The sequence below is a fragment of the Nansenia antarctica genome (assembly GCF_963989245.1).
Source record: "Nansenia antarctica genome assembly, chromosome: 7".
NCBI classification, from domain to species: domain Eukaryota; kingdom Metazoa; phylum Chordata; class Actinopteri; order Argentiniformes; family Microstomatidae; genus Nansenia; species Nansenia antarctica.
In genome coordinates this window covers 22728396-22800484 of record NC_137677.1, presented here as the reverse complement: position 1 = coordinate 22800484, position 72089 = coordinate 22728396, and the positions used below count along the sequence as shown (strand labels likewise).

Here is a 72089-nt window from a genome sequence, read left to right as displayed (position 1 = left end):
GTTGCTGCAAAAAAAGCTCTTTAAAAAGGAAACATGGTTGATGATTGCCAAGCAGAGCCAGCATATGGTCCATTAACTCAGAGGGCTTTGAGTCTCCAAGCCCAGGGAGAGATAGGAGCTGCCGGGCTCTTTCTGGTTCTGACAATCCAAAAATTCCTTTCAGGTGCCCTTTAAGAGTGGTATATTTGTCCCTGGCTGGTGGGTTTTCTATCAGGTTTATCACCCGTGCGGCAGTTGAACCCTTCAGAGATGCCACCACATAGTAATACTTTGTGTCTTCTGCAGTTATATCCCTGATGGCAAACTGAGCTTCAGCTTGCACAAACCAAGCACTAACATTTTGCTCCCAAAACTCAGGCAATTTGAGAGCAACTGCATTAGCCATGTTCAAAAAAGTTTCAGAAAAACGTCCAAAAAACTCACTTGTCAGGGTCACCAATGTAGTTGTTGGTTTGAGGGATATGAAGAAGGACTAGGAGCACATGGTTAATGTGTAAACAAGAGCTGTGTTTATTGCACACTCTGCATTCACTTCCTCATTCACACTTCCTGGTCGCCTTAAATACACCTCATCACCCTGCCAAGGCACCTGGGTAATGTAGTGAATTCGCCCTGATCACTCAGTGGGTGTCTAGTCACCACAAAGTTATCTATCTAACGTTAGGCTGATGTGTGCATGATAGACACGCATGATCTATTTCCATGTTTTATTTACAGCTATGGCACGTATTAAACCAAAACAACACGCAATCCTATCCGAGCAGTTGTTATTATGTAATATTGTTGATGGGTTATATCATTTAATGTTATTTCAATGCATTATAGACCCTTTCTTTATAACAAGCATAACAAAAGAAATCGCTTTTATGTCGAGGTGCTGTGCCTATGCTTAACATAGAAAGTTCCACAGTCCAGCGCGCTCAGGACAGCGGCCAGGACACCGGAGCCAGCAGGACAGACCGGAGCACTCATATCTGCGCGTTTGTCACAGGCTGACAGTCACCGTGTTCCGCTGCCCCGACGTCAGTCCCATGGAAGTGTCAAGCACAGCACGATCTCGATTTCAGATATGTACAATCATGTTTATTTAGAAATAAATTATTACCTGTGGTGTTTGACAGCATGATAGACGCGAATATACCCTTGGTGGTATATGACGCTATAGTTGTTATTATACCAAAACAACTGGCAATCTAATCCGAGCAGTTGTTATTATGTACTATTATATGTATTAGTACTATATATGTGCCATTTTTGATGGAGGGCAGTGAGCGGGAGACTCATCAAGGACATGTAGTTAACTAATGCAGTGGACAGCGGCTGTTTCTCCAGCGTTCCTGTCACATCGGATTTCGTAACGTCATAAAATTAAATCTGTAAGTCATGCATTTTTCCATGTTTCCCTTTGATGGCATATGACGCCGTAAATGTAACTAAAGTTCAGCCTCGAAGTTGTTGCACTGTTGTCCTAAATCAGTGCAGACTGGCAGGGTAGGAGCACAGGTTTCATACAGGTTAGAGCTTATTCTGTCATGGTCTGATAATGAAGCATTGTTCTTTTTTATTTGATGACTTGTTTGATCGATTGATAGCGTTCAAGTTCATTCAAGTTGTGAATGAATCGCGAGCGTCAATGCTTTTCTACGATACTATGTGTAATGTCACTTGGACATAGAATAATAAGACACTTGAGTCTGGATTCAACAAAGGTATAACCAGTAGGGGTGGGACGATTAGAAAATGTCATGTCACGATTATCGTGGGCAAAATAATCGCGATCCACGATATTATCGCGAGAATTAAAAAAAAAGAATGCCAAGAATTTTTAGAATGCCAATAAAACACACTGTAATCACTTTAACTTAGATTTTGTTGTATTTTTATTGAATCATGTTAATAACATTAACATCATTTTAAAAACATCTTGACAAAAATAAAAATCTTTAATAAAATCTTAAATAAGGTAATGATAAATTATAAGGTATCACTGCATAAATAAAGGAAAAAAATACTGTCAAACAAAACTTGAACACTGACACTTTTCTGTCATCAAACTGAGTGCTAGCCTTGTGGCTTAGAGACTTGAAAGCTTCAAGATAGGTTAAAGTGCAAATGTGAGAAATCTCAATTATATTACTATTTATTTATAACATACGATTATGACATCCTCCCTCTCGCCAGTTTGGGGCAACATAGACTTCTCCCCTGGTGCCACGGATAGGGGTTTCAAGCGGTGGGACAGCAAAGGGATGGTTACTATCGGACATTTATATGATACGGAAATACTACTTTCATTTGACCAATTATGTAAGAAATATGACCTACCACGAAATGAGTTTTTCAGATACCTTCAGATACGAAGTTTTTTAAATAGCCAAAAAGACACTGGCCTCTGTCACCAACCCTCTCCGCTGGAGGAGATAGTCTCTGCTGGAAACATTAATACTGATGAAGCAACTTGGTCACTAATATGGCAATCGGCAAACGACATCTCAATCTGTAATAGGACGAAGGAAACGCAATTTAGACTACTACAACGTTTGCAGATTACTCCCCAACTTAGACATAAAATGGATCATAACAAATCGGAAATGTGTACAAAGTGTATTACCGAGGTTGGGAGCTTTGTTCATTGTGTTTGGACTTGTAGATATATAGATGATTACTGGAAAGGTATAGTGGATAAAATTCATCTAATTCTAGATGTTACATTGGATAATGTGTCTATTGTTTGGGTTCCCAGACAAACAACTTAAAAGTATGCATTCCAAAAGACTTCTGTGTATCCTCACTTTTTGTGCAAGGAAAAATATATTGCTGAAATGGATAGACTGCAAACCGCCTACAATAGCTGGATGGCACAAGGTAATGAAAGGTTTGGTGGATTACACTCAAGAAAGTACACAAGACTAATGTGTAACAGATCTACAATGTATGGGTCACAATATTATTTACTGTGCTGGTGTTGTGCTGCCGCTGTGTTTAGGACTGTAAGACATGGATGCTGTCTCCGATGGGGGTGATCCCCCCATATATTATGGCATTTGTTGTCATTTTCTTTTCTGTTTATTTCTGATATGTGACATGGCCTCCTCCCCCCCCCTGTTTTTTTTGTTTTTGTTTTGTTTTTAAACATTTTCTGTTTATGGACAATGTACTGCATAACAAAGTGCAAAACTAGTTTTCTACTATTAATGGGACAATAACCTCCCCCACGGATACTAGTTGTTGTTGTTATGTCCTGTTGTGTACATGTCTCTGTGAAACACTGTGAAATATTAACCCCCCCCCCAAAAAACACACATAGGTCACATACATTAATACATACAATAAAAACAGACAGACAAAGCAGTGTTTATAAAATGTAGTGCCTATTTAAAAAGTCCAGTCATTTAAAAATATAAATTAAAAATTAAAAAAATAAAAAAATAAAAAAAACGATTATGACGATTATTCAACTAATTAAAATTCTCCACGATTAAGTTATCGCGGGTGTTTTTATCGCGATTAACGATAAACACGATAATCGTCCCATCCCTAATAACCAGTTTACTTCGGTTCTCTCGACACCTGTCAGTCACCTACTGGTATATCATGAACTCTCTCTAAGGCGCATGCGCTGTCCTGACTATGAATTAACCCATTCATTACACTACGGATGACGTATTAGTCGTGAAGGGTTGTCCCATTTCCCCCGGGGAACCACTACGGCTTGTGGCTCTGTTCGGAGGCCCTCCAAAGCGAGTGACTCCAAATCGAGCCGAAGTGGTAGAAAAGAGAATCGGGATTGGGCCATTGACTAGGGGTTCAACAGTAAATACCATTTTAACATTGGCCAAATTCATCGCATGAACTTACCATCCAACTCACTCTCTTTCTCCTCTACACCCCCTCCTCCTCCTTCTTCTTTCACCATGGCATGTTCCTCCTCCACTTCCTCTCCTTCTTCCTCCTCTTCTTTCACCATCACTTCCTCCTCCTCCTCTTTCACTACCACATTATGCTCCAGTGTTTGACTGCAGTCCTCCAGCTTCACTGCCACCATCTCTGGACCCCGCTGTGAGCTTGTCTGGGCTGGAGAACCACAGCCAGAGCCCAGGGACTCTGTGGACTTGTGTTCAGACATGGTAGCTGGGCTGTGAGGTGGATCTGTGAAGTAAACAAAGGTAGAGGCACAAACAGTGGAGGGTAAATTAAGATTATAAAAACCTTTCAGATAAGATATGGGACCCACAGATAGGATATGCATTACTCTGAATTGCCAACACACGTGGAATGAAACTCCTGAAATAATAATAATAATAATAATAGCTAGGGATGTCCCGATCCCATTTTTTCACTACCGATACCGATACCGATAACTGGGCTTCAGGTATCTGCGATACGGATATCAATCCGATATTTGTATTTATTGTTTTACTCCTGAATAATAACAAATACTTCCCCAGTATATAGTCCACAACAACAGTTGGCTATTAAAGACTGCCAGCCTTTATTCAAGCAACAAAACAGTACTCTGCAGTACTCAGTGACCAACTGGTTTAAAGTTAAAACAATTTAAACTGCAGCATTCAGCATTGTAAAAAAAAAAAAAAGAGTTTACGTTTAACGTTTACCCTACGGTCTGATTTCTAGTTTTAGTGCCTTCATGTTTTTATTCTATTTATCTTCTCTTACAAATGGCAAATCAATTATAGCACCCTTTTTAAAAGTGTAGCCTAGTGACGCTGCTGGTGAGACCAGAAACCAGTCCCAGAATCAAAGGGGTGTCAACAATATCTGCTTTTCGTTTTTTTCATAACAGGCAACTTGTTTTAAGTACCACTCGATATAATATACAACAGTTTAACGATCACTAAATACTTATAATCTGTGGGTTGGATTCACTGTTGCCAGAGGCTACCGGTAAGTGATACCTGGCTTGTAAACATAATTTCGTTTTAGAACGAAACGTTAGGCACTAGCTGTTAGCAGCGTTTTTAGCAGTCACCATTCAACATTGATACAAACAAACATTCAAATACTCGTGTCGTCTTGAATTTTTTTCCGATTTCAATGTATGACGCATCATTTGAAAGGTTACCATCTGTAGTTTCAGACTATGTAAACAACCGAAAAATTACGTAAACAAATGGTTTATGATTTCACCAGCTAGCATCATGACATTGTGAGACTCATTACACAGTACACACAGGTAGCTACTAGCCAACTCTCATGCTCGTTAGGGCTGGGTTCAAAAAATCGATTTCCCGATTCTGAATCGATCTTCATTAAATGAGCGATTATTGATTCATAAATCCCGATATCGATCTTTCTTTTTTTTTTTTTGCTTGCAGCTTCAACCCGCAACGAGATCTCGTGGCCACATCTCGCGCTACAAGAATTTATCATATCTCACGCAACGTGAGGTCTCAACACTAAAATCTAAAAACATGGCGATGGCAGGGACACTCAAGTCACCACCAGGCTTAAAGTCAGATGTCTGGGTGCATTTTGGATTTAAAAAATGTGACGATAGAGATGAGCTGGACAAAAGCAAACTCATATGTAAATAAATAGTACATTCATGTAACTGCTTTGGAGTCAATTCATTGATATGTTTAACAATGCTACATGTTATAGGGTTCCTTGAACCATTTATAGCATTAGTTCGGAGAATCTCTTTCATATTCAAGCAAAAAATGTATATTGTAACTAGATCGAATCGGAATCGAATCGAATCGAATCGGGAGCTGTGAATCGGAATCGAATCGTTTTGGGAAATCAGTGGCGATACCCAGCCCTAATGCTCGTGACCACTGACTACTACTGTTGTCATCACGTGAGAGACACGCCGGATCGCGAGCCCCAGATCGCTGCCTATTTTTTTTCTGGTGCGATCTGCGATCCAGCATTCAGGACCAATATCGCGGCGATATGCGATATCAATATCGGATTGGGACATCCCTAATAATAGCTTAGATTTATATAGCGCCTTTCTCAAACCCAAGGACGCTTAACAGATTTCATAGACAGAAAGTCAGACAGACAGAACAGAAAAACAAAGCAAAGAAACAAAGACAACGAGAGTGACAAAACTAGACTAGGGGCCAAAGGCCTTAGAGAACAGGTGGGTTTTGAGGGCTGATTTAAAAGTGACCAGGGTAGGGGCATTGCGGATTGCTGTGGGGAGAGAGTTGCAGAGGGTGGGAGCTGCCACACTGAAAGCTCTGCCCCCGAAGGTCCGTAGGTTGGTGCGGGGGGTGGAGAGTAGGCCCATGCCTAAATACCTAATTTAAACCAGCTACTCCATAGAGTGTCCACCCTGAGATTGGGAGGTTGTGAGTTCGATCACCAGCCGAGTCATACCAAAGACTATTAAAATGGTACCTGATGCCTCCCTGCTTGGCACTCAGCATTAAGGGTTGGATTGGGGGGGGTAAGACCCTGCGACATACCAGGGTCATGTCCAGGGGGTGTACTTGTATCAAGCCACCACATGCTACGGAAACAGGAGATAGGCTCCTGCCCTAAGAGACATTAGACTCTGCTGCCTCATACCTACGACCGATAGGGGTGTAAATCACCAGCTTCATCACGATACGATATTATATCGATTTGTTTGTATGACGATACAATGTTTGACGATATCACAATGTCAGTCACGATACGATTTCGATTCGATATGACGATATGATCGATATGACGCGATATCATATGCCAATCTAACACAATTATCAACTCACAAAAACAACTAGAACAACTAGGCTAGTGCTGCAACACCTTAAGCCCCAGGTGAAGGACTTCCTGGACCCCCGGCAGTTTGCATACCAGGAGAGCATGGGGGTGGAGGATGCCATCATTTACATGCTGCACAGGGCCTACACACACCTGGAGAGGCCACAGAGCATGGTGAGGACCATGTTCTTCGACTTCTCCAGTGCATTTAACACTATCAAGCCATCACTGCTGGCTGACAAACTAGCAGTGATGTGTGTGGAGGACTCCCTGACGGCTTGGATCCACAACTACCTCACAGACAGGCGTCAGTATGTGAGACTGCAGGGCTGTCAGTCTGAGGTGGTGGTGTGCAACACCGGTGCCCCCCAGGGAACTGTTCTGTCACCCTTTCTCTTCACCCTCTATACCTCCGACTTCCAGTTTAGCTCCGACCAGTGCCACCTGCAGAAGTTTTCTGATGACTCCTCTATCGTCGGTTACATCACAGACGACAGGGATGAGGAGTACAGGGCCCTGGTGGAGAGCTTTGTGCAGTGGTGCGACACCAACTACCTTTTGCTTAACACCAGCAAAACAAAGGAGTTGGTGGTGGATTTTAGGAGGAAGAGAAGGACCCCAGCCCCCATCACCATCAAGGGGGTGGAAGTCGAGAGGGTGGACTCCTACAGGTACCTGGGAGTACAAATTAATAACAAACTGGACTGGACTGACAACACCGAGGCTCTTCTCAGGAAAGGGCAGAGCAGACTGTTTTTCCTGAGAAGGCTGAGGTCTTTCGGTGTCTGCAACAAGCTGCTGCAAATGTTTTATCAGTCGGTGGTTGCCAGCGTTCTGTTCTTCGCCGTGGCCTGCTGGGGTGGAAACTTCTGTGCCAGGGATGCTGCGAAGCTAAACAAACTGGTGAAAAAGGCCAGCTCTGTGGTGGGGACCGGGCTGGACAGCCTAGAGGTGGTGGCAGAACAGAGGATGGGGAAAAAACTGGCGGCCATGCTGGCCAATCCCTCCCACCCGATGTACTGCGAGCTGGCGGGGATGAGGAGCAAGTTCAGCCACAGATTTGTTCTCCCCCGTCAAAGTACAAAAAGATTTGGACAGTCCTTTGTTCCAGCTGCACTCCGACTCTACAACCAGGCCCTGCAGGGTGGGGGTGACCTGGAGCTGGAACTTTGGAACTTGGAACTTTTTACTTATTGAGCCTGCACTGTTTTATGTATTTTATTGAATGTTTTCTGTTTTCTGTATTGAATGTTTTCTGCCCTAACTGAGCTGTTTGACAACAAAATTTCCCCATTGGGGACAATAAAGGTTTTCAATCAATCAATCAATCAATATGATTTGACCATTTTATTTGTGAGCTCTTCCAGGTATCCAGCATTTAAATCATATTGTATTATACAGTATTCTTCTGTTACAAAAAGAAAAATAGACCCGTTCACTAGTCTCACAAACAAGAGATATTCAGCTTTAAAACATTAATGTCCTATGAAACAAAACTGCGCGGCCAAGCGATGTCCCCCAGACAGGCGAAGGCGCTGTCCAATCCAGTTGAGAAACTGGACGGGGGCGGGGTGAGCGCGGCCGCTGCAGCGAATGGAATTCCAAAACAAGCGCACCTCAAGCTAAAAAGCGAAAGACAGGACTTTCCTCGTGACTTTTTTAGACGGATTTGGTAGAGGCAACTCATATATAATGGTGACAGTCACGCAGAATGTGCCATTTCAAAATAAAGGTGTATCTTTAAGATGACGATATAGATCGATGTTTTTACATTGCGTCGATGTAATCAGATCGTTAGTCAATGAATCGATGCATCGATGTGAATCGATGTATCGTTACACCCCTAACGACCGAATCATAGCCGTGCTGATATTCAGTATAACAGTACGTATGTGATACTGCTTTGTTGTGGATATAATTGATTCTTAATAGATTTAGTAGAACTTACAAAAAGAGCTTAGATCAATTGTCTCCAAAGAGGCCTTTTATTATGCCAAGTTTACATGAGCGCAGCAGCAAGAAGCAAGCAGGAAGCAAAAAGCCCCCAACGATGGGTGGGACTCATATTTATAGAACTGTCCTTGGTCATGTGGTCACTATTCTTGGGAACCAATCATATTATACAAATCTGTGATTACATAAGTTATGGGCCTTGTCCATAGTCAGAATTGTTCACTGCGCCACAGATCTTGGCACATCCCTTTCAGGAAGGAAATGGGCCTTCCTTGAGTGCTAGATTTCGCCCCTACTTCAGAGAGACTTACATTTCTCAGTATAACATGATATAAAACCACTACAGCTTAAATAAGTCAGCACACAGGCTTCAAATCATACTGGCTAAATCCTAGCCTCGTTCTAACCAGTTTGTGCTTCGACAACAAGCTGGTTACTTGTGTAACAACCAAGCGTGCAAAACCTGGCCCCCGAACTTGCTTTGGTAAAGAACTGCTTGCTGTGTTGGTTAGTCCACCGCGACTAGCATCCGCCATTGTTATCAGCTAGCTAGAGTTAGCTAGCGTTACCTAGCAACGAAATGATCAAATGTGTTTAATTTCATGTCTCAATCCAGTTACTTACTGTTGGTTGATTGGCTGTTGTAACTGCAGCTGGGTCTTGAATAGGAGGAGTTGCTGCGCGTATCAAGTCCTTCCTGGAAATGCAGAATTGATTGTGCCTCATTCATAATAATACAGTCAGCTGCACATTGGAAAATCGGGACTGACTTGGGATGGACCTCGGTTGTTAAAACCAAACTCTTTATGAAGGACACAAGATGCTTTACAGGACAATTTGCATGACCTGGTTTGTTTGTCATAGCTGCAGCTAACGTAGCTAAAGAGGGTGGATAGCTGCCTGCTTCTGCTAACTGGTTAGGGGCGTTACCTAGCAACCTGGGGAGGGCTGTTACCTAGCAACCTGGGGAGGGTTCTAATACAAGGTTCAATGTGATTAGTCTAATACAACGAGGTCCTGCGATGACACAACATTACATTACGTTATTTCTTCCTAAACAGATCTGAATAAATAACATGTGATATACAGTAAAAGGTGTATGTTAGTGCATGTGGCCTTTAGGGCCTCTAGTTCCATACACACCGGGGCTAACATGAATAAATAACATGTGAAATACAGTAAAAGGTGTATGTTAGTGCATGTGGCCTTTAGGGCCTCTAGTTCCACACACACACCGGGGCTAACATGAATAAATAACATGTGACATACAGTAAAAGGTGCATGTGGCCTTTAGGTCCTCTAGTTCCACACACACACCGGGGCTAACATGAATAAATAACATGTGAAATACAGTAAAAGGTGTATGTTAGTGCATGTGGCCTTTAGGGCCTCTAGTTCCACACACACACCGGGGCTAACATGAATAAATAACATGTGACATACAGTAAAAGGTGTATGTTAGTGCATGTGGCCTTTAGGTCCTCTAGTTCCACACACACACCGGGGCTAACATGAATAAATAACATGTGACATACAGTAAAAGGTGTATGTTAGTGCATGTGGCCTTTAGTGCCTCTAGTTCCATACACACACCGGGGCTAACATGAATAAATAACATGTGACATACAGTAAAAGGTGTATGTTAGTGCATGTGGCCTTTAGGGCCTCTAGTTCCACACACACACCGGGGCTAACATGAATAAATAACATGTGACATACAGTAAAAGGTGTATGTTAGTGCATGTGGCCTTTAGGGCCTCTAGTTCCACACACACACACACCGGGGCTAACATGCGCCATACTGGACGCTACTAGAATAGGCTACAAAAGAACCAACGCATTTGCCTTTGGCCAGTTAAAGTTATTATTCATCTGGCTAATATCTTAGTTGTCCTTACCTGCGACGCGATGCTTTATTTAATCACACTCCGGGAGCGTCGAGATGCATACGCTGTCTTGCATAAGGAGAATGGAATCAACCTTTGATCAGATGAAAATGAATGAAAATGCTGCTCTGACAAAAACACAAACACTGTCGGGTTTTGATGACGTCATCGCCGCGCGTTTCATAATTCTATTCTTCTTCTTTTGGGTTTAACGGCCGCGTGCATCCTTGCGTTGCATTACTGCCATCTTCTGGAGTTAGTTAACTCATACAATGTCCATTTTGTTAATGATTACAAAACTGAATATGATATACATTAACCTACTACTACTAGTGTGTGTGTGTGTGTGTGTGTGTGTGTGTGTGTGTGTGTGTGTGTGTGTGTGTGTGTGTGTGTGTGTGTGTGTGTGTGTGTGTGTGTGTAGCCTATGTTTGGTTTTACCAATGTAGATTTTATCACATGGGAATTTTAACATATACACACAATTGGTTGTGTTACACTTAAAACAGATATCTTCCTTTGTATTTATTATCCTAAATCATGTATTTTCTTTTAGATTAGATTAGATTCAACCTTAGTGTCATTGACAAGTGCTAAGCGCAGTTCGTCATCTAACCAGTAGAAAAGCCATGAATGTTTCAAGTTTATTGTTACGCTACATTACACGTGTAAGAGAATACAATTTGGCTTCGGTTCCTGACATTGCAGCACAACAATAAGGCAATAGGCATAATACAAGATAAAGGTGACAATATTACAGGTAAGACAGGATACACTAGTGGTGCAACTAGTAATAATAGATAGTTCAGTAATAAAGTGGCTGTGTGCTTAAGGTTTTCATAGTCATATAAGGCCAGTGTCAAGGGTAGTGTTACGGTTCCCTCCCCTCTCTCTCTCTCTCTCTCTCTCTCTCTCTCTCTCTCTCTCTCTCTCTCTCTCTCTCTCTCTCTCTCTCTCTCTCTCTCTCTCTCTCTCTCTCTCTCTCTCTCTCTCTCTCTCTCTCTCTCTCTCTCTCTCCTCTGTCCCTCCCTCCCTCTCTCTCTCTCAAGGATGGAAACATACTGTTGTTAGAATTCATTTTATTCTGATATTTACAGCACCACAGACAGACATATTGTATACTGATGGATTGTTCTCTATAGAAAAAAAACCTCATAGGAAACTGCAGAACAGACGTAGTCTAACAATGACGTACTTGTGTAAATATGGAAATGCCATGTTAATATTCTACCAGGGTAAATACGTTACTGCCATGTTAATATTCTACCAGAGTGTTTCAATGAGTTTGAAACTCTGAAAGGGAAATGTTGACAAGAGGAATGATGATCACATCATGAACAATATTCTTCTTATTATTAATAATAATAACAATAACAATAAAAACAATAATAACAACAACAATAATAATATCCATCAGGACTTTATACCAGTTATACCACACACGAGAGACAGAGAGAGGAGAGAGAGAGAGAGAGAGAGAGAGAGAGAGAGAGAGAGAGAGAGAGAGAGAGAGAGAGAGAGAGAGAGAGAGATGGCAGGCAGTTACATCTCTGACCATGTTGTTTCATTACTAGTTTGGTTACTAAGTGGTTGTTTAACTCATAACTCTCTTACAAGGACAAGAGCTGTGTGTGCGTGTGTGTGTGTGTCAGTATGTTTTTAAGGAGGGGGACAGAGCCTCACAGACCACATCTGAAGATCCAGATTCACAAGAGGGCCCCTTAATCTTCAAGATTTAGACAATCTGTGTAGAGGAAGCTGAAGCTGTCATTAGAAACAAAGGCTTCTCCACTAAGTATTGAATTAATTTCAGTTCGTGTGTTCAATACTTTTTTCCTGTTTCATTCCACTTTACATATGGACTTAAATGTTTAGATTTTTTTTTGTCTGGATTGTTTGAGTTAATACCAAAGTCTGGTGTAAATTTCACTTAAATAGGCTCATTGGAAATACATTTACTAGACAAAATGGTGATGTGTTCGATACTTATTTCCCCCACTGTACATGCATGCTTTGGATGAAACCGTCAGTTAAATGACATTATACACTAACTCTATATTCATATTGTGTTATTCTGTCAGAAACACATGTTAAATTATCATGCAGTGGATCACAAGGGTGTGCGTGTGCATGTGCGTGCATGTGTGTGTGTGTGTGTGTGTGTGTGTGTGTGTGTGTGTGTGTGTGTGTGTGTGTGTGTGTGTGTGTATGTGTGTTAGTTAGGTCATACCTGGCTCTGGTCCATGTTTGATAAGAATGTTCTAGTTATAACGTCTTGCTCTGTTCCTTTTTATGTTTGTCTTTGTTTCATGTTATTATATATAGACATATTATTCATTTATTGTTTAATGTTATTATATATATATATATTATTCATTTCTTGTTTCATGTTATTATATATAGACATATTATTCATTTCTTGTTTAATGTTATTATATATATATATATACATATTATTCATTTATTGTTTCATGTTATTATATATCTATATATATATATATACATATTATTCATTTATTGTTTAGTGTTATATAATATATATATCCATATTATACATTTATTGTATTATATTATATATATATCTACATATATATACATATTATTCATTTATTGTTTCATGTTATTATATATATACATATTATTCATTTTATTGTTTCATGTTATTATATATATCCATATTTTTCATTGTATGTTTCATTTTATTATACATATACATATGATTCATTTATTGTTTCATGTTATTATTAGGGCTGGGACTTTAACGCGTTAATTTCGATTAATTAATTACAGAAAAAAGAACGCATTAACTTTTTAAAAGCATTTTAATCTCACTTTTTGTTGTTGAATTTGGCCAGCCCTGCCACTTCTGTCCCAACATAGTGCAGCCTTGAGCTCTGAAAATGTAAACAGGTTAGTTTGTCTCAGCAACTGGCTGAAAGAGAAGAAGCAGAAGAAGTAGTAGGCTTAGAGGTATCCTGAGACCAATGGGTTTATTGTTACCATTTTAGATGGCACTTGTGACTTTATGTTAAACTGATGGTCTGTTTATTATTTTGACCACGGATATTTGGGTGGGTAGGGGAGGGTGGGGAGGGTTAGTGTAACATTAGGTTAGGTACATTGTGTGATCTGTTGGTCTGTGTAGCTAAAATAAACAGGATTTTGATGCTTTAAACTTATGTATATGTCTAATTCATTGATTCACTCGTATACCAAATACAGTTCACCTGAGTTTCAAATTTCAGTTCACCTGAGTTCACCTGCTAGTCCACTAGATACCTGCCGTTAGCTCATAACTGGCAGTTCTCCCACTTTGATAAGGATGTTCTTGGTGTTTTTCTGTTATTCTGTCAGAAACACATGTTAAATTCTCATGCAGTGGCTCACAAGACGTGTGAGTGTGTGTGTGTGTGTGTGTGTGTGTGTGTGTGTGTGTGTGTGTGTGTGTGTGCTTGTATGTGTGTGTGTCAGTGTGTATATAAGGAGGGGGACAGAGCCTCAAAGACCACATAATTTCAGAATGAGGGTGTCTGTGGCTCTGCTGGTGTTGCTGTTCTGCCTGTCTGGGGCATGGGCTCAGGGAGAGAGCGGAGGTGACCCCTCTGACCCCACCACCACCCGGACATCTGGGCTGAGCTACAGGCGCTTAGAAACATGATGTCAGCCATGGCGACCAGAGCGATGGCCAGCGAGGAGGAGCTGAGTGTCACCAAGACAGAACTGCTCCACAAGGTGGAGGCGCTGGAGAGAGAGAACGCAGGTAATGTCCAATACATAAAACATGAGTATTTATTCAGTGGAAGAATAGCATATATTGTTCTACTCATAATTCCAGCACCAGCAGCAGAACTGTCAGCCAATGGGGTCCAGAGGAGGAGGAGAAGCAGGAACAATATTTAGAGCAATGTTATGTTGGATTAATGAGAGCATATTTATTTGAACACGCTACATGTATGTGATGCGTCATTTAGTATTGTACCATTCTCCATTGATGACTCGTAGTATATTTCTTCATGTTATTTCCGCTAAAATAACAAAATGTAAATTATTCATCATCCAATCACATTTTATTTTAGCTATTTTTATTTCTTACCTTCCGTTAGCCTCTACAGTCCTCACTTGTTCTTACTGTTGGAATATCATCCTCCTTTCTTATGTTTATGTGTTTTGATTTTCTTCCTCTGTTCTGATCTATTCATCTGTACGGAGCCCCCCTGGGGTCATATGGTAGAAAAAAATTATTTGATGTGTGAATCCGTTCCCTCGGTTTAGTAATTTGTTCCCTCGGTTTAGTAATTCGTTCCCTCCGTTTAGTAATTAGTTCCCTCCGTTTAGTAATTCGTTAGGGTTCCATAACGTGTGCTCTCCCCTACATGGACATCACAGCATAGGACACCAAAGCTGTTGTAACTTTATAGGTTTCATGATTGACAGTTAAAATAGATTGATTAATATGTTACATGATTGTTAGAAGAGATTGATTAATATGTTACATAATTGATTGACAGTTAAGAGTTATTATTTATCGTTAAGATAGTTAAAAAGAAGTAGCCTACATTTCTGTCGTATTAGCTCAGAATGGGTAGAACAACAGGTTCTAGAATGTCTTGCAGCAAAACGTCATATGAGTTGACAGTTTGTTTTTTGAGAAATGCGAATTGTACATTGAATTGAAAGTGAACATCTAATAGCTTGTTTTATAGAAAAGAAAGTGATCAGAAGTGTCTGTCTGCAGAATCTGTATATAAAGAACCTTTCGCTTGATATCACCAGTCCTAGCCATCCTTTTCAGAAGGTAAAAATACTACAGAAGCTGTTGAGTTTGGGATTATCCAGAAGTGAGTAGCCTACGTACCACAGCCGATGACGTTGTCGAAGAAGCCCGGGCGCTCCCTGTTGACCCTGGCGTAGAGGCCTATGCGGGCCGCGACGCTGTCTATCTGGGCCTGGGTGTAGAGGCCCCGGCTCCGCAGGCGCTGGGCGTACTGCTCCTGGTCTGTGGGGATCAGGAGGACGTAGCACGGCTCAAAGTAGCTGTTCTTCAGACTGAACACACCCTGAGAGGACGCAGCACACACACACACACACACACACACACACACACACGCACACGCACGTTTAATACAACAAGAACTTTTCAACTTGGACATGGTGTTAGCTACTGGCCCTTTTCAGGTCAGGTCATGGCTCCACACATACACTTTGTGTGTGTGTGTGTGTGTGTGTGTGTGTGTGTGTGTGTGTACCTCCAGCTCCATGTGCACACAGCAGGCCAGGCCCTCCCTGGCCACCTCCTCTATGGCCTCACGAGACAGCCCGTACCAGTGTCCTCCATACTGCATGGTCTGGATGAACTTACCCTGAGAGAGAGAGAGAGAGAGAGAGAGAGAGAGAGAGAGAGAGAGAGAGAGAGAGAGAGAGAGAGAGAGAGAGAGAGAGAGAGAGAGGGGGGGGGACATGGGGAGAGAGGAAGAAGGAAGATCAGAGAAATAAATACCATGTGTTATGTTTGTTGTTTCCAGTATTCCTAACTAGGAATAAACAGGCAGGGGTTTCTTAACTGGCTTTTAATCACACGTTGCACATCCGTCTTCCAGACACTCTGTCGCTCTAACCCCGGTCCCCCGGTCCGGGTACAACAACATAGGGCGGAACCAATGTTATGTACTATAATAACAACACACCATGCTCTACCAACTGAGCCACAGAGGACCAGATAAGAGATAGAGAAAGCAGATTGTTGAAGATAACGGCTTGGCTTGGCGGTCCCTTCTGTGTGCATAATTTCAGAGAGTTATGAGTCACATTCATCTCTGTAACGGCCTTACTGTACACGACCCTTCGACCCACGACCCTTCGACCCAGCCTTAACACCGGGGCAACGTCCCTACCCGCGAGGTGAACTCCTGACCTCGCTGTCATTGCCAAGATCACTCTTCCTGCTACTTCACACGGCTGACCCTTGACCCCCCCTGCCTCCCTTACACCTGGGACAGCTTTGGCTCAGTTACAATCCATTACACTCCACTACGACCCTACGGACTGTGTAGCCGCTCGCTAGGTATGAGCTGAAGCTGCAGCGTAGCTGAATATAGGATACAGAGATACACTTAATTTCTATCTGAATATTCAGCAGCATAGCTGAATAGCATAGCTGAATATTCAGATAGAAATTAAGTGTATCTCTGTATCCTATACATGTGTTATGTATTATGCATACCGCCTATTCTAAGTCCCTGAACACGGCATACCGCATATTCTAAGTCCCTGAACACGGCATACTGTATCTTCTAAGTCCCTGAACATGGCATACCGCATATTCAGGGACTTAGCCCGTTCCCTCAGGAACTAACTGTGAAGCTACAGCTGTTTAGACTTCCGCCCCCCGTTTCACGGCAGTTCGGTTCTAAACCATTCAGCCTAGATTGCAAAGCAACACCCCCCCCCTAATCTTCCTTCTGTTTGCAGGCCAAGTTAAGTCACAATAAAACAACCACGAGCGTTACTGATTGAGGTTAATTGCTTCAAAGGGAATGTAGTTGGTGGGTAGAGCACTATGATTACAGGGTGAGAGTGCACATCTGGAGTATGTCTGAGCTGATAATATATTATGGTTTGGCACAGGACGAGGGGGGGGAGGGGCAGTCTGTAAACCTGAGACATTTCCTCTCTATCTACCATCTGAAGATGGTTCGGATCGCACATCAAAGGGTCTCCTCCCTCCTGCCAGACTCTCTGTAAGGCCCATAGCGCTGACATAATCACCTTCAGGAAAGTGACGGACCATGAGTTAAAAGAAGTCCACGCTGAGGGAGAGTCTGGAGCACCTTAGGCACCATGTGTAGAAGATCTAGAACTTCCATATAATTCTCTACCTTTGGAATTTCACAATGTGTGTATGCTTTGAAGGGTCTTATAGATGTGATATGTGTGTCGTTCACAAATGGCGCTTTTCCATTTACCAGACCGGTACGGCACGCATTTGTATCCTACCCGTACGGTACATTCAGAAACGCTTCTCCATCATACACAACAGACCCCAGAGTGAGCCGGGACAGTAATAGGAGTTATGTGTCATAAGAGCACTTACAGCTCAACGGGGGGGAAATGCGATAAGAATTATGTCAAAATGCAGCACTATCATGCACAGATCAGCCTTAAAACATGTAACGTTATATATACAGGAAAGGCTGTGCTTGACGCTTCCATTGGACTGACGCCGGGGCGCTCATACAATCTCTGCGTTCGTTGCAGAGGAACGACACGGCAAAACTAAATGTTGAAATAGCAGTAATACCACGTTCACTGATAAGGGATGGTAAGGGGGGTGGCAGTTTTAGAAGGGGGATGATGAAACGCGCTGGACTGTGGAACGGTCTAGCATAGGCACAGCACATCGCCATACAGCTCAACGGGGGGGAAATACGATAAGAAAAGTTCTATGATGCATTGAAATGACATTAAACTAAGATAATAAGATGGTTATCATAATTTTTCTAATGTTTATTAATAAGTAATTACAGAAAAAGTAAATGACATTTTCAGAGAGCGAAATCTGTTGTGGTATTTAAAAATGGCGGTTAGCGGTGAACTCTATGAACATGGGATGACGATGTTGTGACGATTTCCATTGACCCTCCATTGACCCCGCTGCACTTCAATCAAAAATGATGTGCAGCGTCACACGTCACACACAGCCTAGCACGGATAGTACCTTTCGCTCCTCGTCAGAAAGGGTAGCTAAAACCAGCACGGGTACTATGGCCTGGTACGGCGTGGTTGGCAGTGGAGAAAGCAAAACAAACCAGGCTCACACGGTTCGGTACGGTACGGTAGTGGAAAAGCGGCAAAACAAAACGACCCTGCGAGCACCACTTACGTGAACGGAGAGGTAATAATGCACAGTACAGATGTACCATAGCTGGATGTATAGGACTAATCTAAACTCTCCGTTATCGTAAGGATGACATTTGTTCGGTACGCCTTCTCATCAGACTGACCATGTGGACCCTGTTCTGAAAGTCTTCCTCGGCGACAAAATGGTAGTCACTCCCGTCCTCTTCCCCAAAGTAGGCTCCCCTGGTGGTATGACACGCTCTGTGTGGAAAGGACAAACGTACCACATAGATTTAACACACACGCAGACGCAGACGCAGACGCGCACACGCACACGCACACGCACACTAACACTCACACTCACACTCACACTCACACTCTCACTCACTCACACTCACACTCACACTCACACTGTCACTCACTCACACTGTCACTCACTCACACACTCACACTCACTCACTCACTCACTCACTCACTCACTCACTCACACTCACACTCACACTCACACTCACACTCACACTCACACTCACACTCACACTCACACTCACACTCACACACACACACACACACATACACACACACATACACACACACACACACACACACACGCACACTCCATAATTCAACTCAATTTATGAAGGGTAAGCATGCAAACTATTTTGAGCGTATCCTTTAGGGGGGGACGGGGGGTATCCCCTGTGGGTTGGGAATGCAGACAGGGGTCTCCATTAAAGCCAGTCAAGAGGTGAGAGCCAGGAAAGTGTCATCTCTAGCAGTGTGTTTGATTTCAGCACTACGGCATGTGCCCGGCTTCCACTTTATCGACTGTATGTATCCATCTCTCCTCTCCCATGAGAGGCCCACGTTAGTCCTGACTCAACATTACTCACGCGTTGGTTTCTGATGTGTTTACGTGGGAGGAACTGAACATCTGATTTAGAGAGACGCTAAAGCTAATAATAATTGATGTTTATTGGAGTGGAATGGAATGATTTTAGTACGCCTAAACGGCTAAAACCTAAGGCTTAAACGTTCAAGGTTGTTTATGAAGTTATAGCGCCTGGACAGATCCACAGATGGCTGTGTCATGCCGATAAGGGTTCCAGACATGTTGGAGACGTTTCCAGGCGTTGTGAGATCTGATCTGCAGTGAAAACAACCTGACACTTAACCGTTAATGTGACAACTCCTATCCTGTACAGTGTTAATAGGATTCACATTCTTGTGTCTGTTGCGTCCTTATGTTAGGACCGTATTCCAATGGGCACAGGCGGGCTCGGCCCAACTCACCCATAGGCGAAGAATTCACTGAACTCCAGGCAGAGTTTGTGGGCCAGCTCTCTCTTCCCGCACGCCTGGGGTCCCGTCAGAACCAGCATGGGGTAGGGAGAGTCCAGACTGAGCAGGGTGCTGAGGACCAACACAAGGAGGGAGATATGGCATGAGGGAGATACCATTTAGAGAGAAATAAGGCCAGACAATATTAACAGTCCTGTGAATTCCTGTCAAGATAAATAACTCACAAACCTATTTCAAATGTTTATTTCATTCCACAGACTCCCAAGGACAAAGTTGTTTTGGAACATTATGCTTTATTCATCATTTCCATCGTATCAATCTTTGATTGGCTGAGAGGTCTTGGGACGGACGGTGAGCCTGGTCCAATCGGTGGCCGGAGTTTACCTGTCGTAGATGACCTGAGGCTGCATCAGCTGGTACACCATGTGGGTCATGTGGTCTCGGGCTGCCACCACCTCCAGAGGGGGGTCGTACCTGTTGACAGCTGACACCTGGGGAACACAGGAGGGAGAAGATGGGAGATCTGTGGTGCGGCTGTGGCTCAGGAGGTAGAGCCGGCCTCTAATGATCGTGAGGTCGGCGGTTCGAACCCCGGCTGGCCACGTGTCGAGGTGTCCTTGGGCAAGACACTGAACCCCAAATTGCTCCACATGAGCGGGCCGGGGGCGCCTTGCATGGTAGCTTGCTGCCATTGGTGTGTGAATGGGTGAATGAGAGGCCATTGTAACACACTTAACTTCATATAAGTTAATATAAGTTCATATAAGTTCAGGAGCCCAAAACTATTACTTACTCCCAAGTCAGCATCCTCCAGCAAATTTCTTAGTTTACATGACCTTGAAACTAGCAAAAAGGACTCTGGTGGTTGAAGCTGTTATTTAGTTTGGAAACGTACACAACATCTAACATAGATTGTTCAGTGAGCCAGACAGCTGGGCAGCATCGCATCGAACGAATCGGGTGCTTTACCCGCAGCTGTGCGAACCTAACAGCGCGCATATAAATGATTCTAAAAGTGACTTCAAACAACTGCAACCAACAAAGTACTGTATATACATTTTGGGGGGTTTTGTAACAAAAGTAGCAGCCCTATAGAAAGCAATGAGAGGGCGCATGAGTCTCATGACTACTGTGAATGCTTTCTTAATTTTCAGATCGGTTCCACATGGAGGAGGATTGATGCCATCTGTCATTAGACAATTCACGTGCATACAACTAAGAATGGATAGCAAATATACAGTTAGGTCCAGAAGTATTTGGACAGTGACACAATTTCCATAATTTTGGCTGTCTATGCCACCACAAAGGATTTGAAATGAAACAATCGAGATGTAATTGAAGTGCAGACTTTCAGCTTTAACGCAAGGGGTTGAACAAAAATATTGTATGAAATGTTTAGGAATATTTTCAGGAGGTCAAAAGTAATTGGACAAATTTACATAATCATAAATAACATTTTCATTTTTAATACTTTGTCGAGAATCAATGACTGCCTGAAGTCTGGAACCCATGGACATCACCAAATGCTGGGTTTCCTCCTTTGTGATGCTTTGCCAGGCCTTTACTGCAGCTGTCTTCAGTTGTTGTTTGTTCGTGGGTCTTTTGCCCATTAGTTTTGTCTTCAGCAAGTGAAATGCATGCTTGATTGGGTTGAAATCAGGTGACTCTGGCCATTGCAGAATATTCCACTTCTTTGCCTCCTGGGTTAGGAGTTAGGACTCCTGGGTTGCTTACGCAGTATGTTTTGGGTCATTGTCCATCTGTATTGTGAAGCACCATCCAATCAACTTTGCTGAATTTGTCTGAATCTGAGCAGACAGAATATCCCTAAACACTTCAGAATTCATCTGTCTGCTTCTGTCTTCTGTCACATCATCAATAAACACTAGTGACCCAGTGCCATTGAAAGCCATGCATGCCCATGTCATCACACTGCCTCCACATTTTTTTACAGATGATGTGGTATGCGTCGGATCACGAGTCGTTTCAAGCCTTCTCCATACTTTTTTCTTCCCATCATTCTGGTACAGGTTGATCTTAGTTTCATCTGTCCAAAGAATGCTGTTCCAGAACAGGGCTTTTTTAGATGTTTTTTGGCAAAGTCTAATCTGGCCTTTCTATTCTTGAGGCTTATGAATGGCTTGCACCTTGTGGTGAACCCTCTGTATTTGTTTGTGTGAAGTCTTTCTTTTATGGTACACATGGATAATGATATGCCTACCTCCTGGAGACTGTTATTCACTTGGCTGGATGTTGTGAAGGGGTTTTTCTTTACCATGTAAAGGATCCTGTGATCCTCCACCACTCTTGTCTTCCAAGGACGTCCAGATGTTTTTGTGGTGCCGAGCTCACCAGTGTGTTCTTTTTCCCCCAGAATGTACCAAACAGTTAATTTGGCCACTATTAATGTTCCCGCTATCTCTCTGATGGATTTTCTTCTTTTTTTTGCAGCCTAAAGGCCAATGCACACGGCGTGCGATTTTGTCGCACGATAACATTTGAATCCCAATTCTTTGAATTATTTCAATTGGTGTGAATGGAGAATCGAATGTTGTCGTGCGATAAAATCGCATCGAACGCCGTGTGCATTGGCTCATTGAAAACAATGGAATCGAATTCGGCGGTGCGACAAAATCGGGGGCGTGTGCATTGGACTTAAGGATGGCCTGTTTCACTTGCATTGAGAGCTCCATTGACTGCATGTTGTGCGTATACAGCAACAGCTTCCAAATGCAAATGCCACACTTGGAATCAACTCAGACCTTTTACCTGCTTAATTGATAAAGAAATAATGAAGGAATAGCCCACACTGGCCCATGAAACAGCTTTTGAGTCAATTGTCCAATTACTTTTGGTCCCTTGAAAAAGAGGGAGCTACATATTAAAGAGCTGTAATTCCTAAACCCTTCCTTCAATTTGGATGTGAATACCCTTACCCTAAAGCTGAGAGTCTGCACTTTAAGCCCATATTCATTATATAACTGTAACTTGAAGATGTTTTGGTAAACAGTTAAAATAACACAAATTCAGTCTGTGTCCAAATATATATGGACCTAACTGTATGCCTATATTATAGCTGGTATACTAATGTGGACATGGCCAATTTCATGAACCTTCCTTCATAAAGGCACAGTATTCCTACATGTCCTAGAATGTGTTGCTACATACACCTCGACAAACGCCTCTATTGTTTCAAATAGAGTGGTGAGCATTCACAATCAATTTTACACACACACAGACACAGACACACAGACAGACAGACACACACACACACACACACACACACACACACACACACAGTGCACTTACCTTCTCCTCTGCTGTGACTTTCTTCTGGTCGAGGCCAGTCAGGTGTTGAAGGAGGAAGACCACAGAGAGTCTATAATCAGGCTGGTCCTGCCATGGAAATAACAATGGGGAAATTATGTAGATTCAGAACAGTATATTTAAAAGCATTATGTAGATCCAGTATAATGCTGGATAATACAGTATAATGCTTTTCAATATACTGTTCTGAATCTACATCATGCTTTCAATATACTGTTCTGAATCTACATAATGCTTTCAATATACTGTTCTGGATCTACATAATGCTTTTCAATATGTAGATCCAGTACAGTATATTGAAAGCATTATGTAGCATTATGTATATTGAAAGCATTATGTAGATCCAGAACAGTATATTGAAAAGCATTATGTAGATTCAGAACAGTATATTGAAAGCATTATGTAGATCTAGTACAGTATATTGAAAGCATTATGTAGATCTAGTACAGTATATTGAAAGCATTATGTAGATTCAGTACAGTATACAGAAAAGCATTATGTAGATCTAGTACAGTATGTTGAAAGCATTATGTAGATTCAGAACAGTATATTGAAAAGCATTATGTAGATCCACAACAGTATATTGAAAGCATTATGTAGATTCAGAACAGTATATTGAAAGCATTATGTAGATCTAGAACAGTATATTGAAAGCATTATGTAGATTCAGAACAGTATATTGAAAGCATTATGTAGATCTAGAACAGTATATTGAAAGCATTATGTAGATCCAGTACAGTATATTGCTGGTATCGTGCTGTTGTGTGTTGTACTGAGTGACACCAATGCGTGGGTGTGTTACGTTGCTGTACCATACCTGCACCAGGTTTCTCTGCAGATTGAGCTCTCGTAGTAGGACCAGGTCATGGATGTGTTTGGCCTCCTTGATCTCACTGATCTGAAACCGTTTTTTTTTTTATTGATTGAGAACTTTATTAGAAGATTTGCAGAAGTAGGTACATGAAAGTACATATTACATACAAGGTCAACTAACAGGATAAAAACCCAAGAAAGCCACTGGCTTATTTCAATTGGGGTCCTTGATTCTCAATTCATCGTTACATGTAAGACAGACAAAAAACTAGTACTATCTACAAGATAATACAGACAAATAACTAGTACTATCTACAAGATAAACATACATCCAACATGGGAAGAACAATACAACAAAACATAAGGTATGTACAGCGGGTAGGACAGGTGGGGACATACACCACAGGTGGGGGCGGGGGACAAAACACAAAGTATGTACAGTGTCAGTAGTCTCCATTCAGGTCATCGTCAAGTTGAGGATTGGGGGATGGGGGGGGTTGCCCATTGTTCCACGGTTTCGGTAGAGAGTCTCCGGGTGGTGGGGGAGGGGGGGTCGTCGCCGGGTGGGGGAGGGAGGGGGGAGGGGGGGTCGTCGCCGGGTGGGGGAGGGAGGGGGGAGGGGGGGTCGTCGCCGGGTGGGGGAGGGAGGGGGGAGGGGGGGTCGTCGCCGGGTGGGGGAGGGGGACGTCGTTGATGGTGTTTCTACCGGCCGAGAGCTGCCTCCAGGTGGATTGGGTATAGAGAAGAAACGTCATCGTGAAATACAACATTACTTCTTACTAAACCCACCGTTCATGCAAAAATATACTGGATTCATTCACAGAATGAACAGATGGGATCTGTCTACAGTAGCATCATAAGGCATGCCACTCCTGGTGTCCAGCTGTGTTCAGTGATCCTGACAGAGGCGGTGGAATGTCCACCCTGAACCCTGGGCTGTGATTTACCGCGTTGCTCTCCAGGTTGATGGATCCCAGAAGATGGAGGTCCTAAAGGCCTGAGAGACTCTGGATCCGGTTCAGGGACAGATCCAGAACCTGCAGGGTCCTGAGGGTCTCTAGGTTCTCAATCTTCTCAATCTGATTCCCCATCTGAAATATGAAGATATGAAAATAATATGTGTATCTACACTATATGCACAAAAGTATGTGGACACAATTATCGTCTGGGGCTGTTTTCATGGTTTGAGCTAGGCCCCTTAGTTCCAGTGAAGGGAAATCGTAATGCTACAGCATACAATGCGGTTCTAGAGAATTGTATGCTTCCAACTTTGTGGCAACAGTTTGGGGAAGGCCCTTTCCAGTTTCAGCATGACAATGCCCCCCAAAGTGAGGTCCCTAATGACATGGTTTGCCGAGTTTGGTCTGGGAGAACTTGACTGGCCTGCACACAGAGTTCTGACCTCAACCCCATCAAACACCTTTGGGATGAATTGGAAAGCCGACTGCGAGCCAGTCCTTCTCGCCCAACATCAGTGCCCGACCTCGGAGCAAACCAATATTCTACCAATACGCAACCATATTCTAAAATCTAGTAGAAAGTCTTCCCAGAACAGTGGAAGCTGTTATAGCAGCAAAGGTGGGATCAACTCCATATTAATGCCCATGGTTTTGGAATGATAAGTTCAACAAGCACATATGGGTGTGATGTTCGGGTGTCCCAATACTTTTGTCCATATGGTGTTTAAACACATACGCACACGCACACACATGACTTGAGGGTGGCAGAGAGTGTGGATATCATAAAAAAAAGAAAAAAAGAAAAAAGAAAAAGAAAGCTTAAAACATATTTTTAGGCCTGGCTTTTATCTAGTGTTTATCTCAACTTGCACTTTTATTCTTATTTCTTATCTCCTACTTCTTGTTTTATTCCTTCATTCCAAGTTTCATTGATTGATTGGTTGATTGATTGATTGATAGAGGCACCGCCTGGATAATCAAAGTTTACAGCGTATTTCCCCTCCCCATCTGGAGAGACTCTAAACTTTCCCTCAGACGCTGTGATGTGATTGGCAGGCTGGCACCTCTCAGGTACGTCTGACAGGTGAGGAGTGACAGGTGAACAGCTGGCGAGACGTGGGCACAGCATGGCACGGCGCGCCGACGCGCTAAAGAGCAGAACCAGCCTCTCTCACCAGACCCAGGCATCTCATCTATCCCCCTCTCCTTCTCCGTGTGTACACATCCAGCCTCCCCCCTACGCAGGCTGTCATCCATCCAGGCCCCCGGCCCCCCGGCCCTCTCACCCTGCCCTCCCCCCCCCGGCGGCCTGCCTAGCAGAGGGCTACCATCAGCGGGGAGCGGTGACCGCGCTGTGGGCACCTGGACGCTACGGGGTCCCGGGTGTGACGGGCTGAGAGAGGCGCCGCTGACAGGAGCACGCTGGTAGGGGGGGAGACTGGGGGGGAGACGGGGGGAGAGAGGGGAGAGAGGGGGAGAGAGGGGGAGAGAGGGGGAGAGGGGTCGTCTGACAGGGAGGCGATGGAGAGATGATGTATGTGCATGCATGTGTGTGTGCGTATGTGTGTGTGCGCGTGTGCGTGCGTGTGCGTGTGCGTGTGCGTGTACATGTGCGTGTGTGTGTGTGTGTGCGTGTGTTTGTGTGCGTGTGCGTGTGTGTGTGCGTATGCGGCTTGAACAGGGTCCAGCCTCACTCACGCTGGCAGCTGGTCCCAGAGGGGTGGGAGTGGACAGACAGGGAGGACGGAGGACGCGGGGCCGCGCTGACAATGAGGAATCACTTTGATAAAGGACAACTCTACCAGCCGTCAGAGAGAGAGAGAGAGAGAGAGAGAGAGGGGGGAGAGAGAGAGAGAGGGGAGAGGAGGGTCCGGAGGCCCACTGGTGGGCCATATGGTGGCTCCCACACATGTTCATGTTTAAGACCCTTAAGGTCTTAAAAAAAAAAACTGGAAGCTGAACTACGGATTAAATGTGAACCTGGAGAGAGAGAGGGGGGGGAGGGGGGAGAAAACCCCCCTGCAGAAATCCCCCTAACGAAGAAAAACATGCTGAAATTATTGTGCGAACGGATAGCCGAAAATATATTGAGGGAAATAAGCTCCTAAAAAAGTGATGACATGGACGCCAGGTGTTGGAGGGAATACACCAATGTAAATAGCCTTGGAAAACAAAACGTTGACAGGAAAATACATGGAAGCTAGATGTGTCTGCTGGTTATACAGTCCCCTGTGTAAGTGATGTCACCGTAATGCGTTGTTTCTTCTTTTGACTCTACATTCCAAAGATTTGGATTTTAAATGTGGTGGTCTAGTGCAGTGGTTCCCAACCGGGGGTACGCGGACCCCTAGGGGTACGTGAGGGGATTGCAGGGGGTACGTGGAAAGATTTGGAATTATAATTTATTTCCCTTTCCCAAAAAATAATTAAATATAGTCGTTTCATAAACCTGTTGTTAAAATGGTACGCTGCAACTTAAGTTCCTCCCCGACAGGTAATGACTGTAACACAAGCGGTAGTCACGTCACATTTAAATCACGTCCATTTACGTTCATTTACACGCGCACGTCAGCTAGGCCTGTCAGTATACCGCAAAGATGGACAGATGGCTAAAACGACCAGCTACAGTAACGGTCAGATCAGAGGCAGATCAGACGGTCAGATCAGAGGAAGATCAGACGGTCAGATCAGAGAAAAAAAGGACCCCGCTATTATTTGGAAACATATGTTTTGTGGGGATTTACATGTACATCGGCTGATCCACCACAGCCACAGTGCTTTTTCTGCGGCGAAGTCCTGGCTAATAATTCAATGAAGCCAGCCCATTTACAGCGACACCAGAGCACCAAACACCTAGCAACTGTTGGTAAAACTGACGACTTTTTCAAGCGAAAACTGTCAGAGTTCAAGTCAAGTCAGGCTACACTGAAAAAAGCGGCAAGTGTGTCAAGCAAAGCACTGGAGGCGTCCTATGCTGTTTCATTACTAGTGGCTAAGTCAAAAACCCCACATTCAATCGCCGAAGATCTGATTTTGCCTGCCGCTATGATTTTGGCTCAAACTATGCTGGACAAGAAAGCAGCTGACACGCTCAAGTTGGTAGCATTATCTAACAATACCGTCTCCCGTCGGATTGATGATATGTCCATAAATATTGTCGGACAAGTGGTGGATAAAATGAAGCAAGCCGGTCAGTTCGCTTTGCAATTAGATGAAATGACCGACGTTAGTGGGGAGGCTCAGCTGCTGGCTTTTGTGCGTTATAAAGAAGAGTCGGACATAAATGAGCATATCTTGTTTTGCAAGACGCTGCCAGGAAAGACAACTGGCGAGGAAATATTTCTGATTAAGACAACGATCTGGAGTATTTCTTCAAAGACAACGATCTGGAGTGGAAATCCTGCAGTCACATCTGTACCGATGGAGCGGCAGCAATGACGGGTAAGGTGCGTGGGCTGCTTGGGCGTGTGATGAAGGTGAACCCCGAAATTACCGTAAGTGGATGCACTGTATTATTCACCGGGAGGCACTCGCCAGCAAAAGGATGAGCCCCGAGTTAAGTGCAGTTATGGATGACGCAGTTAAGGTGATTAACTTCATTCAGTCCCGGCCAATGAACCACAGACTGTTTCAAACTCTTTGTCATGGCAGCGGGTCAGAGCATGAGCAGCTACTGCTTCACACAGACGTTCGCTGGCTGTCTCGTGGCAAAACGCTGCTGCGGCTCTATGAATTGCGCATCGAGGTGTTTGCTTTCCTGACAGAAAACGACCACACTCTTGCAGCCCTGTTTGAGGATGCAGTGTGGGTTGCGCAGCTGGCATATCTTGCTGATGTCTTCACTAAGCTGAATGAGCTCAACCTTTCACTTCAGGGCAAGTACTCACACATCCTTAACATGTATGACAAAGTGAATGGATTCATAAAGAAGGTTAAATTATGGGAGAGGAAATGTAAGGATGGAGATGTGAGCTGTTTCCCACTGCTTGATGGCCATCTCGCCACCACTGATGCTGACAGAGGTCCTGTGGTGAAAATAGTTAAAGCACATCTGTCCAAACTTGACACTGACTTCAACCAGTACTTTCATGACATTGAAACAAAGTCAGAAAAACTGGACTGGGTGAGGAACCCCTCAGAGTGAATGACAGGAGCAGCAGCAGCCTTCCTGCAAGCCTGCAGGAAAATCTGATGGACATGTCCTCTGATCGTGGGTTGAAGATGGCACATGCTGACAAGTCATTGACAGAGTTTTGGTGTGATGTTGAAAAGGAATATCCAGTGCTGGGAAAGTGTGCATTGAATGAACTTTTGCCTTTTGGATCTACATATATGTGTGAAGTGACCTTCTCAGCTTTGACCCACATCAAAACCAAGCCAAGGAACAGACTGAGTGTGGAGAGCAGCCTGGTGACTGCTGTTGCCACACTGCCTCCAGAACTGTCAAAGCTTATAAAAGAGAAGCAACCTCAAGTGTCTCATTAAAGCTCAACTGATGAAAAAAAGAATTGCAACTGCTACTGGGTGAGTCTATTTTTCACAATGGTGTAAATATCTATGTATTAAAGGGGAGTGGTTCAAATGATTTCATTAATAATCAGTAGAGTTAGATAAGAAGTTTAAGTGTGTGTGTGTGTGTGTGATAAGTTTTATCCTGTCTCATCTTGTCTGTTTCCTCTCCCCATCAGTCAAGACTCTGGGATGAGAAAATTATGACATCACTGCACCTCAGACAGAAGCCAAAGAGGAGCAGGAGAAAGGGAAAAGAAACAGATATCAAATCAAATTCATTATTATTTATTATTTATTTTTCTATTTTCAGTGAGTGTGTGGGCATGTGGTAACAATTAACCATTGAGGTGGCCAGGTGGCACATGTATTGGCCAATTAGCTCATGTAGTCTAATTTTGAATGGCAATGTTTTGAAATGGCAAACATGTGACTTTATGTCAGATTGTTGTGTGCAGAAAACCGTGTTCAGTGCATTTAAAAAGTGCCATTTTGAATAGCAAAATGTGTGTAAAGCAGAAAATGTGTTTAGAGTTTTGGAGACATGAGAAGAGGTTTTGCTCTCTGTGTGTCAGTAATAAATGTTATATTTGCAAGTTAGAGTTTAATTGATTTTTTTGGGAAATAATCAACACGCATGAGTGAGGGGGTACTTCTGGCATGGCAAAACAGCTCAAGGGGTACACAAGACAAAAAAGGTTGGGAACCACTGGTCTAGTGGATAGTGAGTTGGACTTGTGATCGGACGGTTGTGAGTTCAAATCCCGCCTGAAACCACACCACTACTAGTGTGCCCTTGAGTAAGGCACTTAGCCCTCAGTTACTCCAGGGGGAATGTCCCTGTAATTCGTAATTGTAAATCGCTTTGGATTAAAAGCGTCTGCTAAATGGCAAAATTATTATTAATTAATTATTAAATCAAACCATACGATTAGGTAAAGGGTAGACATTTAAAAAAATACCTTAATAAAACCTTAAACCTACCAAAACCAGCAGTTTGGAACATAATTAAAAGGAAATAAACCATGGGGGGTGGGGGGGAGTTGTTGACGGGTCAAGTCAGTCTCCAGATTTAAATCCTATTGAACATGTAGTTTCATGTTTCATTTGGTGAAGAGGAGATTTGAGGCAAAACGTCTTCAATACTAACAGCAACTGAAGGTGGCTGCAGTACAGGCCTGGCAGAGCATCACCAGAGGAGCATCTGCTAGGTTCAATCAGTCACAGACTCCATGCAGGGATGATTGTCAACCAAATACTCAAAATTACTGCTTCATTTAGACATTTTGATCAATCTGTATCATCACTTTTGGGTACCCTGAAAAGGGGGACTATGCCTAAAAAGAGTTGTTGATGTGGCATACATTGAAATCTGAAAATTAAAAATAACAAAATAAATAAAAAAGACATGCTTATTTGAATATTGGTACACCTCAAACCAAATAGCAGAGAAGCGCGCTCTGAATCAGAACAAACGCAAAACAGCTGCTAGTAGGCTAGCGCGATCTAACTGCATGTTTAGCACATCACAAAATGCTGATAGAAGATCAACATGCTAAAAACACTTAATTAACTACACATAATTAGACAGTCCTTGTTTTGAACACGTCTTAAAACGTACGTTTGTTTGCAAGCTATGTATCACTTACCCAGTAGCCTATAGCAGACGAGACAGTGAATCCAATTCACAAATTATAACTAAGTATTTAGTGATCCTAAAACTGTTGTTTGTTATATCAAGTGGGCTCTTCAACACTTCAATTTTCACAATATGCAAAAAACACATGGAAAACACATTTAAATTAAAAAACAAAATAAAAAACAAGATTTCTCATTTGCGAGACTTGAGAATTGCCGACATGCGGCCCTTTTCACCAGACCGTGTCACATATTGAATCAATATCATTGCACACGATGGGAACACAATTGTTTAAAAGGTAAATTGTTTAGGTGACACATTGCCCACTCTTGCCAACTGTATCTCATATCCCAACAGTCAAGACGTGATGTTAGAATTATAAGGTTCTATCTCAATTTTGGGTCAGAATTTTGTTTTTTACATAATCTGATCCATTAGGTGTTTATTAATGCCTGTGTGGTGTTATTTTTTTAAAATGTTGACATTTTTGAGTTAGTAATTAATAAAATACAAAGGTTCCATCTCACAAAACATAATGGAATGTAAAAACGTTGACGCTCAATATCTCTGAACTGCCCTAAACGGAAATAGAACCTTATAATTCTAAGCTCACGAAGAGGCAGATACAGTACAGTAGAGTCAGGAGGACGTACCAGACAGCGGTGTTTGAGTGGCAGGTTGTCCAGGCCGTTGATGCGGGAGATCTTGTTGTGCGCCAGGCTGAGATGGGTGAGGCTGCCACACTGCTCCAGACCGCTGATCTTGCTGAAATAGTTGTCTGCCAGCAAGGCCACACGTTAAGAACCATCCAACAGGGAAGTGTCCTGAGAGATAACCACTCCACAATGGGAGGTTCGCTTTCAATGATAAGGGAATTGAATTTAGTGTGCACTGTGTTTATGTTTGTTTGCGTGTGTGTTTGCGTGTGTGTGTGTGTGTGTGTGTGTGTGTGTGTGTGTGCGCGTGCGTGCAAGTGTATATGTGTGTGTGTGTGCGTGTGTGTGTGCGTGTGTGTGTGTGTGTGTGTGCGCGTGTGTACATGTGTGTGCGTGTGCGTGTGTGTGTGTGTGTGTGTGTGTGTGTATTCCAATGCTTTTTAAAAGGATACAGTCCAGCTTCAGTTTACTCAAAGACGAATAGGCTGCCAAATCCTTCATCACTGACAGCCGGTTGTGAGAGAAGTTGACCTCCTGCAGAAACACAATGCCTGAACCATGACCTATGACCTCCTATCACAGCAGCACCACCTGCCAAAGTGGCATCATATCACACACTCTACGTAAAGTATTTAACCTAATTGCTGTGAAGTACCATACGTTCATCCTCATTCAAGATCAGGCAATACTGAGTTAGCATACTGCTGACACCACAGATGGCCTATGGAAATCTGCGGCTAGGCTAGGTCTATCTTCTGGGACGGGAAACCCCAAGCCACTCATCAAAGCTTTGCCTTATCCTGTCTGCTGAAGGTCCCACCTTGAGATTCTTGGGCGGCTGGAATCCAAAGAAGTTGGAGAGTTCGTTGTGCGAGGCGTCGAGGATGATGAGGTAGGGCAGGAGTAGCCAACACGGTGCCCGCGGGCACCTGGACGCCCGCAGAGACCACGCGAGTCGCCCGTAGGGCAAGTTCTAAAAGTAGCACTATTTACCATGAAGGTCCCTTTAAAACACGGGTCTCCAACACGTCGCTCGCGAGCTACCGGTAAAAAAGATGCAGCCTTCCCCCCAAAAAATCACCCTGGAAACCTTTTCCAATTTCAATCCCTTACTAATGTCCCACCCCCTCCAACACAAACAAATTATATCAGCTGTCAATAAAAAAAAAGTGTGTGCACGCGAGACGCAAGAGTTTTTGCAGGGTGAGATGTCTGCAGATGAAAGTAAGCAAGTTAAGATTTATGAAACACAGGATAAGATGTAAATTCCTTTGTGCAGGTACGTACGTGAGAGTGTGTGTGTGTGTGTGCGTGTGTGTCGTCTTGATGGTGAGTGATTCATGCGGGGGGGGGGGGGGGGGGGGGCTGGGATTAGGTTTAATTTCGGACGCATCATCAGTAGTGTTCCTCCAGGTCATGGGGTGTTTCGGCCATCACACTATACACCCTCGCCAGAGGTGGCCAGCTCAGGGGGATCAGCCCCGAACTTGCGTCAATCCTAATTCGTCATGAGAATGGCAAGGCATGAGACTATGCAAGGCAGGGGCGTCCTTTTCCCTGAGTCAGGCCTAAGCTGACCGCATACCTTCTGGTTGGCTACTTCGGGGCCCAGCAGGGATCTTTCCTTCTCATAAAAAGCCACTGGCTGCTTCTTTCGGCTGCTTCCGATGCAGCTTTGACGGCTGAACGCAGGCTTTGGCCTCTGATTCCCAGGTCTGTAAACAATCTGGTGGTAGATCTTGCCACAAACCCTCTGCACCCCACTTCCACTGGGCGGACTTCAGTGTTCCAGCCGCGGTGTTGTGCTTCGGCGGCGAGCTCAGCATAGCGTAGATGTTTCCGCTCGTAAGCTTCATCCACTGCGTCCTCCCAGGGTACGGTTAGTTCAATGATGTACACCTTTTTTGGAGAAGGGGACCAGAGAACCAAGTCAGGTCTCAGGGTGGTTATGGCGATCTCTTTAGGAAACACAAGCTGTCGTCCAATATCAGTCAGCATCTTCCAGTCGCGGGCCAACCGTAGCTGGCCTCGCTCAGATGGTGTCGAGCTGCTCCTGGTAACCTTTGCCCCCTCACGGACAAAGGTAATTGCCTGTTGGTGGTTGGATGCTGATGGCGGTAGGGAGTTGGTGGCAGCTCGTTTGTCCTCCAGGGTGGATGCAAAGATCTTCAGGACTTGGTTGTGACGCCACGTGTAGCGTCCTTGGGCGAGACTAGTTTTGCACCCTGAAAGAATGTGCCTGAGGGTGGCTGGCGTGGAACAAAGGGCACACCCCGGGTCTTCACCATACCACGTGCCAAGGTTAACTGGTGTTGGAAGGACGTCGTAGGTAGCTCTGATAATAAAGCTCAACTGCCTCGCTTCCATGGCCCACATGTCCTTCCAGCTAATCTTCCTCCTCTCCACACTGTCCCATCGCGTCCACTGTCCCTGCTTGGCAAGAGAGACTGCCTTGGCCCATCTTCCAGCCTCCTCCTGATGGCGTACTTCCTCCACCACCATCTTCCTCCGTTCTGGTGCTGTGGCCTTACTCCAAGCAGGGCGAGCAGCTGTTAGCCCGAAGCCTCCTCTTCCCTGCTGAACATACCCCACAATATCAGCATGTTTGAGGGCTGCTGTTGCTTCCTCCACCGCTTTGGCTGGTGTCCATTTGCGCCCGGTTGTCAAGGTTGGTGCGTTGTTGCTCACCACTAAATCTCTGGATTCATTCAGTGTCATCTGGAGTCTTGTTTTTGCACACTTGAACTCCTCTGTGAGACTGGTGAGGGGCAGCTTGAGGATGCTATCTCCGTAGAGACCTATCGTGGTAAGGCATCGTGGAATTCCGAGCCATTTCTTGATGTAGCCTGTGACTCCTCTTTCCAACTTCTCTACGGTTGAGATTGGGACCTCATACACTGCGAGGGGCCACAGCATCCGTGGTAGGAGTCCAAACTGCAGGCACCAAGCCTTTAACTTTCCAGGTAGCTGTGTTTTATCGATGGACTGCAGGCCACTGCTGATATCTTTGCGCAGTTGTAGAACCTGGTCTTTGTCCTTCAGGCTTGCATCATACCACCTGCCAAGGCTTTTTACAGGTTGCTCAGACACTGTTGGGATTGGATCATCGCCGATGAAGAATTTCAGGTCAGAGAGCACTCCCTTCACAATTGAGATGCTTCGTGACTTGGATGGTTTGATCTTCATACGGGCCCAACTGATGTTCTCTTCCAGTTTTCTGAGCAGCCTCCTGGTGCATGGGACGGTGGTGGTCAACGTTGTAATGTCGTCCATGTAAGCTCTGAGCGGAGGGAGACGCTGACCAGAGTCAACTCGCTGTCCGCCTACAACCCATTTTGAGGCTCGGATGATGACTTCCATTGCCATCACAAATGCCAGGGGTGAAATAGTGCATCCCGCCATGATGCCTACTTCCAGGCACTGCCAAGAGGTGGTAAAGTCAGAGGTGGTAAAGCAGAACTGCATGTCTTGGAAGTAGGATTTAACCAGGGCTGTGATGGTGTCCGGTATGTGGAAGAAGTCGAAGGCAGACCACAGGAGTTCGTGGGGCACAGAGCCAAAGGCATTGGCAAGGTCCAGAAAGACGACGTGAATGTCCCGTCTCTCCACCTTTGCCGTTTGGATCTGGTGCCAGATCATGCTGAAATGTTCTGAGCACCCCGAGAATCCTGATATTCCTGCTTTCTGTACAGATGTGTCGATGTATTTGTTTCTTCTCAGATACTCGGCCATCCTCTGTGCAATGACACTAAAGAAGATTTTGCCCTCAACGTTTAGCAGGGAGATTGGACGGAATTGGCTGATGTTGACTGCATCCTTCTCCTTTGGGATGAGGACTCCTCCTGCCCTGCGCCACGCTTTAGGTATTATCTTCTTCTGCCATGCTGTTCTCATGAGCCTCCAGAGAAACCTCAGGACATCTGATGCGTTCTTATACACCTTGTATGGGACTCCGTTTGGCCCCGGGGCTGATGCCGTTCTTGCTCGACGCACTGTGTTTTCCACCTCTTTCCAGGTTGGAGGGCTGATCAGCATGTGGTGTTCAGGGGGGTCGATTGGTGGGATATCAGAGGGAATGGTCAGATGTTCATGCCGCATTGGGTCAGAGTGTGTTTCTTTCAGGTGATTTTCCAGGTCTGTCTTTGTTGTTTTAAGAGCTCCACTTTTTTCCTTTGTGAAGATACTTTTAAGGAACTTGAAGGGATCCTTATAGAACCGTGTTCTAGCTTGTTCTTTCTTCCTTCTACGTTTCCGGAGGTTCTCTGCTCTACGGAGGGATGCCAGCCGTGATTTGATGTCGACTTGAAGTGCGTTTATGCCTTCCCTTTCCACTCCAGAGGCTTTTTTCCACCGTTTCCTAAGTTGTCTTCTTTCTAGGACGAGGCGCTGGATCTCCTGTTGCCTCCTGGAAACGGGTGCAGTTGGAACATCTTTCCCGCCTTTCCTTTCTTGCACTCCAAAGCGTTCTGCCCCATACTGGTAGATGATATCCCCCATTCTCTCCAACTTCTTTTCCACTGTCCCTTTAAGTTGCTCAAGAGACAGGGTCAGGTCAGTATTGATAGTTTCCCACAGCTTCTTATCACCGGCACCAGGCCACTTCACATGCAGTCTATGCCCTGCTAGTCTCTTTTCGGCTACAGGTCTAGGGGGTTGGGTCGGTTCTACCACTGTTGTTATCCCCTCTGTGTTTGCTTCCTCCACGACAGTGGTACTGATGTACTGCAAGCTATGGTTTGCGTCCAGTTGCTGTACTTCATTCGACTTATTCGATTCCTTTCGCAGAAAGTAACCAACGCGAGGCCTCTGTCTCTCCTCTGTCAAACACTTCATCTTTCCTTGGTGAATTCTCAACCCCCGGTAGGATGTATTCTTCCTCCAACCACAGGGACATATCTGCTGTTCGTGGCCCGTTGACGTGGCTGTAGCTGGGGCAACTGTTGTGGCACTCTCTTGCACTGTGCTCCCGATACTCATAGTCGTTTCCAGTCCAGGGTCTGTTACCATAAAGTCAGCCGATGAGTCATCTTCCGCCCCCGCTCTCGCAGACTCTAGGGGTGTTCTCTTTTGTTGTCTTTTCGTAGCTATAGCGGGTGAATCCAACATGTCAAAGACATGGGAAACTACAAGCATGGGAAGCTAGCCCATGCCCGTCCCAGTGGGGTCTATTCCCTCCCGTCAGCTGTCTCTCCATGCCGCCACAAGGACTTTCCCCTGTCGTCAGCTGATCTTTCTCAGCGGTCACTGGACTCAGTGCCCAGTTACTCAGATTTATGAAACACAGGATAAGATGTAAATTCCTTTGTGCAGGTACGTACGTGAGAGTGTGTGTGTGTGTGTGCGTGTGTGTCGTCTTGATGGTGAGTGATTCATGCGGGGGGGGGGGGGGGGGGCTGGGATTAGGTTTAATTTCGGACGCATCATCAGTAGTGTTCCTCCAGGTCATGGGGTGTTTCGGCCATCACACTATACACCCTCGCCAGAGGTGGCCAGCTCAGGGGGATCAGCCCCGAACTTGCGTCAATCCTAATTCGTCATGAGAATGGCAAGGCATGAGACTATGCAAGGCAGGGGCGTCCTTTTCCCTGAGTCAGGCCTAAGCTGACCGCATACCTTCTGGTTGGCTACTTCGGGGCCCAGCAGGGATCTTTAAAATGTTAGCAAATATGCTTGCTGAGTGTTCTGACAGAGAAAAGTTGTTATTATTGTGACTAGTGTCTGATTATAGTTCCATGGTGTCAAAGAACTAGCTAGCTAGCTAGCTCAGAGGTGATGAGATGAGCTAGTCTGCTGCACACTTGCCAGCTAAAGAGCTAACTGGAGGCACTTTATTATTTTACTTAAAGTAGATAAACAATCTTTCTTATTCTGATAGAAATGGGCTTCATGGTAATACCATAATGGTATATTTACAGTACATGGACAGTGGATTGAAGCATTGGCACAACCCTCACTCATTGGAAATGTCTGTTTTCTATAGATGGATATACAATTTATTTTTCAGCAACCCAATATTCAATTCGAATTATGTTATGAATTGATATGGATCAATTTATTAAATTATAAATACTCTGGTTCTATATCGTGGAGCTCCGCCCCATAGGGGAGCTCTGCTCCTATTAGTTTACCCGCTACCTAAAGTAGCCAATGACTGAATTTTTCAATGCCTGCGCCCGCCTGGGGTGCTATATAAAGGGGCGTACTTCGCTCCATCATTCTCCCAAAAAGTTCAGCACAGGTTTATATCTGAAGACTGAGAAGGACGACTACTAAGACTGGAGGACCCGCCAGACTTTTCCCTTCAAGATGGATCGTCCGCCGCCTATGGAGAAGTTCCTCCGGGACGCCTGCCGCTGCGACTTCCAAGCAGCGGAGGACACTTTTCAGCGGAGGAGACTTTTCCCTTCAGCGATGGATCGTCCGCCGCCGACCACGAAGAAGTTCCTCCGGGACACCTGCCGCTGCGATTTTCTAGCAGCGGAGGACAAGCAAGAACGGCGTTCTGGGCAGGCACCTCCCCAAGTAGGGATGGTCCCGCCCGCTCAGCCGGCCCTGACATCACGCCGCCCTCACCCAGCTGAGTGGTCGGTGCCGGTGTCAGAATCAGAAAGCTCTGATGAGCTCGGTGCGCAGGCGGCGGCGGCGGCGAATAACATCGCCGTGTTTAACGCCGCCATTGCGAAAGATCACCACAGACCGACCCAACGGTCTGTCTGCAGCGGAGGAGGAGCTTCTGAGCAAGCTCAGTGCCGCGACGATGTACCTGGTCCACCTCTTCTTCTTCCGCCGTGGTGACGACTAGGCCGTCAACGGCTGCGAAACGGAGTTTTCGGCGTGATGCGGCACTGGCTCCACCTCTACCGACGGAGCCATGCCCCACTCGGCATCCCCAGCCCCCGCCGCTGACCACTGGGAGGGCCCGCTACGGCCCCCCACGGCAGCGTGACCCGGTTTTCACTGGCGGAGGGGTCGGTAATGACCCCACCACCGGTTTCCTCTTCATGGCTGCTACCTCATAAAGAGGCAAAGGAAGGAAAATCCCCACCTTACTTTTTCAGTAAAGGTGATTTTCCCATGTTATCTACCAGAGCGGAGACCCGCCTGCCTTGTCAGGGCGTGGTCCAATCGCTACCGGTTAGAAACAAAGCGGAGACTAGCCCAGCTTACCAGCGTGTGGCCAGCTCTCTGCCTAGCGGACTAACCCCTATCACGACACAAAGGGGGTTAAACACCCCTGTCTGTAGCCGTATGGAGGGACCGTTATTTACATCAAAAACTCCTCCATGTCTATCAAGACCTGGCCCAGCTCATGAGCGTGCGGCCGTTTTTTGGGTTATCAGGCATAATAAACCTACGTCGATAAAGGGCATTGTTACTCAAAACAAACACTCTTTACAGACGGCAAACCATCCCTAAGGAGGATTTTCCATGGTATCTACCAGAGCGGAGACCCACCTGCCTTGTCAGAGTGTGGTCGAATCGCTACCGGTTAGAAACAAGGCGGAGACTGGCCCAGCTTACCGGCGTGTGGCCAGCTCTCTGCCTAGCGGACTTACCCCTATCACGACACGAGGCGGGTTAAACACCCCTGTCTGTAGCCGTATAGAGGGACCGTTATCTACCAGAGCGGAGATCGACCTGCCTTGTCAGAGTGTGGTCGACTCGCTACCGGTTAGAAACAAACCGGAGACTGGCCCAGCTTACCGGCGTGTGGCCAGCTCTCTGCCTAACGGACTTACCCCTATCACGACACGTAGCGGGTTAAACACCCCTGTATGTAGCCGTATAGAGGGACCGTTATTTACATCAAAAACCCCTCCATGTCTATCAAGACCTGGCCCAGCTCATGAGCGTGCGGCCGGTTCTTTGATTTTCAGGCATAATAAACCTGCGTCAATAAAGAGCATTGTTACACATAACAAACACTCTTTACAGACGGCAGCCCATCCTTTTCGAAATGACCCCACCTTGGGCTGTGCCACCTCCTCGGTGGGCAGTGGCGGCTGGGGTCATACAGAAATTCAAGTTTTTTCTGTCGACTGCACCACAACAGACGGTCCAGCCGCTGTCGTTGCGTTATGCAGAATGACTAGAAGGGACAGGTATTCTGTCGGGCTGGCTAGACAGGACATTGAGGAGGGGATATGCACTACAGTTCATTCAGCCTCCTCCGCCCTTCAGGGGCGTGAGAGAGACTGTTTTTTGTCCTGCCCGATAAAGACACGTGCGCTCCAGGAGGAGATTACGAATCTCCTAACAAAGGGCGCAGTGACATTGGTTCCGAGGGACCAGTGGGACATGAGATGGTACTCCCCGTATTTCCTTGTCCCAAAGAATTCGGGAGACATGAGACCCATACTAGATTTCAGGGTCCTCAACGAGAGAGTGGCGAAACGCCCCTTTCGTAGATACCTGAGGGTCGCGTATTTCGTGTGCCAATCACAGAGTGGCACAGGAAATTCCTACGTTTTGCTTTCCAAGGGAAGGTTTACGAGTACACGCGCCTGCCCTTCGGGTACGCGCTTGCTCCTCGTTTTTTCTCCAAATGCGTGCAGACAGCACTCGAACCACTGAGGCGAAACGAGATACGCATATTAGCATATCTCGACGACCTACTGGTCTTGGCCCAATGCCCAAATCGAGCCATTCGGGACGCAACCTCACTGGTGCAGCACCTCACTCAGCTGGGGTTAGCTGTAAACTGGACAGAGAGTGCTCCGTGGCCGGCTCAATAGTTTTCCTATCTAGGCATTCAGTTGGATACTGCCGAGATGAGGGCCAGTTTATCGGCACCACGGAGAGCGACACTGACGTCAGCTCTCCGGGTGTGCCGAGTGACAAATACAATCACCGTTCTGTCAAGGATGTCCTTACTAGGACTGATGTCTGCAGCCCATGTAGTGGTCCCCTAAGGCCTGTTGCACATGCGCAGACTGCAGAGGCGGTTCGCACGACTGCGACTGGTTCCAGTGAGACGCCGTCGCAAGTTGATTGTAATACAGAGATCGGTCAAAACCGACCTGAGCTACTGGAGAGACCCGCGCGTCATCGCGCGCGGAGTCGCCTGAGTTCGCTGAAAGCTCTCCACATTCCAGGTCTGCTCAACGAAGGAGCAGATCTGTTATCACGGGGAGGCCCGAGGGACGACGACTGGAGGTTAGCACCCTCCATTGTGTCGCTGATTTGGGCACGGTTCGGGCAAGCAGAAGTGGTTCTGTTTGCGTCATGGACGAATGCGCAGTGTCACCTTTGGTTCTCCCTGCGCGAACAGGACAACCCGCCATTGGGAGTCGATACATTCGCACACCACCCATGGCCGAGGGTCCTGTTCTACGCATTCCCACCCCTGACATCTATCCTCCCACTGTTGGCACGAGTGAGGTCAGAGAGGCTAGAGTTAATTCTTGTAGCCCCGGACCGTCCCGGAGCCCCGTGGTTTCCGGAACTGATGGAGATGTTGGTAGAGGGCCCATGGCCCATACCTCATCGACAAGATGCACTCTCTCAAGCCGGAGGCTTGGTGAAGGGGCCGCCTATGAGGGGGGGCCCCTCATGGCCTGGTTACTGAGAGGGATTGTTAGAACGCAGGGGTCTGACAGACGCGGTCATTCAGACCATTCAGAGTGCGCGCGCGCAATCCACTGCAAAGGGATATGCGGCGCGCTGGCGAGTTTACACAGTGGTGTGAGGGACAGGACGTTGACCCTGTCTGTTGTCGGGTCGAAACGTTCTTGTGCTTCTTACAGTCGCTGTTGACAAGGGATTGGCGGCGGGAACTATTAAAGTTTACGCGGCTGCCATCTCAGCTTGTCATGAGGGTTTTGCGACAACGACACTGGTTTTTCAGTAATTCGCTGGTTAAGCGTTTTTTGACTGGAGTGTGTAGGCTTAGACGCCCTCATAGGACTCTAATGCCAAAATGGGACCTGTCGATTGTGTTAGAGGCGCTGTGCGTGCCCCCATTCGAACCCATTGTCACTGTGTCGTTGCGTTTTATTGTCTCTCAAGACGAGTCTCGCCTTGACTACGGCTGAGCGAGTGAGTGATTTGTGCGCTCTCTCGTCACGGGCAGATTGTTTGATCATATCTGATGACGAAACAAAAGCTGTATTACGCCCTAACCCGGCTTTTATCCCTACGGTTAATCGTGGTTTTTAGGGTTCAGAGCTGTGCTCTAAGCGCCTTTTTTTCCTCCTCCTCACGACGGAGAGAGGGAGAGGCGTTTTACATTGTATTGTCCGGTGCGCGCGTTGGCACAATATGTGAAGCGCACGGCAGGACTGAGATCTTCTCCCCGGCTTCTGATCTGCTATGGCGGACAGAAAGCCGGGACACCACTCTCGAAGCAGAGGCTGTCCCTTTGGATTTGCGAGGCTATTAGCCCGTGCCGACTGGCATTCGGGCTCATTCCACCAGGGGCATGGCCACATCAGTGGCCATTCTCAGGGGAGTGGGAGTGGAGGAGATATGTGTGGCGGCGTCTTGGTCATCGCCATCACTTTTTATACGGTATTACTTGAAAGATATTTCTTCCTCATCCTTTTCTCATTCTGTCCTCAGTTTTGCTGATGACTGATGTAGTGGGGAAGGCACTTGGATTACCCTGGTCATGGGGATTCTATTCAAGTGCTGTCAGGATGAATACGGATGTGCCTGGGGAAGGGACCCTCCTCCAGGACATGTTCCGTTAGATCAACAACCCTACGTGCTCACGTAAGGGTTAGGTCAGTGATATTCTTCCTCAATCCTTTCTCATTCTGTCCTCAGTTTTGCTGATGACTGATGTTGTGGGAAGGGCACTTGGATTACCCTGGTCATGGGGATTCTATTCAAGTGCTGTCAGGATGAATACGGATGTGCCTGGGGAGGGGACCCTCCTCCAGGACATGTTCTGTTAGATCAACAACCCAACGTAAGGGTTAGGTAAGTGATATTTCTTCCTCATCCTTTTCTCATTCTGTCCTCAGTTTGCTGAGGACTGATGTAGTGGGGATGGCACTTGGATTACCCTGGTTGGGGATGCTATTCAAGTGCTGTCAGGATGATTACGGATGTGCCTGGGGAGGGGACCCTCCTCCAGGACATGTTCCGTTAGATCTACAACCCTGCATGCTCACGTAAGGGCTAGATCAGTGGAGCAGACTCGGTGTGGGTTGGGCCAACTTTTTAAGGTTGTCTTGAACCAACATCAGTGGTCAGCTCCGGGTGCCGCTGAGATTGTTTTCGGATTAATAGTCTCAGTGGGGGTACATTTGGCCTCTCTCGCTCCGCCTAAACCAATAGGAGCAGAGCTCCCCTATGGGGCGGAGCTCCACGATATAGAACGATAGTTATGGAGATAGACTCCAGTTCTATGAGTGGAGCGGAGCCCCATAGGGCTGCTGGCCCACTTCGACTCGTTCAAACCCGGCTGTTTTGTATGTTGGGAGAATGATGGAGCGAAGTACGCCCCTTTATATAGCACCCCAGGCGGGCGCAGGCATTGAAAAATTCAGTCATTGGCTACTTTAGGTAGCGGGTAAACCAATAGGAGCAGAGCTCCCCTATGGGGCTCCGCTCCACTCATAGAACTGGACTCTATCTCCATAACTATCGTTGTTATGTTTGCCTTTTGGTTGACAGCAAAAGAGGAGGATAGAGAAGGAGAGAAGGAGAGAGAGCAGGATGGTGTCGGCACACCAAAGAGAGAGAGCAAGAACCAGGTGAGAAAGTGGACAGGTAGTCAAGACCACATACTGTATGCCACAGTCCATGCCACCCCCTCCCCAAGGCAGCAAACCTAGGGGAAACACTGAGAGCAGATAGCTGAACTGTTCAGTGTCAAGCCTGGAGAAATGGAGATGGAGGTTATAAAGCTCCAGAATAATGTCCAGCTACAATCGCAACAACATTCACAACATTTCTGGAGCCTGGTAGACCCAGAAAACTATAAGAATATTCACCAAGCAGCCCTGAAAGTATTTGTTTTATTTGGCTCTACATACCTTTGAGAATCAGATTTTTCTGATATGAATGTAATGAAATACTACTACTACTTCTGAGTGAACTTAAGTGGATACACTCCAGCATACATAACTCTTGTAGACTCCATGCAGTGACATTCATCTCAAATGTAGGAATGAGTGAATGCATTATTACACACATGCACACATTTTTTGAAAGAGACAAAAGAAGAAAAAAATACTAATGTTTTCTGACTGAAAAAACTAGAAAAGGTGAATGCACTTATTACACACATGTGGACCATACAATTATAAGCTTTTGATATGTGAATGGAGGTGATGTGATACATTGATATATGGATACAGAATATACTGCTACTACTATAGTGAGCTTACACATTGACATTTGAAACAGAGCATGCTAGTGAAGAATTTCAGAGTGTTTTGATACGTTATGTGAATGAATGTAAGTAATAAGATATGAGTAGCTCTCGGCCACTTAAATTTTTTCAAAGTAGCTCTCGGATGAAAAAAGGTTGGAGACCCCTGAGGTAGGGCATGTGGCTCACGCAGGATAAATCTACCAGTCAACAATCGTTAGGAGAGTTGGCCGAGCAGAGGGCGAGATGGCAAGGATACACAACATGTTAGTTCCCATACTGTAATAGGTTCTGAAGGACACAGGCGACACGTTATTCATGACTTACTAAATGAATCAATAAGCATACCACGACTTGAAGACTATTCTTTAAACATTAGACATGATTCACATACCTTTTATTCTGTTGTATGGAAGTTGTAGCTTTTGAAGATGGATGTAGTTGCAAAGGATGGATACATCATTTAGATTTCGACCCTGGAGAAAGCCAAACAATTCGGAAATTGAGTTTCACCTGAAGTGAAATTAAATCGGAAGGAAATAAATGCACCACAATTTGGAAGTGGGCCTAAACTGATTCGGGCAAGTTAAACTGACATACAGATGGATGGATGCAGTGTTTCCTCTACATGCATTTATTGGTGGCGGGCCGCCACGATGGAATTTCCTCCGCCACGAATTGATTCAGTCCACACAAAAAAAAAAAAAAAAGTTCTCAAAAAAATAAATAAAAAAATCTCTGAACATTTTAGCTGATTAAAATATATCTGATCCTAGATCAGCGCTATAATGGATGTTGACTAAAAGTGCACCTAAATCCACGCCCATCTCTCTCTAACCGCTGATCCAAAATCAGATTAATGACATTCAGTTGACGATGTGACACAAGCAGGGGCGGCGCTAGGGGGTGGCTACTTGGGCTCAAGCCCCGGATGTTTTCTGAAAAGCCCCGAATGTTTTACTTTTCCCAAAAAAAAAAAAAAAAAAAAAAAAACTCTCTTGAGTAACGTGCAGTACCGGAGTCCAACAGAGAGGCAGCAGCTGCGCGCGACATTAGCCTGCGTACTGCGTAGCCTGCCCTGCCCTGAAGAAGAAGTGATCTCAATCAGTTTTCAATTGTAAGGATGGATATCCGAAAGTTTTTTTCAACAAAACAAGCGCCAAGAACTGTTGCAGCAGCAGTATCAGCAGCTGACTACAATGACATCACCAGCAGTGATGACATAAGGTGTGTTTCCATTAGAGTTTTTCGAAAAATAAATGCGATATTTCTAACATTTCGAAAAAGTACAATTACGATAATGCAGCCGTTTCCATTCAAATGTATTTCGCTTCTCATGAGTCACGCATCCTCGTCTCGCGAGGGTAATACGCTGCTATCTCCCGCGAAATTCAATTTTGCGGAAGAAGGAAGAGCAAAAGATGGATATTCCAAACATGTTGCGAGCTGGAACTGTTGTTTTGATGGCCACAGCTGCTGCTGTTGTGGTTGTCAACAACAGAAGACGAAGGCAGCGGGTGATCCACCACGAACGGCAGAGTCCGTATGTGTGGGAACGAGCACGTTTGAAGGATTTCTGGGAGAGAATTGTTTTAGAGGAATTCACAGAGGCATTGTGGATTCAGAATTTCAGGATGAACCGGGAAACGTTCAATGTGCTGTGTGATTCTATTGAAGACCTTGTGGCCCCAGACCCGTTATGCCCCCGGGAGGCAGTTCCTACTCGAAAGCGAGTGGCTATCGCCCTTTACAAGCTGGCAACCTGCGCCGAGTATAGAGTAGTTGGTGAAACGTTTGGTGTCAGCAAAACCACTGTACATAGATGTGTGTATGGGGTATGTCGAGCCATATGCAGCAGGTTGCTGAAGCAAAAAATCAGAATGCCAGATGTGGACGAGGCCCTGGAGATCGCACAGCGCAATTATGAGGCACACAAAATACCCCAGGTCTACGCTGCGATCGACGGGTTGCACATACCAATTCGTGGTCCGAGTGAAGGCTATCGTGATTACGTAAACAGGAAGGGGTGGACATCAATCTGCCTTCAGGTTGTATCTGATGATCGATTAATTATCAGGGACATCAACGTGGGAACGCCTGGATGCGCGCATGATGCTGCTGTGTTTGCAACATCACAGCTGTTTCTAAGGTAAAACTCCAAATCTTATAGGCTACTTGACGCGAAGTTGCGAAAAACCCGTTTCCATTACACTTTTTCGAAATACTTCAATATCGAAACGTTTCAAATACCACCTCCTGAGAGCGTGAAAACTTTTTATCGATAATTGGGAGGTTTTTCGAAAATGTGCTGTTTCCATTACCAGTAATTCTTTTTTTTCTTTTCGATATGTCGGTTTTGCGAAATTCTAGGGTGTATGGAAACGCAGCTATAGATGATGTTTCAGGTTTGTGAATCTTATTAGAAAGGTGACTGACTCACTGACACTACTTTTCCGGTTTGCTAATGCTAGCTGGCTATCATAACATAACGTTATGTTATAATGAAAATGAAACATAGCAAGGTACTGTTACGGTACATGGTAAGAAATCAAACAAAGGATAATACTTATACAAATAAAGTGAATAACAGGCTGATAGTCTTTGATATCTGCACTCTGGTTGACTGAGTAACAAGTGAAAAAGAATGATGTAACGTTAATGTTACAGCTAGTAAACATGGAGTAACCACATTAAGTATGCCCTTATGGTAGTATGTATGTATACAGAACATGACTCAAATCTATCCTAAGATGTAACGCTAACTAACTAAGTTTGTTTAATGTCCCAGGGGGGATTTTATTTCACAGTACTATACACAGGCCAACAATACATGTAATATATCGTCATATAACACAGGACAAGACTCTAAATACAATATAAGTGGTGAGCACAGAGTCTGCCCTGATATACATACTGTAACATAACTAGCCTCAGCCCATCAATTCTGTAATTCTATACAAATATAAATGATGGTGACTGACGTGTGTGTGTGTGTGTGTGTGTTTACTGTCTATTTTGTAATACAGCCTTTTGTCCGCTTTAAGGTGGTGGTAAGTTGAAGGTTGAAGGCAAATTTTTCCGGCGCGCTCCGCGCGCACATTATATTCTCCCTCTGGGCTAAGCCCCGGATCTCCTACAATCCTAAATCCGCCTCTGGACACAAGGGCTCCTGATTGGTCTAAATGTGAACTGTGGTATTATTGTTATTGTGTACAGGCCACCGTAGTGACATCCGGAGGGTATTTCATCAACATCGCTAAAGGGAAAATCCAGGTTTAGTCTGATAAATCTCGCGAGAGTTCTTACAAATATCCAGGCATATTCTGATAGGTCTCGCGAGAGTTATCAAAAATAAGCCAGGATTTTCCTTTAGCGACGTTGATGGAATACCCCCCAGGTCAGGTGGGCAGGTTACGACGAGACAACAAGAGACCGGTATTGTAGAGCTTACAGAGCGAGTTAAAATAAAGACACTTACATTGAAATACAGAAGGACTCACGTGTATGTTTAATAGAATAACACGACATGGTGTCAGAAGTCCTGTAAGTGAGTGTTAAGAGTTAGATCGGCCGACAAGTGTCATTTGAGCTCGTGACGGTGAGAAGGGAGAAGAAAAGATGGATGCTAATGCTAACGCGGGAGCAGCTGCAGTCCAGAGAACGGCGCCAGTTTCAAGTGCTACGTTAGCAGACATTAGCAAGTCAAAAAACGATTCTTATGTGCCGTCACTTTAGCAACGACACAGTATTGTCAAGGGGAAAAGAAGGGGAGACGATTTTTTTATTGACAACGGAATTACATGCTGGAAAAACATGCAGCTAAAATTCAGGGAACATTTGGACAATAAGAGACACACAGGAGAAGTACGGGAAAACAGGGCTCATGTGGGTCTCATCAAAGGTAAGAGTTTGTTTTCTTTAACTCAGCTGATACTCAGCTGTTTACCGAATGCTCCATCTGACTGTGATTTTACTTCTGTAATGTGGTGGGTTGACATAATTCACGCACGGAACTATAGGTTGAGACTATTGTTCCGTCCGTAGTACCCAAGTTGTTTAGACTGTTCTATTTACTGCTTGAGTGTGTTGTTGACAATCGTTCATGTCCTTCATTAAACGTTTAGCTTTGTCATTTGATACGCCGCCTACGACTACCATCTCTCTGCACTACAGTAAACAGTTAATCAGTAACGTTAGCCGCTTTTGTGCTCATGTAGGCCTACTTCGTATTATATTATAGCTGATGATCTTTGTGTGTGTATGTGACTGTCAGTCACAAGTTTATATTCTGTATATTAATTTTTTTTGGCCATCCTCTAGTTTTGGCTGTGATTAGAAAAAAAAAAAAAAAAAAACTTTGTTTTGAGCGCGCGTGCGCGTTTCATGCGCGTGCACGCTAAAAAAAATCCATTGGAAAAATTCCTGGAGGAAACACTGGATGGATGCTTCTTTTAGAAAATGAAAGAAATATTTCTATCTCATGTCAAATAGTTATGCCTCTTACGAGACGTTATATCAGATGATTGATGGTAGGCTACATTTACATTTACTATCAACCTGTGTAAGTGTGTGTGTGTGTGTGTGTGTGTGTGTGTGTGTGTGTGTGTGTGTGTGTGTGTGTGTGTGTGTGTGTGTGTGAATGTGTGTGTGTGTGTGTGTGTGTGTGTGTGTGTGTGTGTGTGTGCGCGTGTGTGTGTGTGTGTGTGTGTGTGTGTGTGTGTGTGTGTGTCATACCTGTCAACATTGGGATTTGAAAATAAGGGATATTTTATACATTACTTGACACCATGATGTCAATGGGAAAAGAGCAATGCTACCAGAGATCATTTCAAAACGGAGATAACCGAGGCTGCGTTCGTAAATACGCTCTGAAAATCTGATCACCACTCATGGAATGCTTCTTGTCCAATCAAATGACTTGGTCCCTTTATGACGTTGCACCTAGTGTGCGTTCCGGCGCTCTCAGAGAGGAAACAAGTCAACTCCGACATGGATATAACGATTGTGCGCATGCGCCAACGTCTAACAATTAAGTGTTAAATTATATTATATTATAGGTTAAAAATGCGGGAGATTTACGGGAAAATATTTAAACGGGAGCACAGCAGAAAAGAAAGGTAAAATACGGGAGAATCCCGGGAAAAACGGGAGGGTTGACAGGTATGGTATGTGTGTGGTGTGGTCTCTTACAGGCACAGAGAGGAACTGGTAGACATGCTTCAGTCCATCGGCTGAGTGACCCAGGTTGGACAAGCTCCTTGATACTTCATCCTCTGTCAACACACTATCTTTCTGTATACATTTCGCACATAAAAAAAAAAAAAAACTTTACTTACATTCAAAATTCAGCAACATTATGTCACAGTATTTTATTTGCAAGACACAATGGTGTTTGTTTACTTCAAAATAAGGCAAGTTCTTACTTAGACTTAAGCCGGTGTGTGATAAAACCACAAAGCAATGGTTAAAAAAAACGAACATTGATTTTCAGGTTTTACCTGAGCCGGCTTACTTATGTCAAAAGCTAAACAAGGCAAAGCTAACTTGTAAAAAATATTCACACAAACGTGCAGTATCCTTATTAATTCATTTATCCACTTCGTGAGCTTAGAATGATAAGGTTCTATCTCCGTTTAGGGCAGTTCAGAGATATTGAGCGTCAAAGTTTTTACATTCCATTATGTTTTGTGAGATGGAACCTTTGTATTTTATGAATTACTAACTCAAAAATGTCAACATTTTAAAAAAATAACACCACACAGGCATCAATAAACACCTAATGGATCAGATTATGTAAAAAACTACATTTTGACAAAAATGGAGATAGAACCTTATATTATAAGTATATATACTCATTCTAACGTCACGAGTTACCTTCATCGCTGTCTTCTTCACCTCCTCTTCCTCGGAGGTGGAGCACGTGTGTGATGGAGACGGCTGTCCGTCCGTCCTCTCCTGTCCGTCCGGCTGTCCGTCCGTCCTCTCCTGTCCGTCCGGCTGTCCGTCCGTCCTCTCCTGTCCGTCCGTCCTCTCCTGTCCGTCCGGCTGTCCGTCCGTCCTCTCCTGTCCGTCCGTCCTCTCCTGTCCGTCCGGCTGTCCGTCCGTCCTCTCCTGTCCGTCCGGCTGTCCGTCCGTCCTCTCCTGTGTTAACGACTCCTGGGGACAGCAAGTGGCTGACACAGGGTAACACTGTGGCGTTGTTTCTTTCATTATGTCTTGTAAAAGCGATAATGTTGAAGTGGAAGACATCTCATGCAAATGCGATAACCTTGTCAGTGTTTACAACAAAAACAAACGGTGGTTTAGCTCGTTCTGGTTAGCTTAGTTTAGCTTAGGAAGCCAGTTGGCCCAACTACTAGCGCGTGAAAGCATCGTTTCTGTTGCTTAGTAACGGTTGGGGGTGTGTGTATTGCACTATGGGAAATGTGGTCTATTGAGGAGAGCGAGAACGTGTGTGCGCCCGGTGTAGATGAGAAGGGTCCAGCTGCAGCCTATGTTTGGCATCACCCGGACGCTTGATGGACCATATTTGGTTCGAGCGCGTCATCACAGAAGTAACCGCGAGAAACCGCGAGATTTTGAAGGATCTTAAAGGACTTAATGGACTTAAAGGACTTAATTGGACTTCAAAAGGACATCAACTCATTTGTATGTTACAACTATCCATGTTAGTGGTGAAGGTATGTTTTGAAAAGAAATTGTCATGAATTAATTGTCTAACGCTATCTGTAAACTACATCACCAGGCAGGAAACGCTTGCCTCAGGCTGATTCACCAAATGGCTACTATGAAGGTATGTTTTTTTCAAATCAATTATGCAAGAAATGTTTATACTAAGGATAGTTGATTGTTGAAGTGCCTGGATGAAAAGGTAATGTTGTGGCTTATATGCCTTGTTGTGATTTTAATAGATAGCTGGAACTCAGCCATATGTTTTACGTACCATTTTCTAGCATTGACTAATTTTAGATGCACTTGAATTCTACAGGGAAAGGAGGTTTTAATTGCTGACCTTCATGTAACCGCAACGTGGGTCCATCCCCACAACTGTGATCCCATGAGCCATTTCCCAGTAAGTAAAATGATTGAGCCGGTATTTGAATAAGATAAACAGCTATGTAGACAACATTGTATCCAGCATTACAATTGGCATGCCCTTCATGGGACATCAGCACATTAGCTGTGTTGGTCCTAAATACTTTTTTTTTTTTTTTACTTGATTTCATCAAGGTAAATTAAATGGTTTCCTAACACTAAGCCAAAAAACCACTACATGTATGAGAAAGGACTTCATCAAATTCTCATGTAATTCATAATCATGCACACCCCAGTTAAGTGTTGGATAAAAATGATAAATGCAGTACATGGTTTTGAACAGGAACATGCTGATCAGAAGGATGCCCTTATCCTTCCACTGTGGGTTCCAGGCCACTTTGTCCTGTGTGTAAGTGTACTATACCCATATATATACAGAGCATAACTTTATATGCAACATATGACATCCACAGTAGTAGATTATAAAGACATACAATGTAGTTGAGCATTTCTCAGCTTTAACCTTCATATGCCATTTGCTTGTGAGTTTGTGTCTATTGTATTACCCCCAAAGTGTCCTTTTTGCTTATTGTCCAGAATGCGTTATTCCCTGTAGGTAATGAGGCCACACCAGAAAGACATTTTCTTTCTAGATTCGCAGTATTTCAAAACTCCAAGGGGATTCACCTCTGAAGCCTACAGAACACTATTAAGGTTGCCCCAAATATTTTTTGCTCTGGCAGTCACGTTCCCCTGACCTGCCAGGCGGTCCCCTGACCTGCCTATGAACTTTGTCCTGGCGGTCCCCTGACCTGCCTATGATGTTTGTCCTGGCGGTCCCCTGACCTGCCTATGATGTGTGTCCTGTCGGTCCCCTGACCTGTCTAATGTTACTGCCATTTCTAAAGACTTGTGTTCAATCAGGAGGCATTGTGGCAATGCATGCATTATGTACTGATTGTTTGTCCAACATTCAGAAAGGATTGGCTTCCCGAAAGCTGGAGTGGACTTAAATAGACACATTTCCAACACAAGGAAAGAGAGACACAGAGAAATCTTCCTCATTGAACTTTTGCAAATAAGCATGATCGACCGACTTGCATGGTGTGAAGTGGTTCTGAAGCAGCAGTGGTACGAATGTTGTTCCTTTTTTCTCTCCTGTAGGAGGTGTGTACTTCTTTGTTTGACTTAGTTTTATTCTTGGTTGCCCAGGGGTGTTGCTGAGAAAATTGTTGCGGGATCCTGGACAGAGAAGACTGGTCTGGATTTGGAGGTATTGTTTGAATGTTACTATCATATTATAGCTATAGTCATAATTACCTACTATTCTCTAACTGTAACTTTTCTTCGTACAGGGGCTTCCGAGGCAGACCAGTGGCAATGACTGTGGTGTCTTCATGATAATGGTGAGTTATGGCAATGCCACCAAGTGATATGGCACACTTGATTGTTCCTTAAAACCATCAAAAAATGTGTAAATGTATGTAACAATGACTGACCACCACTTAGACCTGACCAACATTCTGTTTGTGCATTTGCAAATAAAAAGCTGTGCAATAAAAGGTATTAAGGAACATTCATGTGTGCAGACCTCTCATATCACTTTCCTATGGAGTTATCAGCCATGTACATTTCATTGGATGTGTGTGACTACCTTCTCACTGAGTTATAAGCTGTCACATAGTAATCTTGTCTTTGTGTCTTTTCTCATTACAGTATGCCTGGTATTTCGCCATGGAGGCTACCTTTGACTTCAGCATTGTAAGTATTAAGAAAACAAGAACCCATTATATCAATATGCTATAAGACTTTGAATGCAAATTGAGTAACTGCTCTTTCTTTAGGATGACATGTCTCTCCTGAGAAGGTGGTGGTGTATTGTCCTGGTGGAAAACCTTGGGCTGGAAGGGTATGCTGCAGTGCTACAAAAATAATAATTGTATTTGTACATTTATTATCAAGAGGACTTTGGGGTAACACCTGGCCCTACAATTCAACCTTCCGGTGAAGAGAATGTGTGTTAATTTCAGATTTGGAAGGAAGTTTGCTCACTTTAGTGAGGAAGGCAGAGCGACCCTTCACGACAGTGTCCCACCTGTATTCAGGACCTATTCAAGTCTTAAAAGGAGGCATGCAAGCAACACCATGGTCAGTGCATCTCTCACTAATGGGGCTTTTCCACTACGGTGCTGACCTGGTGCTGACCCGGGTCAGCCCGCTTCGTTCCCCTTTTCCATTCGTCGTTCCAGGTCGGTTCGGTCCCAGGTCAGCTCGCTTCTTTAGCTCCACATCGACCCCAGGGTCTAAAATTTCATATCCGGGTCTCTTTGCCAGGCTGCGTGTGACGTGTGACGCTGCACACCGTTGATTGGTCAATGGAAAATCGTCATCCCATGGAAATCACCTCGAATCTCTAACCGCCATTTTTAAAACTCAGACGGCAGCGAACAGCATACAACAGCGTACTAGATACTAGTTCTTTACTGTTAATTTGACTGTTTCTACTATTCTTTTTAATTATGGAATCGTGTTCGAGTTGGGCACCAAACGAGGTCCAGGCCCTCATCTGTATTTGGTCTGAAGACCAAATCCAGCGAGATCTGGACTCTACCGTTCGTAATCAGAAGACATACTTAATCCAAATTCATTACACATATTGTACCGTTCTCTAATAGTTCCATACATAACCTACTGTGTGGAAGTGTGGGGAAACACATACAAAACAATCACAAATCCAATTTATTTACTACAGAAAAGAGCTATACGAATTATAAACAGAGCTGCCTATCATGAACCAACTAACAAATTATTCATAAACACCTATGATCTCAAATTTAAAGAATTGGTGGACTTCAAAATGGCACAAGTAATGTATAAAGTAAAAAATAAGATGCTTCCAGACTGTATCCAGAGACTGTTTCAAGTTAGACAGAGTAATTATGAACTCAGAGGAATATGTATGTTTATGAAAACAAAGATTTGAACAAATGCAAAACAAAGATGTATAACAGTTAAAGGAGTTAATTTATGGAATACTTTTGAAAAGGAAATGAAAATGTGTAGTACATTAAAAGGATTAAAAAAATTATTTAAAAATAAGATGATTAACAAGTATAAAACAGAGGTTTAAATATAGTTTTTGTTTGGTATTTTTTGAACTTTTTGTTGACATGCGTAAGTGACATTTTGTTTATAAAAGTTTCAATGTTTTGATTATGCATTCATGGGGGGACATGCATACATGTAACAAGGGTAGGCGAAATAAGCCACGGCTTCAGCCTACACCTTTTTGGTCCTGATGTTATAAATTGTGACTATGTACATTTTCGTATATCTGTATTGTGAATTGTATAGGGGACCAAAATAAACATTCTCAATCAATCTTCCAGACAATTTCTCGCCGTTTGTTGGACATTGGCGTTCACAAGACACCCAAGCAGTGCAGAGATAAACTGAAGAAACTCAAAGCGGATTACAAGAAAATCAAGGGCCGCAGTGGAGTTGAACCACGAACCTCGCATTGGTACGACGCTATAGATGCGGTGATCGGACTCCGACCGAATCACGCGAGCATAGTACCGACGGCGTCGATGGTCCCGGCAGTGTCGTTGCTGGAGGCCACCATGGCCGATACTATCCAGGAGGAGCAAGGTATGATATGATACAATAGACGTATGATACCAATCTACTACTAACTAGCTACTATCTTAACTGTATTTGTTGTAGCTGCTAGCTAGCTAACAACAGCAGCCATTGTTTGTCAAGTCTTTGTTTGGCTAGCAGCTCGTCTTAACTCTATTTTTCCTGCTTAACGGGATGTTTTATTAATTAGTGTTGATATAATGTGCTTTTCAGAGGACACACAGGTGGAGACCGACGACGAGTGCATCCCGAATACTCCGGGTACCTCCACCTCCACCCCCAGTCCCAGGCCCAGTCCCAGCCCCAGCCCCAGGCCCAGGCCCAGCACCCCCTGTCCTGTGACCCATAATCGCTCAGGTATGAATGGTCTTTATTGTCATTGATATAGTACAGGTACCAAACAACGACATTTGGGAGGGGGGGGCTCCCCTGGTGTTAGGAAAAAATAATAATAAAATAAAATAAAACTAGAAGGGAAAGGAGCTGGTTTACATAAATAAAGGCTATGTACACTATCCACTATACTATGCTACTATACTGTACAAATAAAACACTGTGCTGTACTTCATGTATTACTTGTGACCTTGAATGTACTTCTTATTTTAGCCAAAAGGAAAAGGGACCTGGCATTTGAACACCTGGGGCCGGATTCACCAAAGTGTTCTTAAGACAATTCTTAAGACAATTCTTAAGAAAAAAGATAAGATGTTCCTAAGAATGTTCTTAAACGCTATTCACCATTTTTTCTTAAGAATTGTCCTATGTCTTAAGAACTTCTTAGTTTTCTCACTTAAGAAGTTCTTAGATTTTGAACTGTGATTTTTACACCTGTGTCTCTCTCTCTCTCTCTCTCTCTCTCTCTCTCTCTCTCTCTCTCTCTCTCTCTCTCTCTCTCTCTCTCTTTGAACTTATGAAGAACTTCCATCTAAAATGTGAATATAAAATAAATAATAGTAAGGACATTGTTTCAGTTACTTGGCCTACTTAAATAACATGTTCATAATGATTAATTAAGTAGTATACATCAAATACAACAACTGCCTCCTTGATTTACTTTCTGAGTACATTGTGGTGTAATCTAGGAATAGGCCTACATGTGACACAGGCTGAAAGGCCCATTTCAGTTATATCTCAAACATACAAACATGTGATAGACATTCACACATTCACACAAAACATTCACACAAAAGTACTCTGACCAACTTGAATTAACAATATGTGTTAACACATTGTCTAGGGCTAAACTAAATATTAATAAAATCAAATAAATGCAATACAAAATTGTTCAAGTAAGACTTACCTTTCACTTTAGCTGCTTTAAGACAGGTGAGAGCTTCTCTTAAAGTTAAGAAGACATTTGAGAAGAAATCTAAGAACTTTGTTTTGGAGAATCTCATTTGTTCTTAAGTTCTATCTTAGGAAAAATCTTAAGAAGAAAGTTAAGAAAAAACTAAAGTTAAGATAAGATTTTCTTCGGGAATACCAAATCTTCTTAAGTTTTGTCTTAAGAACAAATGTTGTTCTTAAGAACACATTTGTTCTTAAAAACGCTTGGTGAATCCGGCCCCTGGCCTTCATGAAGGAGTCGGAGCAGTGCAACAGGCAGCATCTCACTGTGGTGATGGAGAGGGAGGATGCCAAGGAGCAGGCCGCCCAGCAGCATCTCACTGCGCTGATGGAGAGGGAGGATGCCAAGGAGCAGGCCGCCCAGCAGAGGGAGGTTGCCAGGGATAACGCGGCTGCAGCCTTCCAGAACGGTTTTTTGGGCGACTTTGGAGACTTTGTCAATGTCATGGCAGGACGCCCAAGGAAGTAGAAAGACTGACTTTTGACTTATGTCTGACAAATATTAGTAAATAGTTTGAGAGTGACTTTGCACGTTTGCAGTGTTTTTGCACGTTTGCTGTGTTTTTGCACGTTTGCAGTGTTTTAATTGTCTTTCACTACACTTTTCTACCTTAATAAATACCGTGATCTAATCTCTGTGTGTGTGTGTGAACCTAACAATGATGCCACAGTGACCTAAAGTAGTAGCCATCTCATATGCTGAGCATAACAATGCTGCTACAGTTCATAAAGCAGACAAGTGAAGGCAGTGGTTTTAAGGGTTCAAAAAACATGACTTTATTATGTGTAGAACAACATATGTGCAGAACAATGTCCACTAGCAATGATTCAAACATGCAGACAATCACAATGATGCTACAGGGAGGTAAAGTAGCGCATCAGCCCCTGACGCACACCCAGTCCCTCAGTCTCAGCCCTTTGTGGCCGCGCCACCAAGGATGGTTCTGGTGTGTCATGAACACTCCATTCCTGTATGTAGTCCTCACCTTGGGCTTCACAAAGGTTGTGTAGAGCGCAGCATGTAATCACCATTGATTTCACCAGGGCCAGATCACAGTCATTCCGCTTCATAAGGCAACGCCACCTGCCCTTGAGTCTGCCAAAGGCATTCTCAACAGCAACCCTTGCTCTGCTTGTTTTCATGTTGTACTGTAGTTGTTCTTCAGTCAGTCGTCCGTTATCAGAAAATGGCTTCAAAAGCCAGCTGTGCAGGGGATATGCAGCATCCCCTAGAAGGTAGTAACCAATGTCACATCCACCAATGTTCCTTGTGCGACCTGAGAAAAGGTTTCCAGTGCTGGCTTGCTCCCACAGCTCGGACCGACGGAGAACACGGGCATCATGCATACTCCCTGTAAACCCTGTGCAGACATCCCAGAACAATCCCTTTCCGTCTACAACGGCTTGCAGGATGATTGAGTGCCAGCCCTTACGGTTGAAATAGTCACAGTGGTATTCTCTTGGTGCCAAAATGGGGATGTGAGATCCGTCAATAGCACCAACACATTGTGGAACCCCCCATCTATGCTCGAAGTAGTCAGCCATTTCCTCAAACTTTGCCTGGGTTGGAACATGAATGAGTTCTGGTACTAGTATCGCTTGTACAGCAGCGCAGAAGTCTCTCACACACGGCCACACAGTTGTGATACTGACACCAAACAGATGTGATACACTTCTGTACTCGGAGTTGGTCGCCAATTTCCACAGTGCCATCGCTACTCTTTTGTTGAGGGGGACACACAAACGGAAGGCTGTGTCTCGTCTCTCCATGGCTGGTCGAAGTTTATGGCATAGATACAGGAATGTTCCCTCCGACATTCTGAAGTTCTGTACCCACAGAGCATCGGTGAAAGCAGGGACCACGAAATCCCACCACTCGTTAGCTCTGTTGATGGCCCACGCTGACGGGGCGCTGCGAAGATTTCGCAAAAAATGAATGATCTGGAATAGATCAGAGATAATGTGTTTTGTCAATTCGGAATAAACCCAAACCAGTCATATACTAGAAATAGCCGTGAAGGATAACAAAACCCACCTGTGTTGGTTGTTTACGCCGACGATCAAAGCCAACATCGTCGCTCCTTACGATAGCCCACATCAGTTTCTTTCTCTTTTCAGCATTCCTCTTTAGAGCATCCTTCATTCGGTCTTCTCTCTTCTGTCTTCTGTAAAGTCTCTTCTGTCTTCTGGATTCCCTCTTCCGTCTTCTCTCTTCTGTGTTCTGGATTCTCTCTTCCAAAATACAATGTTGAATGATATACCACAGGCATAGGATAGCTGCAACTTCCTCCATGCTGCTATTGTTGGTGCTGTGGTGTGTTGTGATACTGTCTCGTGAAAATATACGTCACCACCATGGCGCGCTGTTATGACGCGTAACTCCGCCTACTATCGTCTACTCCTCCTACTAGTCCGGGTCGGTTTGTGTATAATGGAAAACCAGAACAGATCATAAGTGACCCGAACCGATCCGAACCGATCCGAACTGCACTAACCCGGGCCGCTGATGGAAAAGCACCATAAGTATCTATGACCGTGTGCCAGTTTCTGAATGGGCTACTGCTCCTAAAACACATACTCCATGCAACTTTATGGCACATGCAATATGTTTAGTGGTACTGTGTCATTCTGAATCCAGCCTGGATCTCTTTTTGAAGTAGTTAACCCTTTCATGTAAAACATACTGGCAATAATGGTGGACTCTGTACAGATGCCACTGGACACTGACGAGGACCACGCGTACTTCAAGAGGCCTTACATCTTTCCTCCTAAAGAATTGGTTAGTGTGAATGAAGTTTATTGCATACAAACATACTATCCACCATTCACAGCTGTACACATAGTCATGCTTATGTGTGTATCCATTTAGGAAAGTGATGTTACCATGGACAAAGATGTCAGAAGCCTGGATAGTGAAACCACACTTTCTATCAAGACACTTGAGGTAAGTAAGGAAGTGCAAATGATCAAGGAAAGAAAGTGACTCATTCAGTACTTAACTGCACCTTTTCATTGTAACATGGTTAAGCACTGTATTATTACATTTTAAGGAAAGGGCTCAACAAGCCCAACACCAACGAAGAGTGACCAATGACTTGTTAGTGGATTTCATCACTCAGGACAAAGGCTTACTGCAACATCTTGAAGTGAGTTTGCAACTGAAATGTCTAAGTAAAGTGACACATTTAAGCATAATATAAATAATGAAAGTGAAATGTTTTATATTTGTGTAGTGATTGTACATTTACATAGAGCATCCTCCCAACACACTATATATTTGCAGGCAATCATGGCAGGACAAGTCAAGTCTCTTTGGGCAAAAAAGAAGGCCACAGGTATCATCTTCTTTGACGATGATGACCAAATGGACAGACTAGTTAACTTCCTCTCAGGAGTGGTAAAAAAAACACAGACAACATTGGCTGATCCGGTGGCATTCGTCATTGATGTGCTTCTGCCAGAGGTGACAATTCACTGACACTTTTTATTTATTTATAGACTACATATTTCATATTATATCATATGTCACACTTTAACTCATGGTCAATATCCAGTAGGATCTTATAATGCCATTTGCTCATATCAGGTCTTGCTTAGTTGTCACCTGCAACATGGCACAACCTTCTTAGATGTCTACATTTTACTATAACTGGTGTGGCTTTAATCACTTCATGACACAGGCAACAGTCCACGCCATTGCAGCTGTAAACTGTGTTTCCAATGAGAAAGCCATGGAAATGTATACATGTGGACCACAGTATGACTTGAGGTAAGCTGGAAACATGAGGAGAGTGCTAATACAATTTCCATGACAGTTTGCAACCACTGATGAATGTGAGTTTCTTAAATTATTTATTAATCACTTCTTTATAACATTTTGTCTCAACAGTGAGAAGCAGCTGTCTCACCATTATATGGTCGAAAATTTGAGCAAAGAACAGAAAAGGAAGCTGAAAGACCATAGAGACAATGTTGAAAGAGCACTTGCGATAAAGTGCAAACAGCAATGATGTCTTGATTGAAGCGCATTGAGTCGCATCTTGTGAGATGCGCTATACAAATAAAACTTGAATTGATTTGATCCCTTGTACACTTTTTTGGGCATTTGTGTTGCAACCGGTTGCAACACACCTGTACATTCTGCACTCTACCCTGTTAGGCCCTTATTTTACTCTAGACAGAAGGGTTGTACACTTGTTATTAATTCCATTTGGTATACCTCATAAACTTTCTTGCATTTCTGGTGTTTGCATTTTACATATTCTAAATATATGCTATCTACATGTCGCACTGGATGGGGTTAGTGCTGTTGACTCATCAAGAAGTAAAGACTAATTCACAGTGTATGAAGATTCCAGTAAGGGTTTTGTGCACTCAGCACCATGGACACCTCCAGCCCAGCACCTTGCACCACGGTTCCTGCCCTGCTCCATGGATTACAACGATGATCGCCTGACCCTTGCCTGACTCCACCAAGTCCTTTGCCTGACCCCTCAAACCTGTTTGACCTAATAAAGTCCCACACCTGGGGTCATTGACATTCTTTTATTTATATACAGTTAAACAGACTGCACTTATATAGCGCCTTTATCCAAAGCGCTTTACAACGGCCTCTCATTCACCCATTCACACACACATTCACACACCAATGACGGCAAGCTACCATGCAAGGCGCCGGCCCGCTCACTGGGAGCAATTTGGGGTTCAGTGTCTTGCCCAAGGACACCTCGACATGTGGCCAGCCGGGGCTTGAACCGCCGATCTGCCAACCTCGCGATCATTAGACGGCGGCTCTACCTCCTGCACCACAGCCGCCTGTTAGGTCTGGAAGTATTTGGACAGTGACACAATTTCCATAATTTGGGCTCTGTATGCCACCACAAAGGATTTGAAATGAAACAATCAAGATGTAATTGAAGTGCATACTTTCAGCTTTAATTCAAGGGGTTGAACAGAAATATTGTATGAAACATTTAGGAATTGCAACCATTTTTATACACAGTCCCTATTTTCAGGAGCTCAAAAGTAATTGGACAAATTAACAATCATACAGTACAGGCCAAAAGTTTGGACACACCTTCTCATTCAATGCGTTTCCTTTATTTTCATGACTATTTGGTACATTGTAGATTCTCACTGAAGGCATCAAAACTATGAATGAACACATAGGAATTATGTATTTAACAATAAAGTGTGAAAAATATGTCTTATATTTTAGATTCCTCAAAGTAGCCACCCTTTGCTTTTTTGTTGTTAATAAAATATATAATAATAATATTTAATATAATATGTGTTAATAATAATATGTTCTTATATATATATATATATTTAATATTATTATTATTATATATTTTATTAACAACAACAAATATATATTTTATTAACAACAAAAAAGCAAAGGGTGGCTACTTTGAGGAATCTAAAATATAAGACATATTTAGAGTTATTTCACACTTTTTTGTTAAGTACATCATTCCACATGTGTTCATTCATAGTTGTGATGCCTTCAGTGAGAATCTACAATGTAAATAGTCATGAAAATAAAGGAAACACATTGAGTGAGAAGGTGTGTCCAAACTTTTGGCCTGTACTGTAAGTAAAATGTTCATTTTTAATACTTTGTCGAGAATCCTTTGTAGGCAATGACTGCCTGAAGTCTGGAACACATGGACATCACCAAATGCTGGGTTTCCTCCTTTGTGATGCTTTGTCAGGCCTTTACTGCAGCAGTCTTCAGTTGTTGTTTGTTCGTGGGTCTTTCTGCCTTTAGTTTTGTCTTCAGCAAGTGAAATGCATGCTTGATTGGGTTGAGATCAGGTGATTGACTCTGGCCATTGCAGAATATTCCACTTATTTGCCTTAAAAAAAGTCCTGGGTTGCTTACACACTATATTTTGGGTCATTGTCCATCTGTATTGTGAAGCACCATCCAATCAACTTTGCTGAATTTGTCTGAATCTGAGCAGACAGAATATCCCTAAACACTTCAGAATTCATCTGTCTGCTTCTGTCTTCACATCATCAATAAACACTAGTGACCCAGTGCCATTGGAAGCCATGCATGTCCATGTCATCACACTGCCTCCACGTTTTTTCACAGATGATGTGGTATGCGTCGGATCATGAGCCGTTCCAAGCCATACTTTTTTCTTACCATCATTCTGGTACAGGTTGATCTTAGTTCCATCGGTCCAAAGAATGCTGTTCCAGAACAGGGCTGGCTTTTTTAGATGTTTTTTGTCAAAGTCTAATCTGGCCTTTCTATTCTTGAGGCTTATGAATGGCTTGCACCTTGTGGTGAACCCTCTGTATTTGCTTGTGTGAAGTCTTTCTTTTATGGTACACATGGATAATGATATGCCTACCTCCTGGAGACTGTTCTTCACTTGGCTGGATGTTTTGATGGGGTTTTTCTTTACCATGTAAAGGATCCTGTGATCATCCACCACTCTTGTCTTCCATGGACGTCCAGACCTTTTTGTGGTGCCGAGCTCACCAGTGCATACTTTTTTTCTCAGAATGTACCAAACAGTTAATTTGGCCACTATTAATGTTCCCACTATCTCTCTGATGGATTTTTGTTTTGTTTTTACAGACTGAAGGTCTTTGCACACCAATGCGTGCGTTTTCGCATGCGTATTTTTAAATCCGTCATCCTAAAAAAACGTTACGCACCGAGACCTTGCACACCGGTCCGTTGCGGAGTCCGTTGCGTTTTTTTACGTTGCGAACTTTCGCAATATGCACTCTACATTCTAAATGCTTGATTTAGCAAAAGGTACAAACAACTGAGAGCAATATAACTAAAACCAAATGGTAGACCACATCAGTAGAATGTATTATCAGTAGAAAAGTACAATACATGTTTATTTATTTTAACAAAGCGTGCGCATCTCCTGCAGTGTGATATCCTAATCATACCATGTGTAGACTCTCCGCTCAGGGTTGCCAGATGGGATTGAGAATTTCCAACCTAACCACAGTCTAAAAACAGCTAAATCCACCCCCAAAAAAGAATAGAATAGTAGAATAGAAAAAGAAACCTCTATAACCATGCTGAATGATGGACCTGTATGATGCACTGACAGCCTGTGACTGTGCACCTGCCCGGACCCTGCCCTTCTGAAACTGTGAAACCACAGTTTCACCCAACAGCATACCACAGAATATCATTTGCATAAGAATATTACTTTTATTTCTTTGTGCCAGTTTGAGAATAGAGATGACATTAACACAAATAAGGCAACTTGTACTCAGCACAAGCCTGTCAAGCAAAGGAAAGAAACAATCTCTCTCTCCATCTCACTCTGGATATCAATAATATGGTAACAACCTTTTAGTCCTGTCAGAAATACTCAAGAATAGTAGGCTAGTTTTAGTAGAAGAAGGGAATTATTATTGTATGCCTACTGTGGATGCCATGCCTCAATGTGATGATTTAGCCAACATAAGACTATCCAGCCTATGTGTGTAGAAATTCTTTAGATTACATAAAGACTGTTTTAGTGTAGCCTATTAGATACAGTACCAGTCAAAGGTTTGGACACACTTCCCCCTTCAATTGAAGTTTGTGTCCAAACTTTTGACTGGTACTGTACCCACGGGGAAACTGTTGCAACATGATGTGCAAGCAACTGACAAAAAACTGCAATACACTTCTCTATTTCTCTTCAAACAAGACTGCTCTTGTGTCATCAGGTTGCTGGGCCAGACCTGACCATGCCACACAGCTAATGTAGGCTGAGTGAGTGTACCACTTTGTGAAACATATTGTGAATCGGTGTAGGCCTATAGGCCTATATTAACTGAATCAGAGAGAGAAAACGGCATACTGATAACTGTGAAAACAGACATATACCTGTAAAGTATGTTGGAAAAGACAATTATGACAAAATATCTGACTGTAGGCCTTTACTGTGCTAGGCCTAGGCTACATGGTGTTAACCTATTCCATATTGAATTCCAAACACATTTCCATGAAACAAGAAAGACCTGGGGCAAGCAATGAACATGTATGTTGTTTTCTTTCACTCGACTAACCGCCGAGATAATACTTGAGACATGTACTTCTGTAAACATTAATCCAACTGTCCTGCAGTTCTAATTTGACGATGTGTCCCAGTCTATACCATGGTGGAGCGGTCAAAAACAACTCTCAAAAGACTTTTGACGGACGCGAAAAACGCAGAAAATCGAACCTGTTGCGTTTTTTTTTTTGACGGACCAATATTACGGATTGGTGTGCAAGCGTGGTTGACACAACATGAGTTCTAATTTATTTTTTTAACGGACGTAAAAAACGCGCGTAAAAAACGCGTTGGTGTGCAAGGGCCTTAAGGCCTTTGCACACCAATGCGTGCGTTTACGCCTGCGTATTTTTTATCCGTCATCCGAAAAAAAACGTTACGCACAGAGACCTTGCACACCGGTCCGTTGCGGAGTCCGTTGCGTTTTTTTACGTTGCGAACTTTCAGGGTCTGTTGACACGCCTACTCTCCTCTCCTCTCCTAACCCTTTCGCAATACGCAACATGGAGTCTTCAAGCAGTGAGGATGATTTTGTGCTCCTCTCACTTCTTGAAAATAGGAAAAGGAAAAGGAAATATTGGATCCACCCCATCCTCAGAACTCGTCGGCAGCAAGGGGAGTTTCACCTGCTAATAAAAGATCTGAGGAATTATCCAGATCGTTTCCAGGTTTACCTCAGGATGTCGGTGGAACACAATCACTAGTCTACGAATGAATGAATGAATGAATGAATGAATCTTTTATTTCGAACATGATTTAAAAATAAAAAAATAAAAACGAAAAACTAATAATGACCACTAGTCTAATCTTTCGTAATCAATACATACCATTCCCGATTCCAGTCTGCTCTCCAATACTCTGCCATATTCTGTCTTTATATTCTGAATCTTTGTAATCACGGCTCTTTTTTTCATAAAGAGCTTTGTGCTCTGACACAAGTAGTATTAGCTTCTCGGAGGCCATCACTTTCTCTTATTTTATCACTTTACTTTACCTCAGTGGTGTCTCTCACTATTTACCTCAGAGATGTGTGTCTCTCACTATTTACCTCAGAGATGTGTGTCTCTCACTATTTACCTCAGAGATGTCTCTCACTGTTTACCTCAGTGTACATTCGTACGGTGGCCAGAGTTGGCCAGAGTAAAAAAAAAAACTACTCTCAAAACGCTTTTGACGGACGCGAAAACGCAGAAAATCGAACCTGTTGCGTTTTTTTTTTGACGGACGAATAATTACGGATTGGTGTGCAAGCGTGGTTGACACAACATGAGTTCTAATTTATTTTTTTAACGGATGTAAAAAACGCGCGTAAAAAACGCGTTGGTGTGCAAGGGCCTTAAGGATGGCCTGTTTCACTTGCATTGAGAGCTCTGTTGACTGCATGTTGTGCTTATACAGCAACAGCCTCCAAATGCAAATGCCACACTTGGAATCAACTCAGACCTTTTACCTGCTTAATTGATAAAGAAATAATGAAGGAATAAATAGCCCACACTGGCCCATGAAACAGCTTTTGAGTCAATTGTCTAATTACTTTTGGTTATTATATATAAGAGCTATAATTCATAAACCCTTCCTTCAATTTGGATGTGAATACCCTTAACCTAAAGCTGAGAGTCTGCACTTTAAGCCCAGTAAATTCTGTTGGAAATCTCATATAAGATACGTTAGATCCAAAGTATCAAGGAGTATTGCAGTATTGTGCAGGGCAAAACATATTCTGGAACAGAGGATGTTGTATACTCTATATTGTTGTCTTGTCTTACCCTATTTGAGTTACTGTGTGGAGATATGGGGAAATGAATATAAAAGCACTTTAAACCCATTGATTACACTACAGAAAAAAGCTATGAGGATTGTACATGAGGTCGGATATCGTGATCACACTAATAACTTGTTCCTAATGTGAAAAATATGAAGAAAATATGAAGGAAAGCAGAAATATTGCTCTATTGCTCTATTTAAAAAAATTATGCTCTATTTAAAAAAAGTATTTTTAATGAAAAAGTATTAGAACGGATGATACTGAAATATATGTATTAATTAATTGGATTATATAATGTAAGCATAATTGTTAAGTATAAACAGGGGTAGGACAGGCTTCTTCCTACTCCTTTTCGAACAATTGTTAGGACTGTACTCTACATATTATTTTTTTCCGTAGTTTTCACCGTAGTAAGGCGATTCATGGTTTCTACCGTAGTTTCCACCGTAGTAAGGCGATGACGTAGTCTATGCAAATATGCAGGCGCGGTATGATGACGTATGGTACATCACATTTCCGGGTGATGGATTTGATGCGCGCAGTTGGACCCTACTCTAGCATTCAGACGAAAGTTGGAATAGGAAGTAGGATGGGCAGGAACCGGAAAGAAGAGACAGTAATTTCCTGTCTCAGGATAGGTCACACTGGATTGAATGACACACTTCATAGAAAAGGAAAACACCCAACTGGCATTTGTGCCACTGTAATAACCAGGAATCTGCTCAGCATATGTTGCTGAAATGTGAGAAATATGAGGAACAGAGAAAGCTACTGAAATCAGCAATTCAGAACGTTTTACTGTAGGGAGTTTACTTGGAAACACATTTAAAGTATACAACCAGACAATAAAGTATTTGAAAGAAACTGGATTAATAGATCAAATGTTACACCGCCCCTCCCCAATTTTGCTTATTATTTCCATTTTCTATAATTCTTTCCCCTGTCAATCTGACGTTCCACACAGTCCGGTAGGTGGCGGTAATGCGCCTTAAGTTAGTTGCCAACCGCCAATCCCAAAAAAGAAACGAAGAAGAAGACGCGGAAACAGGAAGTTCACATGTGTTGACCACCAGATCGCGTTTAGACTGTTATGATATCAGAATGGCAGAGTTACAGCAGTTGAAAGTGTTTATCTCCGAGCGATTAACAGCGGCAGCTTTTGAGATATTCGGGGCGGTGGAAAGAACGATGTTAGAGTACCAAGGAGAAGTCTCCCGTTGCAAGGAGGAGAACCACCGTCTACGGACGTTGCTAAGCATCCGTTTTCAACCGGAGATAACGCTCCATAGAACAGGTTCGTTTTTATTACAGTACTACACTCAAGGCTGCAACTAGCTGCTACTCCGTTTTAATGTGAAGACCAAGTTATCTTGATGACTGAGGCATATGGGATGCTAGCCGGGCTGAGCACCAAAATGCGTTTTGAACATGGAAACACCATGGATATGCTAGCTAGCTAGCTCTCAATGTCAAGCTATGGAGAGTGCTAAGCAGCTAGCGAACTACGTTTTACTTTACAACTGTAAGGAGGCGTTTCAATAGCTATTATTATATCATGTGAGCAACCTTGTAAACCTTGTATTATTATATAAAGTGAGCAACCTTGTAATGTAGCTGTAGCTAGACACGCTGACTTTAATGTAGCTGTAGCTAGATCGTAGATGGTAAGGCCCAATCCCAACACACCCCTTGCCCCTACAGTTTTGCCCTACCCCTCCATTTTGCACATTTACAAGTAGGGGTAGAGTGTCCCGATTCTTGTTGGGATGGAGGGGTAGGGTGAAGTGTTAGGGCTACATGGCCCTCCAAACAGAGTTGTTTCAGAGGCACACTCCAAACAGAGTTGTTTCAGAGGCACACTCCAAATCTAGTGTTATGACAAACCTCCCAGAATGCCTTGCGAATCATCGGTAAGATAGTGGCGAACGCACAAGCAACAAAAGAAAACCACAAAGGTCATTATGTTCTTCTTTAATACATTTGTAAAAGTGATGATAATCATCATATTATCTTAGTTTAATGTCCTTTCAATGTATTATAGACCTCTTCTTTATCACAAGCATAACAACAAATCGCTAGTATGCTGATGTAGAATTGGGAGCGTCCATGCTTTTCTATGATACTACTGATTACGTATCAGGGACTTGAAGGGTTGTCCCATTTCATAGGGGAAGCTTTCAACCACTATCCCTTGCAACTGTTCTGAGGGGCAAGCCGAAAAGAGAGTGGCTCTCCAGAACAAGGGGTAGGGGTAATAAAGGGAAACAGGATTTAGCCGTGGTTACGAATCCTGGGCGCATTCAAAAACATTTGATTGGTGTTAGCACGAGAGTTCACCATATGTGACGCGATCTGGTGGAATGATCAAAGAGGGGGCAAAGTAATTTTCTGTTTTTTACATATGCTTAAACTACAGATTGTAAGCTTTCAAATGATGTGTCATACATAGACATCGGGGAAAAATGTAAGACAACATGAGTATTTGAAACTTGTTAACCCTGAAAACTAAATCCTGAGAAAAAGCCCTTCAAAGATTTGGGACTTTTTCACACCTTCACACAGGCAGGTAATGGGCGGTAACAATAGCTGGTCAACCCCACCCCCAACCACTCCCCCTCTAGCTTGACGGCTATCAGCTGTCAATACTGGTCACTGGGTCAGACAGCTATAGTTATACAGCTATAACATTATTACCTAGCAAGGTATTACCTAAGCTAATTACCCAGCTTATTATTATTTATGGTTGTTGTAACTGTTATAGTTAGTCTTGTAATGATACAAAAAAGTATTCAATCAGAATCAGAATTTATTTTACAGTACACAAGCATAGGTAGGATAAAGATATCACTGTAAATATTGTGTCATACACAGAATATGGGCACACTTCACAAACACGTCACGTCATGTCGACCAAAGCACATCTAATAAAAATAAAAATATATGGGCACACTTCACACCAATATTGCACGTCACGTCATGTCGACCAAAGCACAAAAAAAGTGTACCAAATCACAGTACTGCAATCAGAATGAACCATGTAAAAAAAGTAGGAGTAAAAAAGTGGCACGTTATTACAGTGATAAATTGCTCCTATCCGAGGCACAGAGTTACAGCTCAAATCTAGACTTTATAAAATAACATCAGGCATGACTAATATTAAGGAGGAAAAAGCAGAACAATACTGCGGCAAGCTGTGCAAAGTACAATCAGTGTGCAATTCCTGCATTCCTCCTGTGTGTTTGTCCTGCAGCTACAAACGGACAGCCTTTTTCTGAGGTGCCTTTTTCAGAGGTGCTGTGGAGTCTGGTGGGCAGGGGCATGTAGTGTCTTTCGCCTCATCAGTACAGAATTCTCTGATCTTGTCAAAAAGGTACTTCTGTCTGGCCACGTCAAGTCCGGGTGGGGCTTGCACAGGAAGATCACCTCTGGGGGGCTTGACATCAGTGTGTTTCAGTAGCTGAAACTCGACTGGTACTGCCCCGTCGTATTCCCAGGCTATAACCACGCCAGGTTTCCGAGCATCAAAGCTGCAACAGAATGAAGACAATGCATTAAATGATTGCCCACAGTAAATGATATTATATGACCGCCATACTATGTTCATAAAATGAAATAGGTAAATACATGACAATGAATTACCTGAAGTGCTGGTAACTCTTAATCTGTGGGAGCTTTCGGAAGTAGCCACCCAGATGCTTTTGCCAGTCGTAGGTTTGAACCAGCACGGTGCCATTCTCCAGGCCTACAAGCTGGGGGATGTTGACGTGTTTCACTGGAGAGCTGGCCCTCACGACTTTAACAATGTCATCCAAAGTGTCCACTCTGGTCTTCCTGAAGCACTGCTTGATAAGGCCAAAGCACCAGTCGGGGCCAAACTTGGTGTGGCCTGCAATCAGGAAGTGGAGGCCCAGTGTCTTGTGAAGGCCATGCATGGTCCGCCATGCACAGTACCACAGCATGAAGTTGTTCTTGTTTTGGACACTGCAGTTGTCACAGTTCAGGTCCACGTATGTTTCTCCAACTCCATTCTTCTCGAAGAAGTGATGCAGGTAATTGATGACTGCGTTGCTGCCCTTACTCGATGACATCCCTTCATCGATGAGGTAGTTCACCTGCTTAGGCATCCCTTCGCAGGAGACACCAAAGATGCCGCACTTGCGTGGAGTCAGAAAGTACATGGGCCCTGGTTGATGAGGGTCAGAGGGGTAGTGGACCTAAGAAAGAGAGGCAAAAGAGGAAGATAAGAAAAAGATTAGATGCAGTGAAAAGTAACATCACAGAGGTGTGTGTGTGGGTAAATGAAATTCAATCAACCAAATCAACAGTGTCATAGGATGAAGTTATTCTCACCTGTTGTGCAAAATCAAAACTGTTTGCACATTAGCATGGCTATCACAGTGTATACACAGGGCCTGGCTGTTAACACAGCCATCAGTCAAGTCATTTTAAAAAGTTGTTTTAGCATATTTAACACAATGTAACATATTTTACATTATGTTACATTTCTGTAATCTTGGATTGTAGTCCCACACACACATTTTACATACCAGATGTTTGCAGAGCATCATTGTAGAGACGCCAGACGGAGGTTTTGGTGACATTGGACGGCAGCAGTTTAGCACTGTATGCTAGCACTAAGCATACTGTAGCACTAAGTATGTTTGTCCAACTCCATACTTCCATAGTAACTCCAGGTAGTAGATGAGGGTCAGTGGACGTAAGGGAGAAGGTCATAATAGAAAAAAGAGGAAGAGAAGAAAAACATTACATGTATTGAAAATCATCAGAGTAGTGTGTTTGGCATTAGCCAACTAGCGGCTAGCTCGGTTCTAACAAAGAAAGCACATGTTTTTAAACTTTTAACATTTCTGTAATCTATTACACTTGACATGTTACAGTATTCCAGTATTACACACTGAACATGAGTCTTACAACTTTTACAACGTAGACATACTAAGTTACTAACCGTACTTACAACATAGACAGAATACCGAGCTACAATGCTAGCATGCTAACAATCTTCAGCTTACAGACTGAACTGGTTTCAGTTAGTTGCTCGTGGGTAATAATAAAGAAATGTCTAAATACACGAACACACTGGTTTCAACTAGTAACTAACTTAACTAACAAAGGCATGTACATACATAGAAGATCTTACCTTCTTAGAGTCTGGTCGAAAACATTCTGGTGTAAACAAAAGCGCACTGCTTCCTGCATGTGGCTTTTTATCCCTCCCCCTCGCCCAGCTATTGGCTACATCGATTGAGCTCACAGCCATTCACACCGATTGTTGTTGTTAGCTGGGCTCACGTTCCCGCCCCCAAGTTCTCAGAAGCATTCAGGCGAAAAATAAGCTTATTTTGTTGATTAAGTACACGTATTTAACTATCGTAAAACTGCTCGAAAAAATAACGAGTGGGTAGTTCAAAACCTTAACTTGTGTCTGGTGACAAAAAAACGAAATCAGATTTTAGTTTTTTTGTTGCAAAAACGCAACTTTGAAGCCTTTGCACTTTGCGCCCGTTTCGCACTTCGATGGCGTCATGCCACATATTGCTTAGACCAGTCTATCCATCCAGAGTAGAGTGCACCATTCAGAGAGAGGGGTAGAGAATCAGGCCGCAGCCCCGTCAATGTGGAAGACGCTTTAGCACAACAATTCATAGTAGTGCCTAACCTCTGTTAGGTTTTTGGTAATCTGTATGTTTGTGAAATTAACTCTCCACTATATGTGCCTCTTCCTTTGTTTACTCTACACAGATCCACCTCACAGCCCAGCTACCATGTCTGAACACAAGTCTACAGAGGGTTCTGGCTGTGGTTCTCCAGCCCAGACAAGCACACAGCGGGGTCCAGAGATGGTGGCAGTAAAGCTGGAGGACTGCAGTCAAACACTGGAACTCAATGTGGTAGTGAAAGAGGGGGAGGAGGAAGTGATGGTGACAGAAGAGGAAGGAGGAGAAGAAGTGGTAGAGAAAGACATGATGGTGAAAGAGGAGGAAAGAGTAGAGGATGTGGAGGAGATGGATGGTAAGTTAATGTTATGAAGTTGTCTAATGTTAGGATGAGTGGAAAGTGATATTTAGATAGTTCTCTCCATTTCCCTCCTTTCCTTTACATTTCATATGGTCTGGTTTTTATTGAGAAATATTGGTGTGAATCACTGTTGATAAATGTGTGTGAACGAGTGCGCACATTTTGGTTCTGTTACCGGACCAACCAACCAAAAACCACAAACCTGAACAAACTATCATATAGACCACCGCCAGGTCACGCCACTCAAGGGAGCTCAGATGGAGCTGGCCAGGCAGTGATAGTGTTAGGGTCAGAATGACCCAGACAGTGATGGGGTCAGGG

The 72089-nt window shown here is 43.8% G+C and overlaps 1 pseudogene across 1 annotated transcript; it reads right to left on the bottom strand.

Annotated features, from left to right (window-relative positions):
• Positions 1-15403: 15403 nt before the first annotated feature.
• LOC308162488 (leucine-rich repeat and guanylate kinase domain-containing protein-like) lies at positions 15404-50126 on the bottom strand (annotated as a pseudogene). Its single transcript has 14 exons — positions 49791-50126; positions 49107-49208; positions 44307-44392; positions 32415-32523; positions 32047-32128; positions 31592-31716; positions 24779-24922; positions 23836-23916; positions 23001-23087; positions 20076-20182; positions 19683-19802; positions 18557-18653; positions 15803-15916; positions 15404-15613 (listed from the first exon to the last, which is right to left on the bottom strand). The product of its transcript is annotated as a leucine-rich repeat and guanylate kinase domain-containing protein-like (transcript).
• Positions 50127-72089: the final 21963 nt, after the last annotated feature.